At 38.9% G+C, this 72089-nt stretch overlaps 1 pseudogene; it reads right to left on the minus strand.

The window, feature by feature from the left end:
* Positions 1–29810: 29810 nt before the first annotated feature.
* LOC122128132 lies at positions 29811–29907 on the minus strand (annotated as a pseudogene).
* Positions 29908–72089: the final 42182 nt, after the last annotated feature.

The raw sequence follows: 72089 nt of genomic DNA on the forward strand, positions 1-72089 counted from the left end.
GTTTACAAGAATTATGTAGCTAACAAAAATCACATGCATTTTCCTTCCTTTTCAATTTTTTCAAAACATAAAGAACTTTGTCTCTTTTGAATACCTAATTTTTAAGAGAATGTCACCATCTCTGATTTGTCAGTGGCCTTGAAATTAGATGTTCAAATAGGACAAAATTATTTAGCCTTTTTGTGGAAGAAAGGAATATTACTAGGGTTCTATTCATGGGTTCTCTGCTTGCTAGACAGGAATTTGTCTGTATAGCACCAAGCAGCTCAACTACTTTCGCCATACTTCTAGTCCATTTTATTTACTTGAGGACTTGGACTTTTTGCCCTGGTCTGATCTTAGACTGACAGACTTTGCTACCAATGCCTCATAACATAATTAACTAGGATTACAGATATGAACCACTATGGCCAGTTCATTTGTTGAGATGGTTGTCTTGGCAGTTATTTCTCTGGACTGGCCTCAGACCATGATGCATATCATTTCTGCTTCTGAATCAGCTGGGATTTCAGATGTGGGCTACTATATATGGTGTACATGACACCTTCTGTTTTGTGTGTGTGTGTGTGTGTGTGTGTTTTTGTCGGTCGTGGGGCTTGAACTCTGGGCTTGGGCGCTGTCCCTGCACTCTTCAGATCAAGAGGAGCAATCTACGGCTTGAGCCATAGCACCCGTATCGGTATTCTAGTGGTTTTATTGGAGATAAGAGTCTCAGGCTGGCTTTGCACCGTGATCCTCAGATCTTAACCTCCTAATACCTAGGATTTCAGGTTTGAGTCACCGGTGCCCGGCACACCTTCTGTTTTTCAGTAGAAGTTTTAATAGTAAAAATCCTGTATAGATAGGTTATATTTACATGAGCAAGTTAATGAGTATATTTTCTATCAAGCATTTTTACCTCCTCCTTAGTTTTTCCCTAACCTTCCCCTCCTACCTCCACAACTATACTCCCCCCTCTTCGCTTCCCCTCTTCCCCGCCTATATTGTAAAGATCCTTTTTCAACATAGTGTCTTGTGCATCTCATTGTTGCAATGGATCAGCCTGTATCACTAATTAACTATTTTATCCCTTCCCCTCCCCAAGCTAGAGAAGGGTGTATACAAGACGCAGGGCACTGACATTAAATACAGTGAAAACAGGTGTTACACCATGGGGGAGGAACATAAAAAGAAAAACAAAACACATGGTAGATTATAAACCCTATCTTGGGGTTCATTTCGCTTAACATCATCTTATCTGGTCGTATGTACATAGCTTTTGAACTTTTATGCTTGTCTGAGACATATAATAGTTATTGCAAATAAAGGAAACCATAGGACCTATGTTTCTTTGGGTTTGGCCTACTTCACTTTTTATAATTTTTTCCAGGACTCCACTGAGAGCTCCCCTATGATCCAGCAATCCCATTTTTGGCATTTGTCCAAATGTTCACAAACAAGACCCTACTAAGCTACCGGCAGAACTATGTTTATTGCAGCATTATTTGCCATATCTAAGATATGGAACCATCCCAAATGCCCCTCAGTAGATGAGTAGATCAAGAAAATGTGATACACACACACACACACACACAATGGAATTCTATGCCTCCATCAGAGAGAATGACATCGCCCCATTTGCTAGGAAATGGAAAGACACAGAAACAATTGTATTAAGTGAAATAAGCCAGGCTAAAATAACCATAGATCCCATGGTTAATCTTACTTTCAGTAACTAGTATTTGGTACCATATAACCATATAAGAGGATGTTATGTGAAATGAACCCCAAGATAGGGACACAAATGATTTTTATTCTGTGAGATTCTTATCGCTATATAATCCCCCAAATAAAGTTGGAAAGGGAGCTGTCGTTCAAACACAGAACACCACCCTTAAGGGAAAAAGCCTAAGTGACAAGGTAAGGTCCTGAGTTTAAACCATAATATCAGCACTCAAAAAAGTTGATTTCTTTTCCTTGAGGTTTTTATTAAATTGCTCAGAAAATAATCGACGTTGTATTTATGTTTAGCATTACTATTAAAATCATGTTATATTTATTTATGTTATTCTTTATTTTCTTAAATTTTATTTACACATTAATATCCAGTAATGATAAGAGATGATTACTGTTTCACAAGTTTTTATGTCAGTAGAATATATGTATGAGAGGTGCATACAAGGGGTTTGGACTGAAAATAGATATTTGCAAGGTCTTCACATAAAGAATTTATAAATGAAGGAGCTGTGGGCATGTATGAGATAAACTAAAGAAACCAGCAAGGAAAGATAAGGTATGATTCTGGAAAGCACACAATTTTGGAAGAAAAAATAAAACAAGGAAAATATGTGGCTTTTGATAAAAACTTTGTAAACCACCTACACATTTGATTCCTTATTTCTAGCAGAAGACATTTCAGTTAACTTTATATTACAAAGTTAAACATGATTGACATTTAATACTAACTGGCCTCTGTCTCAGGTAAGCAATTTTTCTAGCCAGGTGCCAGGGGTTCATGCCTATCATCATAGTTATTCAGAGAGCTTAGACCTCTAGATCCTAGTATAAAGCCATTCTGGAGAGGAAAATTGGTGAGACTTTTCTGTTCAATTAATCAAGGGAAAATTGGAAGTGGCACTGTGGCTCAAAGTGGCAACACTAATCTTGAGTAGTAAATCTCAGAGACAGAACCCAGGCCCTGGGTTCAAGCTCTCTGAAATTATTCTTAAAATACTTGTTCTCAGTAATTCTTTAACTTGTCTAGAAGAATGTTTTAAGCTTAGAGATTTTTATTTCATGCTGTCAGAATTTATTTTTAAGATGTTCAGAGAAAAATTCTTTATAGTAAGAACTGGTTTGTATTTCTTTGTATTACATATTGCTTCTACACCAAGAGATCAGCTGGAAAGTAGATGGCCAAACCCCTCTACCAAAGTAGTAAAGTTCATTTTTCGACATAATGATTTGTACATCTCATTGATGCAACGAGTCCACCTGTATTCTTAGTTAAACGATTTGTTTTTGCCCTTCCACTCCACAAATTATAACAACATCAAATACAGTGAAATCCGGGGTTATACCGTGGGGGAGGGACATTCAAAGCAATATAGAAATCATCTTATAAATATGTTAGAAACAACTGCATGAAAGAGGAAAATTGAATACTTATCTTGGGGTTCATTCACCTAACGTCAACTTCATCTGACCTTTTCTGCTTGACTCAGACATATACTACTTATTGCAATAAAGCAGCCATGGGACCTATGTATATTTGGGTCTAGCTTACTTCACTTAATATAATTTTTTCCAAGCCTTTCCATTTCCTAACAAATGGGGCAATGTCATTCTTTCTGATGGGGGCACCGAATTCCATTGTGTATATATACCACATTTTCTTGATCCATTAATCTACTGAGGGGTATTTGGGTTGGTTCCATATCATAGCTATGGTAAATAATGATGCAATAAACATAGTCATGCTGGAATTTTTAGTGTGTGTGGTCTTGTTTGTGATCATGTGGGTAAATGCCCAAAAGTGGGATTGCTGGGTCATAGGGGAGCTCTATATGGAGTCTTTTGAGGAACCTCCATACTGCTTTCCACAGTGTTTGAACAAGTTTACACTCCCACCAACAATGTAGTAAGGTTCTCTTCTGTCCACATCCCCTCCAGCATCTGATGTTATTAGAGTTCTTGATTATAGCCATTCTAAATGGGGTGAGGTGGTACCCCAATGTTGTTCTTATTTGCAATTCTTTTATGGCTAGAGAGTTTGTGCATTTCTTCATGTGTTTATTGGCCATCCTTCTTTCCTCTTCAGAGAAATTTCTCTTTAAAACTTTAGCCCACTTATTAATTGGGCATATGTTTCTTTGAGGATTTGTTGTTGGGAGATTTAATTTATTGAGTTCCAGGTATATTTTAGATATGAGACCCTTGTCCGTTGTATGGCTTGTGCAGATCTTCTCCCAATCCGTGAGCTTTCTAGTGATCTTGCTATCTATGTCCTTTGCCATGCAGAAGCTCTGCAATTTAATGCAATCCCATTTGTCCCATTTGTCTTTGATTATTTTTGTATTTCTGGGTCTCTATTAAGAAAATTTCGGCCTGTGCCAAGGAGACCTAGGGTTTCTCCTATTCCGTCCTGTAATTTTTTCAGAGTAAGACTTGAAAATTTTAGAGTTTCAAATATTACAGGAAGATCTTTGTTTCATGTTGAATGCATGTGATTAGATTAAGCTGTTGCATACATGCGTGTGGGGGCGGGGGTATGTTTATTATTGAAATCAAGGATAAGGAACTTGGTTCCTTTTTCTAAGATATACATTATGGTGTTTCTTTGTTGGTGTTAGGCTCAGATTGCTTGTCTTTGCCTGATGTGTACATTCCAGCTCAATTTTTCAATTAATGTTTCTTTATTATTGAACATATAGTGCTCTGATATTGCTTTTTCTTTAGTTTGCCATCTAGGATCTTCTTTTCCTCTTAAATGTTAACATTCGATGTAAATTTAACTCCTGACTTATTTTTCCCTTTAATTTGCATTTTGCAATAAGTATTATAATACCTTTGATCTCTGTATTCATGAAGAAAAACCATTTTGAATTCTTTGTTTAATGTAATAACACCTGGGTATATTTGTTAGCACCAAGACCTTACATTTTCTTTTGTAGTTTTAGTTTAAAATAACCCTCCTCCGTTTTTATAGCATTGGTAGACAAAGAATTCCCACAATGCCTCACAACCTTTATCTTTCAATTTGTCTATGCTTCTTTGTCCCTGCTAAATTTTTCTGGATTTCTGTATTAGCTACCCCTACCCCTACAAAGCTGTTGCTGCTACCCAATTTTCTACCACTGCAACTCAGCAATTACCCTATCCCTGGTACTCCCTTTCTCTGCTACTCATTTTGCTACCCATAATTCTTAACACCATGGTTCCAGCCACCTGATTGCTGACACGCCTGACTCTGCTACCACATTCCCAAAAAAAGCAAGGCAAGAGTAGGCCCAGACAGTCGACTTGGGTATTCCTCTTGCAGGCACAATGGGACGTTTTCCTCAGGTATTTATCATGAGGAACCAACTAGTAGTGGGAAGAAAAAAGCTTACTTAGAGGGGACTAATATCCAGGGATATCAACTTATAACTTGTTGCTAGGAAAAGCAGACCCTAAGGTGAAACTTAATGAGAAAAGAAAATTTGAAAAATTATTGGGGATGATATAAAAGGTTTACCTTAGTCTCATGTACCAGTGATCTGAATTATTTTATGACATAGATATGTAACTACTTGGCATTTTAAAAAGTATATGAAGATGCACATTTATGTGGTACTTATATTAATTTATGAATTAGTTGCATACTATCATGTTAATGATATTCAATGGTTTATGCTTTATGATATGCTCATTACACTGCCTTTGGCAACATGAATTGAGCTCTCTAAAAATAAATAGAATTTCATTGTCAAATACTACAAGGAGATTACTGAGGCTAATACCAAAATGCAAGCTGGTACAAGAAAATTGAACAAAGCTACAAATTTGAAGGGAAGGGGTCAGTGGTAAGGGCTATGATAAAAGAGAAATTCTTCACCGTGGAATATTGGAAGAAGAGAATGTGTCTTGTTGAATCACTAGCTTCTTAAAAATTCTTAGAAAGCAGAACATGATTTTTGATTCTTGCTTCATGGAACCTCTTTAATGAGTGGTTAAACAAAAAAAATCGAAATGACTGAAAATCCACTGACATGAATTATTAGATTAACATTATACTCAAAGTTGCCTTGAGATGCAGGCAGGCTGGATTCTTTTCCTCTTAAATTAATGGAATAAGCTTCCTTTTGAATGGTTGGACAGTCCATGACACTTGTTCCAAAACAAGAAAAGATACTGGAGAGAGAAAAAAGGAAGGAGAGTCAAGGCTGCTGAAAAATTAGCATATTTCTCATTTGAACTTTAATGGGTTGTTGCTACAAAGAATTAGAGTTTCATCTTAAGATAATAATTTCAAAATGGATGTGCTAAAGGATAGCTTCAAAATGTAATATTTAATGCTGTTGGATTACTTGAAGACAAAAGTTTACAGAAAACTTTAAATTCCAGAAAACTGTAAGGTACCAATAAACACCTAGAAGAAATATAATTTAAAAATTCACCTGTTCAAGGCAAACCCTGGCAGGAAAGTCTGTGAGTCACTTATCTCCAAATAGGAAGTGGCACTGTGGCTCAAGTGGGAGAGGGCTCCCCTTGAGCTCAAGATTTCACGGATATGTTAATACCCAGGCCCTGAGTTGAAGCCCCATGAGTGACAAGAAGAAATTTTAAATTATTAAACCATTAGGGCCGGAAGGAGACTCGGTGGTAGAATGTTTGTCTTGCATGAATGAGGTCCAGCGTTCAATTCCTCAGCACCACATAAGCAGAAATAACGGGAAGGGGCACTGTGGCTAAAGTGGCAGTGCGCTAGCCTTGAACTGAGCAGTTCAGGGACAGCACCCAGACCCAGATGTCAGGCCTCCCCACCACCACCACCAACAACAACTAAAATTAAAGCATCAAACAGCCTGAAGATGTTGTCCAGAATAATGAATGCAGCATTATCCACTTACATGACAGTGAATTGAAACCTAGTTTACCAGGGGAGATGGTGGGCATTTTGTGTGTGTGCCAAAGCCTGCAAAATTATTTTGTACTTTTCCAGCAGGGAGAAAGGAGGAAATGCGGGGGGAGGAGTGAGGTGTTTGGTGGATTTTCCTTTTGATTCACTGATTGTTTTCTGGAGTCAAAGTCAGAGAAATTCTGCTTGCAATCTTAGTTGCATGGGGAATGAAGAAGCCATGTCCTGGAAGTGGTTTTGTCCTGTCCTTGGCCTGGTTCTAACCACCACTGGATAATCCAAGTCCCACTTCAGGGCCAAGATGTCTAGAAGACTACTGATCCATTGGGCAGGTGGACCTCACCCCAACCAGAATAGGCAGAAAATGCAATTCCGAGGGCAGCGCTAGAAATCTACACTAGGCAGAGATTTTTTTAATATATTTTAATTGTAAAAATATTGTACAGAGGGCTCAGAGTTACAGGACTAGGTAATGAGTGCATTTCTTATACATCATTGTTACCTCCTCCTTTGTTTTTCCCCTGCCATCTTTTCCCTCCTCACATCTCCAACTCCTCCCTCCTCGAACCCTGCCTGACATTGTAAATTCATTTTCGACACAGTGTCCTGTATATCTCATTGTCACAATGGTCAACCTGAATCCCCATTTAAGCATTCTGCTATATCCCTTCCACTCCCCAAATTAAAAATATGTATGATATGGTATAAGATATATATTATATCATATATATATATATATATATATATATATATATATATATATATATGATGCAGAACACTTGAATCAAATGCAGTGAAAACAGGGGTATACACTGGGGGGATGAACCTACAAAAGAATTACGTAGTGCATTATAAACATATTAAAAACAAAAGAAAGAAAGGAAAAACCACTTGTGTCTCTGACTTGGGGTATATTTTGCTTAACATTATCTTGTATGGTCATATGTTCTTAGCATATGATCTTCTTTCCTTGTCCTAGACATGTTCTAATCCTTCGAAGGCAAAACAAGGTAAACTATGGGCCCTATGTTTTCTTTCGGTCTGGCTTATTTCACTCAATATAATTTTTGCCAAGACATTCCATCTCCTAACATATGGAGCAATGCCATTCTTTCTGATGGAAGCATAGAATTCCAGTGTGTGTGTGTGTGTGTGTGTGTGTGTGTGTGTGTGTGTGTGTGTGTGTGTGTGTGTGTACCACATTTTCTTGATCCATTCATCTGCTGAGGTGCATCGGGATTGGTTCCATATCATAGCTATGGTGAATAATACTGCAAAAATATGGTTGTGTTGGTAGCTTTGTGATCATTTGGGTAAGTGTCCAAAAGTGGGGTTGCTGGGTCATTGGGGAGCTCTACATGGAGTCTTTAGAAGAAATTCCATACTGCTTTCCAAAGTGATTAAACAAGTTTACACTCCTACCAATAATGCAGTAGGGTTCCCTTTTAGCCACACCCCCACCAGCATCTGTCTTTATTACAGTTCTTGATTGTAGCCATTCTAACTGGAGTGAGGTGCAATCTCAATGTTTTGATTTGCATTTCTTTTATGGCTAGAAAAGTTGAGCATTTCTTCATGTGTCTAACGGACATTTTTTATTTCATCTTCAAAGAAGTCTCTCCTTAAGACTTCAGCCCACTTATTTATTGGGCAGTTGTTCCTTTGAGGATTTGTTGTTGGGGGATTTAAGATTTTGAGTCCTAAGTATATTTTAGATATAAGACTTTGTCTGTTTTATGACTCATGAAGAACTTCTCCCAGTAAGTGTGCTTTCTATTGATCAGAAGCTCTGCTGTTTCATGCAATCCCATTTCTCCAACCTTTCTTTGATTTGTTTTGTTTCTGGTTCTCTATTAAGAACATTTTGGCCTGTGCTAAAGAGGCCTAGAGTTTCTTTTATCCTTCATGTAATGTTTTCATGGTGTCTGCTTTTATTTGGAGGTCTTTGATACATTTGGACTTGGTTCTCATGCAGGCTGATATATATATATACGGATCTACCTTTAGTTTTCTACAGGTGTTTAACCAATTTTGCCAACACCATTTACTGAAAAGGCTGTCTTTCTTCTATTCTATTTTTTAGCTCCCATGTCAAAGATTAGGTGGCTATAGGTCACTTGATTGATTTCTGAATCTTCAGTCCTATTCCATTGGTCCTCAGGACTGTTCTTGTGCCAGTACCAAGATGTTCTTATTACTATGGCTTTGCACTATACTTTGAAATTTGGAACTGATATTGCTCCAGTGCTGTTCTTTTGGCTAAGGATTGACGAACCTATAGCCAGCATTATACTTAATGGTGAAAAGTTAAAGTCATTTCTTATAAATTCAGGAAAGAGATAAGGATGTCTGCTCTCTCCACTCCTCTTCAAATAAGTATAAGAATGCTAGCTGGGAAAATAAGACAAGATGCAAACTTAAAGGGAATCCAAATAGGGAAAGATGAAGTAAAACATATAAGATGACCAATGGAATAGAATTGAAAACCCAGAAATGAACCTACAGTCCCATAGGCATCTAATTTTCAATAAGGGAGCTAAAAATATAGAATGGAAGAAAGACAGCCTCTTCAGTAAATGGTGCTGGCAAAATTGGTTAACTTCTTGTAGAAGACTAAAGCTAGTCCCTTATTTATATCCCTGCACCAGAATCAACTCCAAATTGATCAAAGACCTCAGAGTCAAAGCAGACACTCTGAAAATATTACAGGATGGAATAGGAGAAACCCTAGGTCTCCTTGGCACAGGCCGAAATTTTCTTAATAGAGATCCAGAAACACAACAAAATCAAAGACAAATGGGACAAATGGGAATACATGCAATTGCAGAGCTTCTGCATGGCAAAGGACATAGATAGCAAGATCACTAGAAAGCCCACGGATTGGGAGAACATCTTCACTAGCCGTACAACAGACAAGGGTCTCATATCTAAAATATACCTGGAACTCAAAAAGTTAAATCTCCCAACAACAAATCTTCAAAGAAAGAACTGCCAAATAAATAAGTGACCTAAATATTTAACAAGAAATTTCTCTGACGAGGAATGAAGAAACACATGAAGAAATGCTCTTTAGTCATGAAAGAAATGCAAATCAAAACAGCATTGAAATAACACCTCACCCCAGTTAGAATGGCTATAATCAAAACTTTAATAACAATAGACGACGGAGGGGATGTGGACAGAAGGGAACCTTACTGCACTATTGGTGGCAGTGTAAACTTGTTCAACCACTTTGGAAAGCAATATGGAGGTTCCTCAAAAGACTCCACATAGAGCTCCCCTATGAGCCAGCATATCCCACTTTTGGGCATTGACCCAGAAGTTCACAAACAAGACCACACACACTAAAAATTCCAGCAGGACTATGTTTATTGCATCATTATTTACCATAGTTAAGATATGGAACCAACCCAGATGAACCTCAGTAGATGAATGGATCAAGAAAATGTGGTATAATCTTTTTTTTTTGGGGGGGGGGGTCCAGTTGTGGGGCCTGAACTAACCCCTCTGTACAGTATGTTCTCAAATAAAATAAAATAAAATTTAAAAAAATTAAAAAAAAAAAAAAAAGAAAAAAAAAGAAAATGTGGTATATATACTCAATGGAATTCTATGCCTCCACCAGAAATAATGACATTGCCCCAATTGTTAGAAAATGGAAAGACTTGGAAAAAATTATATTCAGTGAAGTATGCTAGACCTAAAGAAATATATCTCCCATGGTTTCCCTTATTTGCAGTAACTAGAATATGACTGAGTCAAGCAGAATAGGTCAGATAAGTTGATGTTAGGGAAATGAACCCTAAGATTTGTATTCAAATGTTTTTTTTTATTTCATGGGATTGTTTCTAACACATTTATAAGATTATTTCTTTTTTGCTTTGTATGTTCCTCCCCCATGGTATAACCCCTGCTTTAACTGTATTTGATGTCCGTATAATTTCTGGGGGGGAATGGCAAAAACAAATCGTTTAACTAGGGATACAGGTGGAACCATTGCAACAATAAGATGTACAAGTCATTCTGTTGAAATCGAACTTTACAACTTTGGTGGGGGGGAGGAGGATAAGGTGGGGGCGCAGGGGGTAAATGGGAAGGGATGGATAGGGAAAACAAAGTAGGAGGCTACAATGCTTGACAAGAAATGTACTCATTATCTTGCCCAGGCAATTTTAACCCTTCCGTACAGTATTTTCACAAGAAAAAATAATAAATTTTAAAAAGAAAGAAAAAGAAGAAAAAAAAACATGAGGATGACATGATCTTGTATTTAATGGACTCCATGGATTCCACTCTCAAGTTACTTGAGTTGATCAGAAACTTTGGCCAACTAGCAGAATATAATTTTGTCTCAATAAAACCAACCAAGAAAGGAATAAAAAATAAACAAGTAAGGAATACACAGTTGGAATTTTGGGCTAATTTTGTCATTACGTTTTGGTAGTCAAGTATCCTATAGAAATGCAACTCATGTATAATCCTCAGTTGTGTTGTAAATGTTGTCTTAATTACAGAACATGTCTAGATGCAAAAGAGCTCATGATTCCCAATTAAAAATTTGAAAAAGTAAACATCATTCATTTAGTTTCCAAAGAACTGAAGGATTACAAAAGTTTATTGGAGAAATAGGAATGTTCATTTAATGTAGGACTTTGTAGACCTGGCTAAATTAGAATTCAGATTTAAAATATATATTTTTGTTTATACTTTAATATTCAATAGGATACTACAAAATTCTTTTAAAGTAAAAGTTTTAATTTACAAATTCACAAATGATTCTGGCATTCTAATTGACGAGTAGTTAGTCTTTCAAGTGAGGTATAATAAGAACTTAGTTAATAGATAATTCCAACAGCTCATGTGTAAAATGATAATGTCAATAATCTAGACAAATTGCCAACAAATTGATTATATTAATTTATAAATATAGAAAAAGAGCAATCTTTTGAGACTTTGGTGTAACATGGTTTGAAGATAGTAATTGTGTGACATGTTTTTTTTTCTACCTATACATAACACAGGAAGAAATTTCCTTATTTATGTACCTCTGTATACAATGAGAAAAATGCTAGGTTTGAGGTTTGTTTTTATTTTGTTTTTGTTGTTTGGTTTGTCATAGGGCTTAACCTCTGGGCTCGGGTACTATCCCTAAGCCTGATTTTCTCAAGGCTATTGCTCTACTACTTGAACCTTAATGCCACTTCAGTCTGGCTTTTCTTTATGGGTTTATTGGAGATAAGAATCCAAGGAACTTTCCTGCTTGGGTGGGCTTTCAACTATAATCTTGAAATCTTAATATTAAGATATACAGATGTCTTGAATATCTATGATAGATTATATATAATAAAATATATAAAAATAAAAATAATAATAAATAATATTTGCAAGTGTTTTAATCTCAAGAAAACTTCTGCGGGGAAAATGATATAGCAAAGTTAGTGTAGTATTCTTTCCAAAATAGGAAGGGCATCACATTAGCAGAAGTGTAGTATTTTTTCACAATAGTGATAAAGTAGTCATGATGTGAATTTAGGGAATTTTAAGGTGCACCTTACGAGTTGCAAACTGTTTCGCTAGGATGACTTTACAGCATAAAAACTTGGGATTGATTGTCATAGAAATAATAGCTTACTCTGATGAACAAATGTTTACTCTTACGTAATGATTTATAGGAAGTGGCACTGTGGCTCAAGTGGTAGAGCACTCACCTTGAGCTGCAGAGCGCAGGGACAGCGCCCAAGCCCATAGTTCAAGCCCCAGGACTGACCAAAAAAACAAAACAAAACAAAGAATTAATTATTATAGATACTTCATAGTTTTATCCTCTACAAGAACATGTCTATTTTTTCTGTTGACTTTTAAATATGTAATGTAGCATTGAAAACTGCATCAATGCAGAATTAAATAAAATGCAAACAGGTACTATTTTGAATGTGTCTGGTATGGCATATTCAGTATTTGAAAATGAGTAGTTAGTAGTCTTAGGAATGTTGAGGAACACATATATTCTGTCCTCTTAACAATTAGCCAGTTTTCAGTTTTTAAAGTTAGGGTTTCCATAGAATTGAACTGTTTTCTGTTTTAGTATGAGCCAATACTAAAATAATGTTTTTTTTTCAAAATAATGGCAAGTATATTCTGAAAATATTGTATAGTTTGATAACATTCCAGTTGATGTCCCTCTGATAAAGAAAGAGCTAACTCAAGTTAGCAGCCAAAATGTTCATTTTTTAAATGGTAATACACATAGAATAATATTTACTATATCAATAAAGTGAAATTATATTTTATGTAGCTCATTTTTAACTTAATTTTATTGTCAAAGTAATATATAGAAGGGGTTGCAGTAATTGTAAGGTATTGAATACATAACATGTCAAAATTTTTACGCCCTCCCTCATTTTTCTCACACTTTTTCTTTACCCCAATACTCCTCACAAGATGTAATGTAAATTTCCAACATGTTGTTCTGTAAGTATGGCTATTGCATTGGTTTACCTTTTGTCCTTTGTCTCACCATTTTATTGTTCTGCTTCCCTTGCCAAATGAAGATAAATGTATATACAATACACAGGAGACTGAAATCAAATACAACATTGGACAAACCATACGGGAAAACACAAAACAAAAAAGAAGTCACATAGTAAATTAAAAACAACAACCAAAAAGAAAAACCTCTCTTTCCATATTTAGGAGTTTATTTTGCTCAGCATCATTTTATATGGTCATTTATACATAGCTATTGAGCCATTCTGCTCATCTGCTAGGACTATCTTAGATATTTCCTAGTCATTACAAATGAAGGAAACCATGGAATCTGTTTCTTTGTGTCTTGCTTATTTTTCTTAGTAGGATTTTTCCAAGTCTTTCCTTTTCCTTATGAATAGGAAGCATAGAATTACTCCGTACATATATAAACCACATTTTGTCAATTCGTTCATCTACTGAGTGGCATATTGGTTTAAAACATGATTGCATGTAAATATCACTAAAGGCCATTCAAAAATGACAGATTCCACCTCACCAGATATAACAATATCATGATTTCTAAGTAAGATAGTATTTTATGCTGGTACAAGTGTTGAGATATAGGATGAGTCTAATATATATCTTAAACTGAATTAGGCAGGAAGATATCCAATATCATGTAGGATCAAAATGGTAGTGACAAAATATTCCCTTGAGAAAGATATAGGAGCCTGCCACAAGTATGAAGTAGTTCAGATAATTTTGAAGCATTTAGAAGTGCAAGCTCAATTATGTCTCTTTAAATAATAATTATGTAAGTGGAAAGGCAAAAGAAGGGTAAGAGAAGAAAATAACTGACAGTAGATCATTGTCCCAAGTTAGAGTATAAAAATACATAATCTATAACTTCCAAGTAAAAGAGAGACCAATATAATACGTACACTTAATTTAGGTACATGCAAAATATTTACTTGGCTTTTCCCTACTTAATGTTCCAAAATAAATGAACACTTATAAGAAAAGTTATGTGATTGCAATTGCTTCAACTTGAACACTAATAGTGATCAGCCCTCTTTTTCTCACTTTGCACTTGGAAAATAGTTCCTAAGTTGATGATGTTGTTGCTGATTAGAGTCAGAGTTAGGGGCTTCTACTGGTACAGTTATCTCAGAATAGTTTAAAGCAGTTTTCTGCCCAAGATATCCAACTACATTGTCTGAACCTGTACTTTGAACACACCCTCACACCTGAGCACATTATTTAAAATTATACTTAAGCTTTTCTTGGCACGTTCTACTTTATGCCTTTGTCTTCTTTGCACATTCCTTTTGAGTTCATCGTTGCTCTATTTCCATTTCGTCTGTACAAACTGCTAAGAGCATTGTTCAACTACCACTTCTTATTTGTACACGCCCAGTCTAAGTATGAAGGTACTTTGTCCATGCTAAGCAATAGGGTAATAGTAACTCTCTGAGTAGAAAAGTTCCACAATATAACCCTATGCCCACATTCGAGAATGTAGAATTTAAAGCACTTTGCGACAAACAGTGATATTAGAATCGAAAGGCTCCTTATGGACTTTTTCCTGGAGTTCATTAGTTTACCCAGGAGAAATATAAATATCCACAAAATTTGGAGCTAATTAGTAAGTATCCGAATTAACATTAGATCCTAGATGTTGTGTTAATACAAGTCACGATTGTAGTATTGTTAAATCAGTATCCTTCACTCCTTGACAATGTGTATGAGAAAATGAAAGAAAGACATTAAAGCAAAATGTCTTATCTTTTTAGGCATTTAATCCTAGTGGTGAGAGCAATGTCTGAACTTTTCCATTCAATAAAAGCTTGAATTTATAAGAACATTTTCCTACATATAAGAATTTGTGTCAGGTTTGTTGACACAGCATGGAGGTATACCTAACAAGAATTAGATTTCAATAGTGTATATGGCAGTTATGGTTTGTCAATGGCTATTGAGGCATTTTCTGTTCTAAAGTGGAATCAATTCCAGGAGTCTTCAGTCACATCAGTAAAGCTGTATGTTCAACCTAATACTTGGTGTTACTTGTCCTACATTTATAATGAGTAGGCTGATAAGATATCCAAACATATCTAAATATATTTCAATAAAATTCCAAACTGATATGGATAGATGGGTCACTAATTGGAACTGTAGGACAGATTAGGCTTGTCTGTGCTGTAGTTCAATCTATAATCTCCTGGCTAAATAAAGTTTTCAAAAATATTCACAGAATATCACTAAGAAAAGTTCATGACATTTATATCTGTATAACATTTCCAAGGTCAGGATTAAAACATTTGTTCCCAACATTTAGAATCAACAGGATCTGTTGAATAAATGGATCCAGATTTTTATGTCTTCATATTCATATCTCAACGTTTAATCAATATGACTTTCACCAAAACACTGTTCTTATTGAATTTGTCTATGTCATTTTACCTTTCAAATCCAAATAGCAGATTTCCTTCAATATCTTCCTGAAAATTCTTTCCTTCCTTTTCTTCTGAAAATCTGTGTTTATTAATTTTTTGTTTCCTTATTTATCTCTTTCCTCTAATCTTGTCCACACTGGTACTTACATTGTTCACACTTTCATCAGAACTTTCCTTTTCCTCTTCCCTTTAATAATGTCACTGATTTTATGATTAATTTTCATATTCATGTTCGTGAATATTTTGATGATGTCCAAACAGACCTATCTTTGCATCTGTTTAACATAAACCTTAGAACTATCAGAGAGTTTTTTCCTCTAAATCCATCTTTTCCACCTGTAGTCCTTATCACCAAGAATGTAACTAACACAATTAGAAGACAGAGATGTGGAAAACCTTTAGATTTCCTCTTACCCTACCTCCATCCATTAGATAGGATGAATGATCATGATTTTCTCAGTTTCTGTCACTAATGTAATTTCTATGTACTCCTTTTTATGCCCCTGACACCAGCCTATTGCAAATACTCATCACCAGTCACTCAGTCTTAAAACAACTGTTTACAAAGTATGCATTTCTCCCATAGTCTTTTCATATTGTTCCTCTCCATCACCCAATGACTCTCTTTGTAAGCACACAGAGTGAAGAACTCAGACAAAAATTCTAGTATCATTATTTACTCACAACATTGACTGGTGATCTTACATTTCTCATCTGTAAATGGATGTAATCTACCAGAAATATTGAAGAATATATTTGTTGAATTCTAGAGCAAGGAAAAAGAAAAGTCAAGAGTCCTTACATTGTCTACCTTAGCTTTCAAATAAGGAAAGTGTCAAATTGAGACTGTTGGTATATAGTCAGAAATACTTTCATGCAGAAATAAAAATAAATTTTAACTCCTGGCTCTATAGCCTGTGTCCTTTTATGGTAACTGCAGATATGTAAGTAGTATTATGTAAATTGTGTTATGTGTTTACAGCTGTACTGAAGAACATACTCTTAATATATCATTGGAAAACATTGGTTATTGAATGGTATCTATATGAGAATGTTATTTGAACTAATCACACAAAGTTGAAACCTACATCTTAGTCCATCAAAATGTGGAAATAAACGATTTTATTTATAAGAAAATAATACCACCAAGAAAAGTGAGTATACATTAGAAAGACTGCTGGAATAACATTAGGGTTTTTACTGTCTCTACCTGTTTATGTGATTGAATTTCTTGATAATCAAACTCTCCTCTTGTTATTCTGTTTTTTTTTGTTTTTTGTTTTTTTTTTGGTTCGTCATGGGGCCTGGACTCTGGGCCTAGCACAGTCCCCCAGCTCTTCAGCTCAATGCACTCTACCACTTGAGCCACAGTGCCACTTCGCGCTTTTTCTGCTTATGGGGTGCTGACGAATCAAACCCAGAACCTCATGTAGGCAATGCCAGCACTCTGCCACTGAGCCACCTTTCCAGCCCTCCTCCTGTTATTCTTATTGTTCTAACCCAACGCTGTTTATAACTAGGGATTCAATGTGGAAAATCCATTTTCAATATGTCTAAGTTTTTTTTTCCTTTTCAATCACAACATCGTCATTATCAGGCTACACTGTGGTCATCATTCTCTTCATCAAAATTATTATTAGCATCATAAGTGCTAATCATTGAACGTCGGATATGTGTCTATGATTTTATTATTATTTGTCTTTTGATTAATAATTTTAATCTTACCACTGTGGATGCATCCATATTGAAATTTTGAACAAATAAATAAAAACTTAACCATATCAGGTAGCATGACAATGTGCTTATAACAAATTACAGAATACATTTTTGGAAGCGTTGCAAATTCCTAATCAGTATGAATTTACTTCTTCTCTCCCCCTAACTACAATCAAATATTTAAGAGTTTGGGCAGAACCTTTTCAAGTAATATACTGTAAATATAACTACAATATCATTTCTATATCTGAAATTACCTTGAAAGTAATAAACTCTACTTTCTATTGAAATATTAGTTATTTTATTCTAGGAAACTTTTAGAAAAATATACTGTATATCTTTGAAATGAAAAAGGTCAAAAATTGTAGAATAAAAGTTTTAGAGGGAGTCTGTCTTCTCTCTCTCTCTCTCTCTATATATATATATCTTCTATATATATATATAAATATTATGTGTAGAATAGTACATTTTTAGAGATAATTTGTCCTCAGATATATATACATATATCTAAATTTATGTGTAGAATTATATACATTATAGCGAAACAAGCATCTTAAAATATAATTAAAATAAAAAAAAAATTCTTGAAACCAAGTGCCGATAACTCACCCTTATAATAAGAGCTATTCTGGGCGCTGAGGTCTTAGAATTGTTTTCGAAACTATCCCAGACAGAAAAGTACTTGTTAGATTCTTATCTCCAATTAACCACTAAAAACAACACCCACAACAACAAAATGTATCACATTAATTTCACAAAAGCATGTTTTAACTGCTGTGAACATTTCTTAGAAACATGAATACATACCCCTGGAAAATATTAAGTAAAATAGTATAGAATATTTACGTCTATGTTAAAGACATGACTATTTAGATTGTTTAAGATATTTAGGTAATGATTAGAATTTAAGAATAATGATAGGTAGGTCATATATTGGGACTGTTTTTTATTCTATTTTACAATAGTAATAAAATGATATTTATAATGATTATATAAAATTACTCTTCCTTGGTATTTGAATTATCATAAGTGATAAATATTTTTAAATGATTTCCAAAGCAAAGGAGTATCAATTCTTTTGTAATTTCAAAACAATTAAGAAAATGATTTCAAGGCTGGTTCACTCTAAGTCTATATTTGTTTTCTTGTTCCAGTTTTCATACGTTAGTAGAAATTAAAATTCCAAAAATTTAATGGATATTGGCATTCAGGAACATCTTCACATACACTAATATTGGAGTCCCTTAAGTGGAATTGTTTTATTTCATTTGTTACTTTCACAAATAAATCAAGATGATTGTGTATTTTGTTCTTTTCACTGCTTTTGGCTTTACCTTGAGAACACGTTTTTCCTAGCAAAGTAGAGATAAGCAACTGGATTGAGCAAATAACATATGACTTTCATGAAATGCAGATGCATAGATTTGTGTCTTCTGTCATTTGCTATAAGTTTCTTCCAGAAAAGTTTCTCAATTATTAGAAGTTTTTCCCCTTCCCCTCCACAAATTATACCGACATCAAATACAGTGAAAGCAGGGGTTATACTGTGGGGGAGGGACATAAAAGCAACAAAGAAATGATCTTATAAATTTGTTAGAAACAATCACATGAAAGAAAAAAAATCTGAATACCTATCTTAGGGTTCATTTCCCTAACATCACCTTATCTGACCTTTTCTGCTTGACTCAGACATATACTAGATATTAAAAGTAAGGGAAACCATGGGAAAAAAATAGGGATACAGGTGGACTCATTGCAACAATGAGATGTACAAGTCGTTAAGTTGAAAAATGAACTTTACACTTTGGTGGGGGAGAATAGCGGGGAGGATTGGGTGGGGCGGCGGGGGAGGATGGAATGGGATAGGAAGGGGAAACAAAGGAGGAGGCTACAATGCTTGATAAGAAATGTACTCATTATCTTGCCTATGTAATTGTAACCCCTCTGTACAGGATTTTCACAATAAAAAATAATAAAAAAATACTTAGAATTGATGTATAATTCCTAGGTACTCCAGTTATCACATATACTTTTGGATTGAATTATTTCTGTATAAACTCAAACGGACAAAATACTCTCAAAATAAACAGAAATCATATCTGTGTTTTAAATGCAGTAGTTCACAATGAGTTTTTAGCCAACTCCAAAAACATCTTTTTAGCGATTCTGCATTTTGTGTGAAGAAGTTTAAAAGTAGTTTTTTTTTCCTGACATGCAATTCACTTACAATATATTATCTCCTTTTATTGTATACATTTTAGTGCTTTGGAAGTGAATTTTACCTTCATAGGTTTTCAAAGCCTAATTTTCACAAACTTGCAATTCTTCAAATAGAAATGCTGTAAATTTTAGAACCGACATTAAAATAGATATCAAATTCAGTTACAGAAATTTGCCCAGCATACGTCCTCTATAGTGTGTCTTTTCAAAATTTGTTTTTGGGGATCATTTCCAGGGTCTCACACATACTATTCAAGTTCACTGTCAATTAACTATATTCTCTGTCCAAAAAAGTTTTTTACTTCTGTTAAATACATTCATAGAAGTGTAATGCCTGAATCCTGTACAATTCTCTTTCACCTTTTGAAGGCTTGAAAACTTGTTTGCTAAAATGATTGCAGTATTATACAAATCGATCACTATAAGAAGTATATCAATTTCTCCACAAATGAATTACTATATTTTGTGTCCTCTTTTTATATTATGGTCATAATAGTGATTTTTCTTTTTGTTATTTCTTAGACACTAAAGAGGAGCTTATTTCATATGCTCCTCCTATTGACTATTAATTTACATATGTAATTTAAAGAAATATCCTATTCAGGAAAAAAAATTATATAGAATTAGAAGATATTAAAATACTTGTTTCGGAATCATTGTAGCATTAACATTGTAGCATTAACAAATATGTGCCCTCTATCTGTTGGATATGTTTTCATTTCTGTTATAGTGTCCTTTGAATTATGAAAGGTTAATACTTGATATAATCCAGTTCTTGCTTTTCTTTAGCTACTAATGTTTTCCATGTCAAGTTTTTAGAAACCTTTACTGAGCCAATGTTATGAATTTTTATATTTATATTTTATAGGTTTTTACATCTCACATTTAGGTTGATAATCATTCTTTATAAGGTTTGAGCTGGGCCAGGTGCCGGTGGCTCATGCCTGTATCCTAGCTACTCAGGAGGCTGAGATCTGAGGATCGTGGTTTAAAGCCAGCCAGAGCAGGAAAGTCCATGAGACTCTTATCTCCAATAAACCACTAGAAAACCGGAAGTTTTGCTGTTGCTCAAGCAGTAGAGTGCTCACCTTGAGCTGAAGAGCACATGGACAGTTCCCAAGCGCAGAGTTCAATCCCCATGAGCGACATACAAACAAACAAACAAAGGATTGAGGTAGTAGTCTAAGATCATTCTTTAAATCTAAAGAGGCAATTCTGCCAATACAACCATTTAAGATTCTGTTTTATTTCATAAAGTCATAGCATCCTTTTCAAAAGTCTGTGGTCCATAAAACTAAGAATTTATTTTTGAAAAATCTGTTACCTTCTTCTATGTGTCTGTTCTTATAGTAGAACTATGTTATCTTCACTAAACATGGTAATACGATTCAAAGCTAGTATGAAGGCTCCAGCAACACCATTTTACAACATTGTTCTGACTGACCTGTATTCCTTGAATTTACACACGTGATTGTTGAGCATGTGGACCAATATTCTCCAGAGATATCTAGATGTTGGATAGTCACTCATATTTCACACCTTGTGAAAACACAAACCCCCGATATTATATTTAGAAAAATGTCTTTAGTGATTGCTCAAAGCAAATAAAATTAATTTAGGAATGAGTTAGGTTTAGATAACATTATAGCATAATAAAGCTGAATGATAACGACTTGAGCTGTACTGCAGAACGGGGGGGGGGGGGGAATGGTGGACCACATAGGAGCTGTATGTCATTGGTATTGTTTCAAAAAACAGTAAGACTTCAGAGAAGAGAAGGAGAAAAATAAAGTGTCCTGAATTAAGTTTCTTTTTAATCCACCTGATAGTTTGGACTGAAAGTCAGATAACATGGAAAAAATAAAATAGAAAATAAAGCATTGTATAGAGCTGTTACAATGTAAAAAAGCTGTAATAGGAATATAATTAATTTCCAAAGAAATAAGAGAAAAAATAACAATAACAATTGCTAACGTGGATAGAAGTTGGATCACATGCATGAAAGAAAAAAACCTTAAAATGAATATCTAAGGGTTCATTTTCCTGACATCACATTATCTGACCTTTTCCGCTTGACTCATACATATATTAGATATTGCAAATAAGGAAAACCATAGTCAGTATAACTTGTGGAGGAGATGGGGAAAAACCAGTTGTTTAAGGATACAGGTGGACCTGTTGCAACAATGAGAAGTACAAGTTGTCATGTCCAAAACGAGCTTTACAAAGTCGGTGCGGGGGAGGGGGGAGGGGGGAGAAGGGGGGGAAAGGAGAAGGATTGGGATTAGGGGGGAGGGGGGAGGCTGGGAAGGGAGGTGAAGGGTAAACAAAGGAGGAGGCTGCAATGCTTGGTAAGAAATGTATGCATTATCCTGCCCATGTAATTATAACCCCTCTGTACAGTATGTTCACAAATAAAATAAAATTAAATTAAAAAAAAAAGAAGTTGGATCACATTTTATCATATATAATTTTGAAAAAGCTTACTAGGAATGAAAATTTAAAAGTCATAACTTAAAACACAATTTGTATTATAACTAAACAGTATAGTTCAGTGGTAAAACATTGGCCTAACATATGGGAAGCAATTGTGTGATTTCCTAAGCATTACAAAGTACACAAAAAGCACACACACAAAAAAAAACCACATAAACACACACACACCATATACACACATTTGGAATATTGTTATTATCATATGAAACAGAGGAAATTATCACAAACAGTAAAAGTATTTTAATATATGAAATCATAATATTGCTCATAGTATTTAAAAGTTTAGTAGAAATAAAATAGTCACAAAATACTTGGATTCTTATAGATTAAGTAAATTGAAAATTAAGAAATAAAAGACATGAGAACTTTGCAAACAAGTTTTAAATAATAAACATTTTGAAACATGTATCCTTTTATTTTGACAAAAGATTGTTGTTACTGGTGTTTTAATTCAAGATTTAGAATATGATAACCAGGTGCTCTATATCTTGCTAGGGATGGCTATATCTCTAATCATTTCACTCTGGAAATTTATGATAAGGTCTCATAGTTTCCCATTCTCTCCCGAATTACAAACCCTATTTACACTTCCCACCATAGTTAGAAAATGGAAACCACAAATCACTATGCCCAGTTCAAAGAGATTTTTTTTTAATTTAAGTACAAATATTGCCAAAAAGTGACCATGTAATTAAGGCTTTTTTAATAAAGTATGTGCTTCTTGAAAATAAAGTATTTGTTACCTGGACAAATATGTTTAGAACTATGAGATAATAAATTTATTTAAATTCACGAACCATATAAAATTTAAGAAAATAATTTTTAAATATTCACATGTTAACTATTTTGAAAGCAAAATATATGTCTGAATAATTTACATGTGTTAAAATTATGCAAAACTAAATTAACTAATCCTACAACTCTGAATAAAAGAATTACCCTAAAGAAACAAAAGAAAATAATTAAGCTCAAAATTTGAAATTTAGAAAATAAAATGAAGTGTACTCTTTGGTTGACTTAAGTAACTGTAAGCCTTCTGTATATCAATTTTATAATAAAAAATGCATGAACAAAGACAGCAAATTACCTATTGATCAATGACGACAGGAAAAGCATCAGTAGTTTTTTTTTTAATTTTTATTTATTTTTTATTGTGAAAATACTGTGCAGTTGGGTTACAATTAGATGGCAAGATAATGAGTACATTTCTTAACAAGCATTGTAGCCTCCTCCTTTGTTTCCCCTTCCCATCCTTTCCCAGCCTTCCCCCCTTTTCCCCACACAATCTTCCCCCCCACACACACCAAAGTTTTAAAGTTCATTTTCGACATGACAACTTGTACTTCTCATTGTTTCAATGGTCCACCTGTATCCTTATTTAAATGACTTGTTTTTCCCCTTCCCCTACACAAATTATACCGACATCAAATACAGTGAAAGAAGGGGTTATACTGTGGGGGTGGGGAGGACATACAAAGCAACAAAGAAATAATCTTATAAATGCGTTAGAAACAAATGCTTGAAAGAAAAAAAAAACATTTGAATACATTTCTTAGGGTTCATTTTACCTAACATCAACTTATCTGACTTTTTCTGCTTGTCTCAGACATATAGTAGTTACTGCAAATAAGGGAAACCATGAGACGTATGTTTCTTTGGGCCTAGCTCACTTCGCTTAATATAATTTTTGCCAAATCTTTCCATTTCCTAACAAATGGGGCAATGTCATTCTTTCTGATGGAAGCATAGAATTCTTGGTTTTTTTTTGAGTGTGCAAAAAAATCAATGAAAGAGGTAACAATATTTCTTCCATAATAAATGTACTCATTACCTTATTTATGTAACTGTATCCCTCTGTACATTACCTTTACAATAAAATTAAACTGAAATTAAAAATAAACTAAATAATATACAAATTAAGAATTCATAGAGAGCTAGGAAGGTGGCTCAGTGGTAGAGCTCTTGCCTTACATGCTTGAGGCCCTGGGTTAGATTCCTCAGCATCACATAAACAGAAAAAGTGGTGCTGTGGCTCAAATGGTCGAGTGCTAGCCTTGAACTAGCATTGAGGAACAGCATCCAGGCCCAGAGTTTAGGTCCCAGGACCAGACCCCCCAAAAAAAACAGAATTACTAGAAACCATTGGTTAAAAAATTTTTAAAATACTGCTCTAAGTACCCAAGTAATATTATTTGATGATACTATTAAAATACTTCAACTTCAGCAGAGAAGCCAAATGTTTAAAAACTGTTGCAAAATAAAGTAATAAATCAGAATATATTAATATTAATAATCATAAGATGAATTTATAGTGGTAGTCAAATATGTAAGAAATGAGGCAATTTGCCATTCGTTCGCACTTTATACGTGAGAAAGAATTTTCTAGGTCTTTTTAAATATTTAATAAATTTAATGAGGAAACTATTTTGTTACATCATATGATAATTAGATGAAGCTGATATTAGAGCAAAGAGCAGATTGTACTAAGTTTCTGGATATTAAGGTATATACTTATTTTGGTTGTGGGAAATTGTGTTCAACTTAGGGTCTTGTTTTTGTTGGACTGGTGTCATATCAGTGGTTAATTTTAGGATAGGGGTTCCCTTTCCACAAGAACATGCACCTGATCTGTCGTTTTAGCCTTCCCATTATCAATGGCATAAGAGTTGCACACCAACTTGTCTAGCTTCCTACCTTGGCTGGCCTGGATTCTGCAGTCCTTCCAATCTTAACCTGTAGATAGTGCAGGATGGTGGAAATGATCCAATGCACCCAGCTATAGATTGAGAAGGAAGTCTACTAAACTTTTGGCCTGGGTTTTGTTCTCAAGCCTCCTCAGTAGTTAAGAGTTCAGATGGGAACCCCTGGTGCCAAGCAGTAAGAGTATTTCTTAAGGCAACTAGACATATATATGACAGGCATGTGAACAACTCAGGACAAGAATAAAAGAGCAGTGAAGCATAGAGGACAGGCCCAATTTTAACTAGCTACTTGGAGGATGAATAAGCTTAGCTAGCTTCTCTGGAGGCTGAGATATGAAGACCACTATTCAAAGCCAGTCCAATCATGAAAATACATGCGATTATCTCCAAAAAAACAGGAGTGGAACGATGGTTCAAGTGGTAAACCACTATCCTAGGTCACAGAAGCTTAGAGATGATGAATGAATGAGCACTTGCACATGCATGTGCGTGTATACACGTGCATGTGTACACACACACACACACATATAAGTATTGCAATGTGAAGTTCTTTTTTTACCTTGCTGTACTCTATTTCCCTGTATTAGTTTACAAATTAACAAAATCAGCTAAGCACCTATTTACATAAACTCATCATGTTTCTCTAAAGTCAACTCTCTTTTAGGAAGCATGCTTTTACTTGACCCAAATATAAACTATTCAAGAGTTTGATTCTTCTCCCTCAATTCTATAGAATCAGATGATTGTTTAGCTTCCTCCTAGCAAAATAATTTTGTGAAATCCTGCGTCAAGCAACGCATTTCTTTCACTGGAAGGAAAGCCTCTTACAAACAATTAATAATAGGTTTTTCTTCTCTTTGCTTACATCTGTAGTTTAATTATCTGCATATATTTCATGATCTGCCTGTATATGACAAAGACTGCTGTGAAAATAAAAAGACCCTTCGCAGCATTTATCATTTATATACCATCCATAGATATGAAGGTGTTTAAATATTATTGAAATTGCTTGGGAATAAATCATGTTCATCTTGACTATCGTGAAAAAGAAGAATTGGTTTCTCAGCACTTTAGGTAAGAACTTGATTGAAAGAAACAAAAGGAAAAGTGAGGAACAACTCAACACATACATTGAAATGAAACACAATAAAAAAATAAAAATAACCCAAGAAAACAAATTAATTCAGTACTCATGAACCTGCAGGAAATGCAAAGACTTAAAAAAAAACATCAGCTATGACGAGCTTATGAAAATCCATACTACCTGGGAGTCTACTGTTGTGAGGATAGAGGTTAAAGCCCAGACTGGACAGTAAGATCTGTACACAATGCCATGCACCTGTTATTCTAAATTCCAGGAAGAATAACATAACATGGACTGAACCCAAGGTCATACACAAGTATCTGAAAAATAATAAGGATAATTTAGGGTTGGGGACATGACAAAATGGTAAAAACACCCATTTAGGGGGCATAAGACATTCAATTCAAACTCTAATATTTGGGTATTAAAGTAAAAATCTATGATTTTAAATAATTGGAAAAATTGTAAGATTTGAGTGAGTGGAAAAATGAATGAGAGAATGAACCCATAGTGCAATCCTTTTAACTTAAGTGAAAATGTTTTATGGTACTTCAGAAAAAACAGAGTTACCTTGCAAATGAGCATGGTTGTGCATTTGGGTGATGGAAATACTTTACTTACACATGTTTAAATTAAATAGATGTTTATTTGGGTAGATTGTACTTCTTGAACTAAGAGCCCGGATGATGTCGCTGAGATTTTTCTCTCAAGGCTACCACTCTACTACTTTGAGCCACAGTTCCAATTCTGATTTTCTGATGGTTGTTTGGTGATAAGAGGCTCCTGGACATTCTTGCCCAGTATGGGTTCAAACCATGATCGTCAGATCTCAGCCTCCCGAGTAACCAGGATGCCAGGCATGAGCCGTCGATAGTTTTAATAATTTAGTAAATTGTACAGTTACTGAAGTTATACATTATCATTATAGCCTGTGTAATATATGTGTGTATGTATATATCAATGCATACGGATAGAAATATTTTAACATATTTTTGTATCTACAGTAGATTTATGAAATCATCCATTATAAAATTAAATGGAAACAAAAGTTAATAAGGAGCAAATCAAAGGAAATTATCACATGTTTCTTGTTGTTGAATGGAATGCGAATTGTGAGAATCAGTTTGGGAAAACCGTCTCTACGTTAACAAAATGAATAAGAGCTGTTAATTCCAATCCATCTATTTGCCCATGTTGTGCAACTTCACACATGAGTGTCAAAATCAAACCACACTTTTTGCCTTTGTTTTAAACTCACCTGTTATAATTTATGGGTTAGATGAAGTAATCAAATAAAGATTAAAATAATATGTGAGGCTCTGAATTAGAGCTGAAAATGATTTTAAATATGATAATAGCTAATTAAATTACATATTTTTTACTTTTACTCTGTCATGTCCCTCATTCCCACATTAGGAAAGTATATAGAAGGTTCTCACTTAATTATATGTCCAATTATGTAAAAAATGTATTGAAAGAATATGGGCACTGTGTGGTTTTAGCTTATTGAGACCTGTAGGGGGAAAGGTGTTTCTGAGGACTTGCAATACATTGTGATGAAGATGAAGGGAGGGATATTCTTATTCTGGAAAACTAGCTAGAGGATTGCTCCTATAAAGGTAGTGATGAATTCTTCCAAAGGGTTACAGAAAATCACTTTCACAACCATGTTCACTGCTGCAATATTCACCGTAGCCAAGTTACGGAAACAGCCCAGATGTCCTTTGGTGGAGTGATGGTTGGAGAAAGTGTGGCACATATACACAATTGGATTGCACCCATCCATTTGAAGACTGTTACATTATTTGCAACGAAATGGATAGATCTAAAAATATATTAAGTGAACTAAGTCAGAGCCAGACACACAAAGGACCCATGCTCTGTCTCATATTTGGAAGATAGAAATTTATACAAGTTTACACAAAAATATTAACCAAAGCATGCTATTTGCAGAGGATTATTTCAAAGGTTTAATTTCTTATGAAATTGAAGTTTACTCCAACAAAATGAATACCAGGAAACTATCACTTGGAAGATATGAGGGGAAGTCAAAAGAAAGGAATAAAGAGAGTTATGGAGGAAGAGAGTGAAGGTATAATATTCAATTCAGATAGTATGAAACTAGAAAAAAATTAAAGTGGGGTGAGGTTTGGAAGGGTGTCGAAAAGCTATATAAAGATCCATTATACTTAAAAAACTGATTTGTTTAATGGAAATTCCCTTGTACAAGTATTTAAGATAATAAAAATATAATTAAAAACAATGGAGACATTTGATCTTAAATTCTATTTCCATCTCTTTTAAAAAGTAAAATTATTTGCACTATAATTTGATCAGAGGGATGGATTTTGTGGCTAGCTAGATCATTACACATCTGTCTCTCTCTTCCTCTCTCCCTTTCATGGTTCTCATAGATAATAAGATTGCTCCATAATTATCCTAATTTATTTTGCTTTTATATTTTTGGTTGCATCATTTCACTTTCTCCTCTGCCATTTCCCAATTCATTTACATAGAAAGCATTATTTCCTATTTTCTCATTCCTAGAATAAGCTGCTGATGAAGACAGCACTAGTCCTCATTTTCATTCTGTACCTTTGAATACGGAGGAAAATCTTTCCCCTGCTCTCTACCAATTCCCTTCTCTCCAGTTAGAATAATTTAGTAAAAATGAAAAAAGAGAAAATAAATAATAGTGAAAAAAACAAATGCAGAAAATTCACCGGATTTTTCTGACCATTTCATCCAATGTGAACTATTGGGAAAATACATGGACAGCTCATTCTCACTGGCACTCAAAGTCTCTGGTTAGGCAATTGCTATGAAGTTGAAGAACAAGATGAAAAAGTGAGAAATGGTATCAGTTGCAAGAAAAAAATGGCGAAGGATTCAAGCAAATTTCTTCTTTGTTCTGTTGAAAATAACCGCCTTACTACAGTGCAGAGACGACTTTCCAAAAAGACCACTCATGTGAATACTAGGGATGACGATGAGTATACCCCTCTTCATCGAGAAGCCTACAGTGGACACTTAGACATTGTCCATGAGTTGGTGGCTCAAGGTAGATATTCCTGGAATAATTGTGAATGGCTGGACACCCCTGCACAGTACTTATACATGGAATAATACCACAGTGGCTTCTTTATTTCATCATGATACAGATACAAAGCCCAAACTAAAGGCCTCTTGACCCCCTTGCATCTTGCTGCTGGGAATAGATATAGCAAAGATATGCTGGATCTCCTTCTGGTGAACCATTATTTCAAACCATGTCTGAAGCACAACTTGGAAGAAGCTGCATTTGATATTGCCAAAAGGATAAGTATGTATTACTACCTCTTTGAAGTTTGGAAAGCTGTACAAATTGTTCTCCTAAGTCCTAATGAATCAGTTAAGTTTCTTAAATTTCAAAATTGCCAGTCCATCCTATGTGTCCATACAAAATATTTTCACAATACAAAGCAACAGCAATATCTTACTTTAAAAATTCATGGATTCCATGGTATTCTTCCAAGTGAATTGCCTGACTTTGATGTCAAAATATATTCGAGTTGTGTGTATACATCTATAATGATTTCTATAGAGTTTGTGATTTTTTAAATCATAAATAATTTTAACTTATCTGTTGAAATGAGTAATACAGAAAGTAAAGATATTTCTGGTGCATGTCTGAAAAAAGTATATTTAAAAATATTTAGTATTCTGTTTGTGTAATGTCCATAACCTATTTCATTCTCTCCTAGATATAATCCTTTGAATTCGACATTGTTTTATAATATATAGGTTAATTAATAAATGTGTCCTTTCAGATTGCATTCCATATAGAAACAGTTTAAGATTCCTTTAATTCCTAGGTCCTTAAAGAATTTTATTTCTTTAGGATAAAATGACAATGTTATCTTATTTCAAAAGTTTTATAAAGGTTATGCTATGTAAAGGAATTTGTAAAAAGTGAAGATTGAATGATGTCAAACTAACTTTTATTTCTATGAATTACATGTATTCTTACACTTGTATATTTGTAATCAACTTTTTAATAACTGTTTTTAATTTCTTGCATCAGAAGAATGAAAAATATGCAATACTTCACAAATTTTCATATCATCCTTGTACAAGAGCCATGTAAATCTCTGTATTGTAATTTGGGTAGACGTGCTGCTGAAGCATGTAGTATCCTGGAAATTTAAGTAGTTAATGATGCAATCTTAAGACAGGCATATATCTTTGGTTGCCTATTTGTAAGAAGGAAACCTTATTGTTCCCAAAATTGCAGTTCATCTTATTTCTGTAAAATTCTGTGTATGGTGGAAAAAACTTATATTGTTTGTTCAATTCCTCACATTTGCAATTTTTTCAATGACTATTTTAAGTCTTTTTCATTTGAAATTGGATCATACTTTGCAGCCTTTATATCTAGGTCCAAAGATGATGGATTTTCAAGTACTTATTTATTAACTGATTTAGCTTTGTGGAGATAATGGAGTCAAAGTAAGCCTTGCTTAAAAGCTATTCTAAACTTCTGCAGCTTAAAATCTCGCAAATGAGGTCTTACTGGCACAAATGTCTTCCTGACCCTTTATCCTTGCTCCATGTAGGAACAGACGAACCAGAATCTTACCCTGACAGCATAGATTTTCTTATTGGAGCAAAACTAATCTGTTACAAGGGATCATAAAGAGACAAACAGTTCAGACAGTACTGTTCAGACTAGAAGGTATTTTTTCAAAATATAATTGTTTATTACACACTAACATTTCAAAAGAAGCTAAAGCCAAGAAGGTGAAAAAATTGTTCATATGTATGATTACCTAATGTCTTGGCCTGTCTACCATCCAAGCAGGCAGGAACTTACACCACTGATTTTCTATGACCAAATATATTCCATAGCTCCAAAAGAAGTCCATATGTTTCTCCTCGTTATTAGGCCTTAAATTGGTAATGTTTTAATCACAGTGTTTCTTCTTGCCTCTAGGCTGTATATCTCGGAATGGTAAAGCTTTAGCTCTAATTCTACCAAACACTGAGGTAGAGGTAATGGAATAATACTTTAAAACCGTTGCCTCTTGTGGCTCAGTGGTAGAGTGCTTGCCTTGCATGCCTGAGGCCCTGGGTTTGATTCCTCATCACCACATAAGCAGAAAGAAAAAAAAACTGTTGCCTTTGATACCCTTACCACAACAGAACAATGCCAAACATTTTCTAATATTATATATTATTATATATTTTATATTTATATGTGCTGATTTTATATTTCACACAGTGAATCTTATTAGAATTAATTGATAATTTGAAAAATTAATTGATATTTATTCCAATAAATAGATTGGAATATAAATAATCAGGATTAGAATATATATTAGAATATAAAAATTATCAATGCAATGTTTTCGGTATAAACTTGTGATAACTTCTAAATGTTCTTGGTCTTCTGAATTCACATGGTAAAAAAAACAATGTTGTTTGCTTCTAATCTATAAGGGATTTTACTTTGCTGCTCTGTTTATTGTTTTAACTCGCTGGTCCCAAACTGTTTTTCTCCATGTTTCTGAAGCATTCCTACTGATTATACTCAAATTTTTCTGATATGATGTCTAAAAGCTATTATTCTTCTACAGGATCCACGGGTCCTAGGATCCCAGGTCCCAGTTATCCGCATCATCAGATAACTAAGGCAAGAATTCTCACCTACGTCCATGCAACATGCCAACAGAAAGTAATTGAAGACCCATCTCAATTTCTCATTTTCTATATTTCAGGGCCCCAATTCCTTGAAATGCAGGAATTATCAGTAAGCAGTTGGGAAATGCAAGGCAACTTAAAATGCAAGATGAAATCACAAAATGTGAAAGTACAGTAATTCAAACTTTTAATTTTCAGATGACCATCATATATGATTGAACAAGACCACGAATGTCACTAGATCATTTGTAATACCCCTCTCCTAATGATTAATGAATAATTTCATTCCAGCATCAGCAGGCCAAAAAATAGTTCCTGGAACAATAGATCCATATTTGGTCTACCAATGCTAGGAATACTTGACATAGAGGTCAAATATAATTCAGAAAAACATTAATTGAGAAGATCCTTAGTGCTTCAAAACACTGGTACTTCAGTAAAACTTGGTTCTATAGTATAAAAATGTTGTCATTGTCAAACAAATGATAACCTACATTTAATCTCCTGAAAGTATATTCCTTTTCAAATAAACTTTTAAAAATCACATTTGCCAAATAACACTTTACAAGTAGATGATATTTAGTGACATAAATAGTTTTTCACGGGGAGGGAGCAAGTTACAATAGAGTTTATTTATTTACCCAGCACTAATGCCAAACAGGTTCATCCATTCATTAAAGTGTAGAAATTATACCCCCCATCATTTGTTTTTTCAGTAGGTGACTTCAAAAATTTGTTAAATAGATCAGCCTCCCATATTTCAAACCAAAACATTAGCTAATAAAGTAAATTTCATCACATACTAAGTACATTTTAAAAAGTCACAAATAGTTGCCTTATCATATGGTGTTTTGTTTTCCCTATCTGTCTAACATAGTAAGAAATATGACTTTAAGTCTTGAATACGGGTACTCATCAGAGATTTGACAAACATAAAATCTTTCTTCTACTTCTATCATATTCCTCTACAATAGTAAATTTTAGTTTTCTTCTTTTTCCAAAACTTATTGGTAGTAGAAAATATTATCTCATGTAAAATAAAATAACCACAAACCACAGTGCAAAGCCATTTATAAAACTGGTACTTAGGAATACATTCTAAGCATTTTTTTAACTTTCTTGTTGACTACAGTTCATTAAGCTCTTCCAATCATGGAGGCAGTTAAGATCAATGCTAAGGGTTTCGAGCATCTGTTGAGCATTCAGGGAGTGTAACCCATCTTCCTTGACAGCGGCCCAGTATTTTTGGGTCATGGGGGTACCATTGGTTAGGTCGTGCAGATGTTCGGTGGACGTTTTCAGGGAACATGAACTGGGGTTCAATTATAGGCTTGGCTGTCATTGCCATGGTAGATGTGGGGCCTGTGAACAACTGTTGTATTACAGGGGGAACAACGAGTTTTTGTTCTTGGGCAAAGTTGGATATCTCTGCCCAAGGATACAAAATTTTCTGAGAAGAATTCCCAGGCTTGCCTAAACAGCCAAAAGAAATGATTGGGCAGGCTTCCTGTGACTGATAGTGTGGGGGAGGCGGTTGTACAAGCGTAGCTGGCTGGCCCCCTGGGTCACCTGTTAGTGGAAGTTGTTGGTTATCTGTGTTCTTGCTGGAATTGTTTGCTGTGTCACAAGAAGATGGGAGTGCTAAAGCAGCTTCACAATTTTCCTTTTGTTCTGTTTCTTCTTGCAGCGAGGTGTTAAACGCTTGCAGAGTTTCCCCTTCTTCTTTCCCTGATAGACAGTCTTGAATAGCTACTACAATGGGGTAAAAGATTAGGGGCAGCTCAGAGCCGTCATGGACTTCCTTTTTATGAACTGCCTGAAGGACGAGGGTCCACCTGTCTGGATCCCAAAGGGCCCCGGAGTCAATCCAGGGATACAATTCATTCACTATTTCCCATATTAATCTAGCTTCCTTTTGTAATACTTTTATCTGCCTACTCCGGATCAGGGCAACAAATGCTTGTGATTGAGGCTCTCCTGCTGCTGGGGGAAGGCTGCCCATGGAGGCACTAATTTTGCACTAGACCCTCGACCGTCCATCTGCAGAAAGCTATCGAGCCACTCGTTGGGCACCACTTGTAGGGCTAGATCTCCAGCAGGAGGTAAGCATGAACGACTCACACAAGGAACACACGTTGGGAGAACAGGCTTATGCAGGTCTTGTTTATTTCTGCACAAGGGGGGGATTATATAGCCCCAGCTTTCCCAACCTCCTGAGTCCTTCCCAGCCAATTACTTAGTGGGGAGTTGATGTAAGGCACTTGTGATGGGCACTGCTTGGTGACAGGCACTGATTGGTCTTCCCGGGCTTGTAGGGAGCATGGACAGCTCATTTCTGGCAAGCTAGGCAGACATGCCTGTGGGTCACGTCTCTATTAGCAGGAAGTGTGCTTCAACTGCTACTCTAGCTGACTCAACCAGATCTGACCGGCTCTACCCACACTACATCTTCATGGTTTTCCTTTTAAAACTCTTTTATTTGGATGTGGAATTTATTTTCATGTCTTCATTCAATCTGTTCTGCATTGTAGTGAGCTAAATAGGCTCCGTAAAATCACTTTAGGTAGCAAAAATATTAAGACAATGAATATCAAAAAGTTTGGCCTCCCTCCACTCCTGAAGTCAATATGCTTAGCTAGGGCTTCTAAGAATGAGTTTTCTCGCCTTTTCAATTTGCTCAATTATTTTCTGATCCCAAAACTTTTTGGGTTATTTAATAAGTGAAGTCCTCAATATTTCATGTTAATAAGGACATTACATATTGTAAACTACTAAAAAATGTGAAATCATTGGTTTCAAGTATCCAATCAGATTTTTTTTCTGTTGTTGAGTGCTTCAAGTGCAAAGACATTGTGGAAAGTATTACAAACAGAAAAGTGTAAACCCAATACCTTCTTTCAATGTTGAGGGTACTTTCTCCCTAAATATTTGGACCCAAATTATCTTTTTCAGAGAATTACTGTTTGGTAATTAAAGTCAATTCACAAATTTTGATGTCTTTTTTTTTAAAGAACTTTTAATTTAAATTCCACTACAACCTTGTTTCACACAGTAAGAGTAGATTTCCTGGGTAAGGACAATTCTCAAGGGAACCTACAGGATTTATAGAAAGGTTTCTGAGGTTTGTTTAGTGTGAAAATGAGCCATCTTCACCCACATTGCTCCCTCTCAGCAAGGTCTCCATGGATTACTTTGCATGAACGCCTATTTTCCAAGGCAAATTTAAATTTTCATAATAGGCAAAGTTGTTAAAAAATTTGAACAAATAAAAATTTACCTGTTATAATTTTAAAACTCTTTTGAAATTCTTTTATTAGAACTGCGAATTCACCAATCCTAACCTCACCTTTACCATGAAAAACAGTTAACATGTTGTTTTCATGATATAGTGTCCATGAAACTATTATTTTCCAGTGGCTTTGTTATGCGTATATAAAACCATATAAGCTGATTCTGAGCAAAATGAACTCCAAGATATGAAAACGAGAATATTATTTGCAGTTGTTGTTTTTAATGTGCTATGTGATTTCTGTTTTCTTTGGGGTTTTTCCCCTGTGCTTTATTCCGTGCTGTATTTGATTTTGGTAGCCTGTGTATTGTGCATATATTTACGTTAATTAGAGAAGGGAAGAGGAACAACAAAATGGTGAGACAAAGGACAAAGGCAAACCAATGCAATAGCAATACTCACAAGACAATATGTTGTTGTAAATATACATTACAACTTGTGAGGAGTATTGGGGTGAAGGAAAACTGAAGAAAATCAGGGAAGGGGTATCAAGTTTGCAAAGTTATTTATTCATTACCTTAAAATTGCTGTAACCCCACTGTACATCACTTTGACAATAAAATTAAATTTAAAAAATAAGCTGCATGAAATAAAATTTCACTGTATTGGTACAGTAAATATTATTCTTTATGTAGTACCTTTTTAAAAATCAATACTGTTTGGCGTCTAATTTGAATTAACTATCCTTTTTAATCAGAGGACCATCAACTTGAATGCTATCTGACTAGACAATATTTTCACAATATACTTACCAATATTTTTAAAAAAGAATAAATATAGTACTTTCTCATACTAAAAGCGAAAACAGTTTAATTCTATGGAAACCTATAACTTTTAAAAATAAATAAGTTGTTAAGAAGACAGAATATATGTGTTCTTCAACATTCCAATGACGAATAACTACTCATTTTCAAATTCAGAAAATTCCATACCTGAGAGTTTCAAAACAGTACCGGCTTGCATGTTACGTAATTCTGCAATAGATGCATTTTTCCATGGGGTGTTACAGATTGAGAGTCAACAGAAAAATAACCACATTCTGGTTGAGGATAAAACTATGTACCATAGGTAATAATTCTTCAAGAGTAAGCAATTGTTTATCACAGTAAGCTATTTTTTTATGACCACCAGTCCCAATATTTATGACATAGATTCATCCTAGCCCAACAGTTTAGAACTTTTAGGGTGCACCACAAACTTCCCTTAATTCACATCATGAATAGCTTATCTCTACTGTGAAAAAAATACAACTCTGCTAATGTGATGCCACACATGTTTTGGAAAGAACACCACAATAAACTGGGTTGCATCATTTCCCCCCCACTGTTATTCTTGAGATGGGAACACTTGCAAATATTATTTATATTTATACTTTTTTGACTATCATATAAATTCTGGATGCTAAGGTCAGAAGATTACAGTTCAAAGCCCATCCAGGCAGGAAGATTCCCTAGATTCTTATCGTATAAACTTATCAGCAAAAGTCAGACACAAGTGGCATTGAGGTTGAAGGGGGAGAGCACGAGCCTTGAGCATAAACAGGCTCAGACACAGTGTCCAGGCCCAGAGTTCAATCCCTAGGACAAACCAATAAAACAAAAACAAAAATAAAAAGAAACCTCAAAACTAACATTTTTCTCATTGTATACAGTGGCAAATAATTAAGGAAATTGCTTCCTGTGTTACGTACAGGTAGAAGAAAGTAGATGTCACATGATTATTCTCTTCATACCATGTTATAACAAAGACTCCAAAAATTGCTCTTATTCTAAATTTATAAATTAATATCATCAATTTTTGGCAACTCTGTCTACACCATTCACATTATCATTTTATACATTAATTATTGGAATTATCTATTAACTAAGTTCTAATTATAACTCTCTTGAAAGAATATTCTAGGAAAATAGAATGCAAAATCATTTGTGAATTTGTCAATTAAACCCTCTACTTAAAAAGAAATTTTAGCATCCGATAGAATATGAAATTAAAAACAAAATCAAAATATTTATTTTAAATCTAAAATCTAATTTAGCAAAATCTTCAAAATCCTACATTAGACAAACTTTTCTATTTTTCTAGGCTTAAATTGTTGTAATCCTACATCATTTCTTTGAGATACAACAGAATGATGGTTATTTACTTTTTCAAATTTTGGATGGGAATCATGAGTCATTTTGCATCTAGGAATGATCTGTAATGAAGAGAGAATTTAAAACACAAGTGAGGATTAAGTATGAGTTGCATTTCAACAGAAAATTTGACTTCTCAAAACATAGTGACAAAATTAGCCCAAACGTCCAGTTATGTATTCCTTTCTGGTTTTTTTTTTTTTTATTAAGACAAAATTATACTACCTGGTCCAGGGAAGGTATCACTATGTAATTCCACTCTCTAGTCTCCTGTCTTAATCTCAGTGCTAGAATTCTAGGCTTGTATCACATTGCCCTGCCATAGTTTCTTGGTTTATTTAATCTAGATACAGACTACCAATTCTGAACTTCTCCAGGGATATAATACACCACAGTGACTGTTCAGACTGCTTATCTACTATTTTCAAAGATGTTCTCACATTTGACACAGGATATGAATATTTTCAGATGCACTTGCGGGGTCTCTGATTCGTTCCTCCATGGATGTGATCCCTATAATAATGATTAATTGACTCTCTTACTATGTCTGGACAGTACCTATGTAATATTCTCAAACTTTTTTGAAGGAAGTTCACTTGAGGATTTTCTAATATTAAAAATTAACCCTTGATTCGAGTCTTAATCAGGATATATATTCTGTTGTTTTCTAACTTTTCTACACATTCTGAGAGTTGTTTCATTTGTGTATTTGTGTGTGCACATATAAGTGCCTCTGTGTGTTTGTGTATGTTTCTATGTATGCATGCAAAAGCCTCAACCTCTTATTCAGCAATCTTGCTCATAACTGGTATTCCACCACCTGAGCCATTCTTCCAATCCAGCTTTTGGCTTCTTTTTTATATGTACTGTTGGAAAGACTGTCCTGCCCAAGCTGGATGCAAACTGAACTTCCCAGACTCCTTTTCATTCTAAGGTTTTATTTCTCCAGGAGTATCAACTTTTAAACTACAAACATTTTTCTGAGGGTAATATCTAAGCTGTAGCCCAGATTTTTAACTCAAGAATTCTTTTTTTTTTTTTTTGTTTTGGTGGCGGGGGTCCGGTCATGGGGCCTGAACTCTGGGCCTGGGCACTGTCCCTCAGCTCTTCAGCTCAAGGCTAGCACTCTACCACTTGAGTCACAGCGCCACTTTCGGCTTTTTTCTTTTTGCTTATGTGGTGCTGAGGAATCGAACCCAGGACCTCTTGCATGCAAGGCAACTGCTCTACCTCTGAGCCACCTTCCCAGCCCCTAACTCAAGAATTCTTATAAAGATAGATGAACACACACATTACTTATCCTCAGTTACACTGTTAGAAATGTGATCTAAGCTGGGTTGTGGTGAGATATGAGGATTGGGGTTCAAAGCCAGCCCAGGTATGAAAGTCCCAGAGACTCTTTTCTCCAATTAACTAAAAGTAAACTGGAAATGGCACTGTGGATAAAGTGGTAGAGCATTAGCCTTGAGCTGAATAGAAGAGAGACAGCTCGCAGGCCCAGAGTTCAAGTGCCAAGACCACCGCCAACAAAAAAATATACATATGCAAGTGAAGAAAAAAAAAGAAATGTGATCTTAGCCACCATTTCATTGCTAATATAATCCCTGCTCTCACAAGATGGACATTTTTTTTTCAGTTAAATCCATGCTCATATATCTGACTTGCTTTGGGAACAATATTATTCTTCCATTCTACTTTCTACAAAATTGCATGATTAGCAAGCATGATTTAGAATGAGAGTGGCCTCATAATTCATGTTCCATGTAGGAGTCTTGCTTTCTGTATATCACTCCCATAAATCTACATACTGGACTTGGCTTTATTGTTTCAATGTTGTCTTATTTGTAGTTTCCTATATTGTATTGAAGCCTTATACTTAAACACAGAACTTCTCTTTCTCCTATTATTGCTATTGATTCCCTTACTGTTAGCTCATGTACATTTGGGAAATTATGAACAGCACATACACTCACAAAAAGAATGTTCTGAGAACCTTCTTCCCATTTAAAATTCACCTTAATTTACAGAGAACTTACAAAGTTTGAACTCAATGTACTCATACATAATGTATTTATAAGCAATATGAATTTCATATTTTCTATTTACTGAGTTGTCTCTGAAACACGTGTTACCTCAGGTCCAAAGGTGTCCTAGTGTTATTTCAGAGAAGCCAGAAAGCATTCATTATATTTCAAGCAGCACCATCGATTGTTACTGGAAGTAACTTTTACTGGATGTGGAAAATGACACCAGGAGAGGAATAGAACATAGAGGATTAACAAAGTTCAAGTTACCTTGTGCTTTCCTTTTTACTGTACAAGAAAAGTATCCCAAGACTTGAAGGAAACTCTGTCCCTGGCTTTTCCCGAGTGTGTTCTTTACTCATATAAAATTTTTCTGTAAACTTCTAGTTGAGATTATTACAAAAGGAAATAATGTACCATTTGAAGACCAGCATAGAACAAAAGGAAATAACGTTGTTTTAAAAGTGTTCTCCTGCAAAAGAACAAAGAGGTTTTAAAGTGTCATATGGATGGACATTTCACCCCGAGATGATTCTCTTGATGCAGGAGTCAGTTATCAATTCCTTTGGTCTGGTCCTGAGTTCTCCAGAGCAATAAGGATTCCAAAAAAGCAGGATCCAGTGAGTATGATCAGCAAAAGGAGCCTCTTTTCAGACCAATACTCTTTTAAGGAAGGTCCCAAAGAAATATCTGGGATTTTTGTTTGCTTGTTTGTTTAGTTTGTACTGGTTCTGGGGCTTGAATCCAGAACCTGGATCCTGTCCCTGAACAGTTGTCTTTCCTGCCCACCTGCCCCCAAAGCTAGTACTCTACTGCTTGAGCCAAAACTCCACTTCTGGTTTTTTGGTGTTCAATTTACTATAAGAGTTGGACAGACTCTCCTGCCTGGTTTGGCTTTGAATTAAGATAATAAGAAAGCTAAGTGACATCAACTGTATAGACTTCTCCTTTGGAACAAGAAATGTTAGATGAAGTTTATTGTAAAGCTAATATATGACAATTTTTAAAGGAAGAGGATATGTCTAGCAAAGAAGCCATAACTTAAATAACTCAGCAAAAATAGGTGCACTGAATCATTTTGAAATTATTTTTTCTGCTTGGGAAGATTACTGATCTTGTCCGTCCTTTTGGAAAACTTAAAGTAATATTTGCACTTTTTGTTGGTTGTGGGGCTTGAACTCTGATCCTGGGGGCACTCCCTCAGCTCTTCAGCTCAAGTTGAGCACTCTACCGCTTAAGCTACAGCAACACTTCCGGGTTTCTGGTGGTTAATTGAAGATAATGGTCTCATGGACATTCCTGACCAGGCTGGCTTTGAACCACAATCCTCTGGTCTCAACCTCCTGAGTAGCTAGGATTACAGGCGTGAACCACCAGCACCCAGCTCATATTTGCACTTATGTGCACTGAATGACACTATGTAGACAAATAATGGAAATTTGAATCAAATGATGGCATTGCAGCTTTTCAGAAAATGTGAAGTAGCAATAAATATGTCCTCTTTTCCATGTTGTTTCATTAATGACTCATGAGCTATTGGACCCTTACATTAGCATCCTCTGCCATCTTTGTAGTTGTATTTAGTATCAGGAAATGTTCATAGAGGAATATAGAAGACTGAGATTTTTAGAAAGCAAAAAAGATAAGGTATGAAAGAACAGCACAGAAGGAGATACATTTATTACACAGAAATTAAGAAGTAGCCTAAGAGATTTAGAATGCTAAAGGCAATATGGAATAAGACTAGTTGATAACTATTTCTTCAATAACCAAAAATGGTTCTCTAAAACAATTTCTGGTATACCTTATTTACTGTCATTTGTTCATTAACTCTCGAATTATTCCTTCTGTTCTGTCACTACTGTTAATTTGTCTCTGCCATTTTGGTGACATGAATGACCAAAAATATTTCCAAATCTCACTTAGACTACTCCTCTCATTGTGATTAGCAGTGACCATTCAAAAACCTGGAAACTTTGAATTTCCAGAATTAATCTTCACCTGACTTGTAAGCACATTCAAGCCATTAATTGCTGTGACCTAATGAACAAAACTTTTTTTTCAACACAATATCCTAATATAAGTAAAGTACATGAATTAGGGACTATAGTCAGGTGTCAGTGTGACAGACCAGCTCAGCCAGAGCACTGGGACCGATGGGACAGGGATCTTGGGATAGGTGGGTAAGGTGTCGGCGAAGTGACAAACAGACACAGACTCAAAAGTGTTGCATCTGGGTGTATCTTTATTGAGGAGAATTAACATTTTTATACAGTGTGTGATTGTGACATAGATTCTTTGTTTATTTAAGGACATAATCAATTTTTTTAAAGGCAAAGCATTGATGAATTACATGAAAATTGATGATTATCCCACCAACAGTTTAAGCTAAGTGGTGTGAAACAAGTCTAGCATATTGTTTAATAGAATGCGTCATCTATTCAGCCTTTTTATGTTTAATAATTAAGAAACCTAAGGCAGGGATGTACTTTTATTGTACTCTTTTTATTTTTATTTTTATCCAACAATTTTCATCTTTATAAGCTCCTGTATAAGGAAATGGTTCTTCGGTTGGTTATATTTTGTGTGAAACCACCATCTATTCCCTATAACGTAAGTTGGACTAAACTTAATATTAACTGTTGGGAGAATCTTTCTTTTTCTTTTATAAACAGAGGTCCCTCTTTTTTTTAGAACTCTCTGAACTACTGGGATAACTCTTTCTAACTTAGTTTAATTCATTGATTTTGTCTGTTGGACATATCTGGACATTTTAAGTCTATATATTTTCTATGCGTGAGCTGCAAAACCGCTTGTGAAGTTGTAGGAGTTTCTGGAGGCAATTTAACATCAGATGATAGATTGATTGGGGCATTGCCCACATTTAAACTTTGGTCTTAGTCTTTATTACTTAGAGAAGCCATCTCTATTGGCCTGGAAATATACAGCATGCTCTGTTCGCGGATCAGTAGAAAAATAGCCGAAACGAGATTAAAGGTAACGAATGTACAGCCAAGAAGAATATAGTAAAAATAAAGGTAGAGGCTATAAAGGTGCAGCGAAGTGTATGGGAAGCCTTGAACCAACACCCCCTCCCTGCAGGCATGCTTCCTTGAAGCTCTTTGTCTAACATGATCTCTCACGCAGACTCCGCAGAAGGTGGCATGGCACCAACTGGCCACAGAAAGATGTACACTCAGCTGGAGATACGAGGAACCACTGGAAGTGCAGAAACTTAAGCGTTTGACTTTGTTTCTCTGGCCAGAGACTATTCATTGAATTAGCAGCCCCTTATTCTGTTGCCGATGTCAAATCAGAAGCCATCTATCCACCACAGGCAGCTTTATTAGATGTTCAAATTGGTTATGGAAGTGCCCCGCTCACCTACGCCAGCCTCTCTTTGCTGAACCCAGCTAAGGACTCTTTGCAGACACATCCTCATGGCTGTTTTGCCTGCTGTGATCTCTGCTCCTTTCCAAACGCTTGCTTCAGCAGCTTCCCCTCCATTGTGCCTGTGCCTCTCGGACTGGGTTCCCATGGTGTTTGGATATTGAGTTGCTTGTTAGAGGAGGAAACAAGGGTTGTTGTGTACATTGGCAGGCCTGAACTGGCCTGGAGGCAGGACAGACGCTCTCCCAGGTGGGACTTGTCAGGGCACAGGGCAGGCATCCTGCCACTGGGCCCTGGGTAACTGTGGTGAGCAGCAGTCACACTGGAACTTCTCTTTCTCAGAGAACAACCGGTTAAGTCTAACCAGATTGTCTTCTCTAGGGAATCCGGTTCCTCACCAACTCCTGGGGGATGCCTGGGGCTTGAGTCTATGCCAGGCTCCACTCCTGTCCAGAACCTTTCATTCCAGAAGTTTCAACCAAGTGTATGTGCCATGGCATGTCAGTATGGAGAAGCAATTTTATATTCCAAGTATGGGTTCCTTATTTTGTATTTATTAACTAAATGTTTTTTGCTTTTGTTTTGTTTTGGTTTGGTTTGTTTTTTGCTAGTCAAGGGGCTTAAACTCAGGGCTAGGGAATAATTCCTGAATTTTTTTTTTGCTCAAGTCTATCACTCTACCACTTGAGGCACAGCACCATTTCCAGTGTTTTTCTTTTTATGTGGTACTGAGGAATTGAACTCAGGGTTTCATGCATGCAAGGCAATCACCGTATCATGAAGCCACATTCCCAGAACCCTAAATGACTTTCTTAAGTTGACATTACATTTTCATTCCATAACTATGTACCATAATATTGTCCACATGCTAGAAAATGATGTAGAAAGAATACAATAAAATAAATGCAGTATGGCTAGATGGACAATGAATAACCCTCACAGTCTAGCAAGGGCACAGAGGGCTTACCTCATGGAGATGTATCAACATGCTGAGTGAGACAGCTCCTGACCCACAGCCCACCTCCAGAATGAGTAGGCCATCTTGGCTTCCAGCCACCTGGGGATGTTGGGCCACCTCCTACAGCACGGATTCAACCAGTTCCTGAGATAGAGAGAGAGAGAGAGAGAGAGAGAGAGAGAGAGAGAGAGAGAGAGAGAGAGAGAGAGAGAACCAGAATTACAGTTAAATCCAGTGCCAGTGGATTAGAACTCTAATTCTAACTAAACAGGAGGCTGAGATATGAGGATCATGGTTCATAGAAAACCCAGGCAGGAACTTCTGTGAGAATCTTATCTCCAAAAAACCACCATAAAACTGGAAGGGGCACTGTGGGCTCAAGTGATAGAGTGGTAGCCTTGAGCTGAGGAGCTCGAGAACAGTGCCCAATCCTAGAGTTCAAGACCCACTACTGAAAAGAAGTGGACTTCCCACCACAAGAAGTAGACTGAATAGCACCCATTGTCCTAGGGATCATGGTAGAGAAGTCAGGCTGAGCTTCCTGTGAACTTGAGGTCATAAGTAGGTCACCTGGCTTCTCTGTGCCTCGGTTTCCCCAGCTGCAAAACTGAACAGGTAATAATGAAAGAGAGCCATGTTTAGGTTCATAATCCCACACCTGTTACACTAATAATAACAGGCCACACCTGAGCCCTTTCTGGTATCTTCCAGTCATATACTCACAGAATTGCCAAAACCTTATCTGAAGGCCGCTCCCTCTCTGCCTAGCCATTCTCCAGAGATCTCTCTGTATAAATCCCTTGTTTCCTCACAACTGTCCTGTGAGGAGAATGAGGTTCAATGTCTGAGGCTCTACAAAGAACTTCACGTGTGGTCAAGAATCCAGTGCTGTGGATTGAGTTTGGGATAATCCATCTAAACCAATGACTGAGCATGGTGCCACATGTCTACCATCCCAACTAGAGAGGACCAGGCCCGGTGGAGCATATCTTTCACAGGAGGACTGTGATCCAGCCCAGCCTGAGCATATATTTAGTTTCTATCTCAGAAATGCTCAAGACAGAAAGGTGGCTCATCAGAGGTGAGGAGAGGAAACAATTACGGGGGTCATGGTGCCCCAAGAGGAGTGTTTGACCCCGGTTGAATTGGTGTTGGGGCGGCCACTCACCTGCTGAGAGAAGCTGTTGGCAGCTCTTCCAAGTGCGGCAGCAGCGATGGCAGCAGCATTGCGGACATATAGGCCCAGAGCAGAAGACTAGGGGCAGGGACCAGGTCGGGGATTTAGGCCTGCTGGCAGCACGCCATTGCCTGAGGTTTGAAACCTGGCACCACATGAACAGAAGGAAGGGGCCAGGTGGGGGTGGGAGCATCAATTTCCTACTATACTCCAAAGTCACCTCAAGTCTCTTCCTCACCACTCAGCCACCTCTACATTCCTCAACTACTGGTAGTGGTGTAAACTAACAGAGAGAATCCCAGTGCTACCTGGCAGCATGGAATGTGGACGTGGCCAGCATTCTTGTATCCCATTGGTCAGAAAGGAGCATGAAAGAATGGGGGTGTGGCCAGAATCCTGTGAAGCAAGTAGAATGGGTGAGTGTCAACAGGCCATCCTGGGGCAATTTGAGCTGACAGGATGTTCCCAAGACCTGAGAACGAGCCCTAGGGCTTAACAAAATAAGAACAGATTGACATGCAGATGGCAGTATGCTATTAAATATATATCTTTATAGAGTTCCAGAGATGTCTATACATTACTCAGTTATATAGACTATATTCCTACCAATTCCTGAGTATTCATTATGTGTCCATGTAATTAATGTTATTGTTTAAGTCCTTAAACTATTAATGAAAGCACTCAGTGTCCTGAAATTACTGTGTTCCTGTAAGTAATAATATTCTTTTAATGCTTCATAAATATTAAATAAAATCAACCAGCCTTCTGAAATGGTGCTGTTTAATTTTATAGGATCATCATTCACTATCAACTCATTCAACTGTGACATTGACAAAATTCCAGTAATATTGCTTTGGATGGGAACCAGTTTCTTAGTATCTCATGCCATTGGTTGGTGTCAGGACCAGGATTTGAAATGAGGACCTATGTTGCCACATGGGCCTATGGCTTCCATGATAATCTGTCAGCCTTCAGCAATGGAAGGTGAAGTACCCTTTGCAACAGTGTCATTCAGACCGAGAAGGGTCACTGCAAAGGAAGAAAACATAAAAGGCATTGTTTTCCCTGCAATACCTGGGGTTCTAGGATCACAGGAGCACCTGCGTGTCCAGTGGCTTTACCCCATCCTAGGGTGATTGAAGCTGAAGCAGACTTGCCATGACCTGAGTTCAAGCCCCATGCTGAGAAAAAAAATTAGCTCCCTGGCTTGCAATTCACAGTTTATTCTTACAGGCTTTGGATTTCAACTCAGGATCTGGGTAAATCTGCAGCAATGTGGATAAAGGGGAAGATCACCTTACATGAAGAAAAAAAAGTCATGCCTGTTCACTAGTCATGTATTCAAGACCCAGCCCTGGAAAACATACTATTTATATATATTATAAACATAAGATTTATACATACCTATAGATGTTCAGTCCATACATGTTTGGTGTGGTTGTTCCTTGTATCTTTTGTTTTATTCATTTATTTACCATTGATTTTACTATGATGAAACCCATTCTGTTTATTACATTGATGACAACTTATCACAGAACATCTAGATTTGTAGAAATGTTCTCCATCATGCCTCACCCTCAGAACTCACAGAGAAAAGGAAAAAAAGTTTCACACTGTCCTTTTTACTCCACGATCCACTTGTTGGTAGTGCTGGGATCTGAACTCAGGGCAGAGCAAAACCAATTGGCCAATCAGTCAAGATAAACATATGAACCAATGAGCAACTAAGGAGTGTGGCCATTCCCAGAATCTGACATTGATCCCCAGGGTGGTCCACTATAGTCATAAATTCATAATTTAAACATAGGATCTATATTGACATACATGTGTGGACAGCATCTTGTGTTCAGTGCAATTGTTCTCTTTATTTTGTCTCTAAATCATGGAGGTATTGGGTATTTTAATAAGTATGGTGACAGGTATACCTGTGCTGACATGAATGACAACATGTTCCGATGGTTACATTGTTGTTTATGCATTCTCCATCGTATTTGAGACCCAGGACTTTCATAGGAGAGGATAAAAGGCACAACGACTGGCTTCTGACATCAGGATGGAATTTTGTCAGTGCTGGGATTTGAGCTCAGGACTGGGTAACTCTGTTGCACTGTGTGGGACAGGGAAGCTCACCATCTTTGAAGACTAGAATGTCAGGCCTGGTTCAGGGCCTGATTTGAAACCCCAGCACTGGACAAAATAGCAAGCCCACCATTTTTAAACATAGAATTTCTCATTACCTAGAGGTGTGGTATGCATCTTGCATTCAGTGTAGTTATTCGTTCTATTTTGTCTTATTCATGGATGTATTGTGTATTTTATTGCACATGGGGTGACAGATATAACTCTGCTGACATGGATGACAACCTATTCCCATAGCTCAGAGTTGCCTATATAGCATTTTCCATCCTCAATGAGACCCAGGACATTGTCAGGACAGGAAAACATGTGCCAACACAGGCTTCTCACATCAGAATGAATCTTTTGGTAGTGCAGGAATTTGAACTCAAAGCCTAGCAGGCACAATTGGTGAATGGGTCATGGTGAGCACACCAGGCTGTGAGCCACTAAGGAACTAGGCCATTCCTGGGACCTGAGATGGAGCCCTGGTGGGGGCCAATATAGACATAAATTCATAATTAAATAGAGCATTTGTATTACCTAACATGGGTGGGTGGCATCTTGGGTTTGGTGTAGTCATTCTCTTTGTTTTGTGTCTTATTCATTGATGTATTGTGTATTTCCTTGAGTATAGGATGACAGATAACTGTGGTGAACTGGATGACAACCTATTCCCATGACTATAGAGTTGCGTATACATTCTCATTCCTAGTTGAGACCCAGAACTTGCACAGTACAAGAAAACAGGTGCAACGACTGGCTTCTCACATCAGTGTGAATTTTTGGCAGTGCTGGTATTCGAACTTTGGGCCTAGAAGGCCCAACTGCCCAATGGGTCCACGTGATCGCACCAGACTGTGAGCCACTAAGGAGCTGGGCCATTCCCAGGAACTGAGATCGAGCCCCAGGGAGGCCAAAATAGTCCTCAATGATCATTTAAACATGGGATGTATATTCACATCCGTGTTTGGACTGCATCGTGCATTGAGTGTAGTTATTCTCTTTATTTTGTATGCTATTCATGGGTGTATTGTGTATTTTCTTGAGTATATGGTGACAGATATAACTGGGCTGACATGGATAACAACTTATTCCCATGGCCACAGGGTGGCCCATGCATTCTCCATCCTAGCTGAGATCCAGGTCTTGCACAGAAAAAAAAAAAAAAAACAAAACAGGTGCAACAATTGACTTCTGACATCAAGATGAATATTTTGGCAGGGCGGGGAATCTGAACTCGGGACCTAGCAGAACCAAATGGCGAATGGGTCCAATTGAGCACACCAGCCTTTGACCCACGAAGGAGCTAGGCCGTTCCAAGGACCTGCTATTGAGCCCCCGACCCCGCGGGTAGAGCGGGGATCACAACAGTCATCCATTCATAAGGTGAAAGTAGTATGCAAATAAGTACACATTTGAATAGAGTAGGAGAGATGGTAATCTGTGGTGGAATCCAATCTGTGGACTACCGATTCTTGGATCTTTCCTAATGCCTCTATTTCATGATTGTGATGATTATTGTCGTGCTTCATCAACTGTTCTTTACAAATAATCGATACCCCATGAGTCTTGCCTATCATTTCCTACTTGCATCATGCACGAACTACTCATTCAAGGATGAGATCGATCACATTCCATGACTCATCCCAGGTCCACAAACGAGTATCTCAGGATCTCCCGCCATTCCCTCCTCGTAGGGAGGCTGAATTCAAGCTTCAAGCCTGGAAAAGATACTCCTTATATACTTTTTTTTTTTGGTCCACTCGTGGGCCTGAACTCTGGGCCTGGGCCCTGTCCCTCAGCTCTTCACCTCAAGGCTAGTGCTCTACCATTTGAGCCACCTTCCCAGCCCTCCTTATATATATTTAAAAGATAAGATTTATACTTCTGGAAAGATGTTCAGTCCATATTGTGTTTGATGTGGTTATTTATTTTATTTCTTGTTTCATTCATTTATTTATAATTTATTTTATTGACTCTGATGACACCTATACCATTTATTATATTGTTTACATCCCATCACATAACATCCAGATGTTAGATGTGTTCTCCATCATGCCTGGCAATGCCAGGATCTGAACTTTGTGCCTAGCAGGCCCAATTCATGATTGGGTGAGATTGAGCATGGCAGCCTCTAGCCAATGAAGATGTCAGGTGGTTCCCAGGCTCTGAGATCGACCCCCAGGTTTGGCCCAAACAGCGATACATGGATAGGCAGACGGAGGTATACAAATAAATATATATTGGTAAAGAATTCCATAGCCGTTTCTCTATGATAGAAGGACACCTACTATGTTCCTACCAACTCGTAGGTATTTATTAAACCGCCATTGAAGGATTATTATTCTTTTCATGATTAATAAATTATTAATTAAGATCAATCAGCATTCTAGGATTATTGCATCCAATTTTAGAGTAGACCGATGCTTAAACTACCTTTTCAATCGGTATTCCTATGCATAGTTATGAGTCTCTTGTGATCTCCTGCTATTGGTGTCAGGACTGGGATTTGAACCCAGGGTCTATGTTGACAGGTTGTCCTATGGCCTCATTGATAGCCCAATAACCACCAGCAATGGCAGGACAGGTCCACTTTGCAGGTTTGCCATTCAGACCCAGGATGGTCACTGTGCAAAGAAAAAAAATTGTAAAACCCCAGCTCTCTGCAGCTCACCACTTTTTGTGCTTTCCAATTTTTTTTTCCTCCTGAAAGTCCTCTTGGCCCAGGATCTCATGATTGGCTATGGGTCCAATGAGTGCACCCCAGCCAAGCGAGATCCAAGCTGAAGCAGTTTCCATGACCTGAGTTCAAGCCCCATGGTTGGCCAAAAAAAAGAAAAAAGAACATATAAAAATTAACTATTTAACTAAATTTTAAAAAATGAAGCTCCCTGTTTTGGAATTTTTGCCAGTTTTCTTTCCTAGCCTTGGATTTGAACTCAGGGTCTTGGTAAATCTGTAGCAATGTGAGCAAAGAGTTCCATTACTTGAGTTCAAACCCCATGCCAACCAAAAATGAAAAACTAAGTCACTGACCTCGGCACAGGGAGGTAGTTGTGGAGATGGGAGGGAAGGGATGGTAGGGGAAAAACACAGGAGGAGTAAACAATGCTCAATAGGAAATGTACTCATTACCTTGCTCCTGGAACTGTAACCCCTCTGTAGAACATTTTTACAATAAAAAATGTACAAAAAAAGAGAAACAATGTAGTTCACAGAGAAGCACTTTGCAGGTAAGGGAAGGATGTTTGAATAGCTGTACAACTCTACACTGCTTTTTTTAATGTTCAGTATGGAACTGAATAAACATAACTGCTTCCATTTAAAAAATTAAGTCAGTCTCTTGGAACTGGGGCCAGTATTTCTGCCATTGCTAGTTTTTGAGCTCACCGTAGAGATAACTCTTTTGCACCATGGCTGAATGCGAAGCTCATTGTCCATGAGGAAAAGAAATTCAGGATAGAGTTCCCACGGCCTGAATGAAGGCCCTGCAATGGAAGAAATACTTCTATAAATGTGTAATACATGACCTATATATGCATGTTAATTTCCTATTATGATTTTTATTATTGATTTTGTATTTTATTTTTCTTTGATTCATGTATTGATTATTGTATTTAGTATTGTTATACACATATTATATTTTGCACATCTATTATAAAATTATACACAATAATTTAGGGCATTGACTCATTTTAATTAACATTTTATTAAGTGTTGAAACATGATACATAATTAAATGGAAGCATTTGTCACAGTCTTCACATGTTTAGAATCTCTCCCAAGTATGAGCTTTGAGTTCAAGCCCCAAGACTGGCAAAAAAAATTGAGCCTGGTGAGACATATTCTTCTGGGACTCAGAGGAGGGCCGAGGTTATAGGTAAGAGGTAGAGTTGAGGGCAGGTGCTGGTGGCTCACCCCTGTAATCTACTCAGGAGGCTGAGATCTGAGGATCCCAATTGCAAGCAGGAAAATCAATATGAGACACTTTTCTCCAATTAAAAACCCAAAGAGCCGGAAGTAGAGCTGTGGTTCAAGTAGTAGAGTGCTAGCCTGGAGCACAAAACCTCAGGGATAGGATGGCATCTAGGCCTGAATTCAAACCCCAGGACTGGCACACACACACATACTCACACACACACACACACACACACACACACACACACACACACACACACACACACACCAATATAGAGCATTTGCCAGTCAGCCTGCACAAGTTCCATCTCTAACAAACCAATATTAAAAAAAAATAAAGTTGGAGAAGGGAAGGAAAGATTTGCTCCTGGAAGTGATATAGCCAGTGCCAAAATTCCACAGTAGTTCTAATCTGTGGGTACAAGACAGAGCGCCTCAGGCAGAAGGTAAAGCATGGGCATAGGTCCTGAGGTGTGCTGCAGAGCAGGTGGTGTGAGTGGTATGAAGGTTCTATGGCTTCAGCAAAGGCAGGCGTGAAATTCAAGGCTGGGTCATCCAGGTCAAAACTAATGCCCCAACACAATGAGGTACTGGCTATACCAATCTCTCATCCCCCAGTTCCCTGGCCCTGGAATCTAAAGTATATGCCTCTGTATTCTGGGCATCCAGAATTGTCTAGAAGGACCTGAGAGGCCCAGCTGGGGCCAGAAGATAGACTTGCCTACAATAAGGTACGTTGACATTTCCTAGACATCGAACAATACATCCACATCCATGCCACCTTGGCCTCACCTCTCATGTAGCCCCAGATTATCCTTGTTTGGGGGGCCTTCAGTCAGCTATCAATGTCTAGCTGGCCAGAGCCACTGGCATCCACCCTTCCTCCACACCACTACCAGATTGCTGGGAGTGGGACATGCAGCCAGGGGTCCAGTTGAGAAAAGGACAGGACACAGCATGACTGACCCTGCCCCCCCCCCCAGAGGCAGGAGAGAACATATGCTAGACAGCACTGAGAACGCAGAATCCCCTGGATGAGGACAAAGTTATGGACACCCGGACTTGGGTCCCAAGGAAAACCTGGAATATGCATTCAGGTCTCTGGCAATTTAGGACTCATTGTAGACCATGACTAAAGACAGGGTTGCTATTGAGGAAGGGCACCATCCAAGGTCAAGAAGAGGGAGACACGCATCCAGGAAGTGGGTAGAGAATGATGAGGGAAAAATACACACACACACACACACACACACACACACACACACACACACACACACACAAGTAGCCCAAGGCCTCAGCAGTCCCTGAGCAACTGAACTTCCCAAACTCTGAGAAGACGGCACTACCATCCTCAGACGAAATGTTGACAAAACTCAGAGCCTCTCACACATCTGGAATGGCTCATAAAACAGCATGGCATTTCGTACTGTACACACCACTATTAAGAAAACTCAGCCACATTATTTTGATTGTCGGTAATAGGGTTTGAACTTTGGGCCTGCGTGCCATCCCTCAGCTCTTCAGCTGAAGGTGTGCGCCCTACCACTGGATCCACAGCACTACTTCCAGTTCTCTGGTGCTTCACTTGAGATAAAGTCTCACAGACATTCCTACCCAAGCTGGCTTTGAACAGTGATCCTCAGATCTCAGCCTCCTGAGTAGCTAGGATGACAGTTGTGAGATACTGGCAATGCCAGGTTTCAGCCACCTTCTTACAACCAGGGGAAATCCAGCTTGTCAGGCCATAAAGCACATGCAACCCTTCACTTTCAGACTTTGACACCAGTATCCAAAGCCATTCTTCCTTGGTTGGAGAGAATATAATCGACACTACCCTCCAACCCTGCCCAAACCCTGCCTATGATTGGCCACAACCTCTGGAGTTCTTGGTAAGACATGCCCAGCCTGCTTTACCTTCACACTCGGGCAAACTTGGGAAGTTCTTAAAAATGGCTGTACACTGAGGCCAGAACCTGGTGTCCCAACCACAGCAACCCTATTCCTTCACCATCTCTGCCAAGCAAGGGGTGTCTTTCTTTCTTGTTTTTTTGGATGAGGGGCTTGAACTCAGGGCTTGGGTACTGTCCCTGATGATGAACTTTGCTCAAGGCCAGTGCTCTTCCACTTGCACCATGGCACCACATCCGGTTGGAGATTAGAAATGAGACTCTCATTGGACTTTCCACCCTGTGCAAGGATACAAGACCTTCTGGATCTCAGCTTCCTGAGTAGCCAGGATGAGCCATCAGCGCATGGCCTATGGTGTCTTATTCTTTACAATTTCCAACTAGTCCTCCTCTAGACACTACCACCTAGACCCTCCTCTACCTCCCTTAGGGACAGCAAAGGGAGGCTCAGAATCAGGGTAGGGCCATGGGCATTAAAGAGTCCCCTTCAAATCACTTCCCTTTTCTAAGCTCCCATCCACTTCCTCTAGATGGCCTGGTTGTCTGGGGCATATCAGACCCACTAGGACTTCTTAGGCCTGCCCTGTAACCCCCCGCCACACACAACTGGTACCTGAGAATTTCTGGGGCCAGTTGCTCCATGTCCCAGTGGAAGCTTTTGGGAGGTTTGCTGATAACCGTGTCTAGGGGTGCCCAGAGCAGAAGGAGTGTCCAGATGCCCTCTGTCATAGAAGGAGACACGAAGCATGGATGGATTTACTAAGTGCTAGAGGGCACACCATCCATCTGTCACCCAGGTCTCTTGGAGTGAAGTTTTACGTTGACAGTGCTAGGGCTTGAAATCGGGGTACAGGCGCTGTCCCTGAGCTTCTTTTGCTTGATGTGAGCACTCTTCCACCTGAGCCACAGTACCACTTCTGGCTTTTTCTGTGTATGTGGGACCTAGGAATCGAACCCAGGGTTTCCTGTGTGCTAGGTGAGCCCACTACTGCTAAGATAAAATCCCAACATTGGATAGCTGTTCTGTGACCCCTTGGGCCTGTTTCAGGACAGTCTTGCACATATTTACCGAGTATCTAACCAGCAGCCTTGGCTGGAAAAGAACACGGTCTGCTATGTTGTCCATGATCTATGGCACCTTTTCTCTCTGTGCTTCCTGTCACATCCTCCTTGTTAAGCAAGACACCCTTTCAAGTGCTGCCTCTAAGAAGCCCGCTCCAATCACCCTGGCAGAGGGGGATATTCTTGGCTCTGCAGGCTGCTAGCGTTGTCATGCTCTGCCTCAAGCTGGTGTGGTTGAGAGCGTGCAAAGGTGAAGGCCTGGCTTTCACCACCTAATTTCTGAAGACTCTGATACACTACCCAGGACCAGTGCAGTATCACACTCTGTGAGAGGGCACTTGAGGCCCAGGCAGTCTGGGGGCAACAAATGGGGCCATTTCTTGTGTGGGTTTGAACTGAGGATCTGGGAGCTGTCTCTGTGCGTTTTCATGCTCAAGGCTGCTACTCTACCACTTGAGCCAAAATTCCACGTTTGGATTTTTGGTGGTTCCATGCACAGAAGAACCTTATCGCCTTTCCAGCTTATGGCTGGCTTCGATCTTTGATCTTCAGATCTCTGCCTACCGAGGAGCCAGAATGTCAAGTGTGAGCCTGAGCCAGAGAGGGTCCAGAACCTTTCCTTTAAGCTTCTGTTTATCTTGTATCAACTAGCAAGCCCTACTTAAAATAGTCATTTATAGGGGATCAAGTTCCTCTCCTAGGCCAGTTAACCCAAGGAGATAAAGTATCTTTGGAAAAGGCTAGTCAGAGTTGGCCTAGGTGAGTGTGTGTGTGTGTGTGTGTGTGTGTGTGTGTGTGTGTGTGTGTGTGTGTGTGTGTATGAGTTTCAGGGATACCTACTCCACTCTCTCTAGTGCTTCTTTCACCCAGTGGTGAGTACATCCAGGATCCCCACCCCAAGAAAATCGGGCAAGGGAGGGTACTTAAGGTCATATCAAGTGGGATGATCTGAATTCTATCCTGCAACTGAATCCAGGAGAAATAATAGACAGAAGGAGATGTTTAGAGGAAAATCAAGGGACGCCACTTACCTTTGGCTACAAGTACCGGAGAGAAGAATGAATCCATCCTTTTTGGTAGTAAGATAACATGTGCCCACTATTCATTTATTTTATATTTTGTGAGTCCCAGGTCTTGGATTCAGGGACTGGGTGTTATCCCTGAGCTTCTTTTACTTAAAGCTGAGGCTCTATCACTTGTGCCACAGCACCACAACTGGCTTTTTTCGGGGGGTGGAGGAGGTAGTTTATGGGAGATAAGAATCTCACAGACTCTCCTGCCTAGGCTGGCTCTGAGTCACGACCATCAGAACTCAGCCTCCCGAATAGCCAGGATGACAGGCAAGAGCCACTGGCACCTGACCACCACCATCCATTTATAGTCCGCTAGGGCCAGTGCTGGGCTACCTTCACTGCATTCTCCTTTTTGTGATTGGGAAGCAGACATGGGTCGGTTTGATACTTCAATAGCCTACCTACCTTTGAGCATTGTTCTGGCTCAGTCTGATGCTGGCTTTCTTCTTATCCACAGCAATGACTTCGTGCTGTCACAGAACAAATGTCCCCCAGGAAGTGTCGGATCTGTGGTCTTTCCTCTGCACACTGCTCCCTATCCCCGAAACGACACACTGCAGCAATGTAAGGTAGACATAGAGTGAAATCAGTTTCTTATAATCAGGGTCTGGCCAGATAAGTGGCAGTGAGGATCAGAGGCTCGGGATAGTGCTGTGCAGTTGGACAATGCGATGCCTCCTCATCCACTTTCCTTAAAGTGACTTAGCAGAGGGTAGTGGGGAAGGACTCACCAGACAGACTGACAATGAGCAACCATCACGGTCTACCCAAGGCACAGAGGGGCTTACCTAAGGAAGCTAATTCCACAGTCCAAGCCAAAATGATCCTGACCCACAGCCTACCTCCAGAATGAGAGGGTCACCTTGGGTCCCAGCCATATGGGGACGCTGAGCCAAAACCTCCAGCACACATTCAACATGTTACTGAGCGAGAGAGAGAGACAGAGAGAGAGAGAGAGAGAGAGAGAGAGAGAGAGAGAAAGGGAAAGAGAGAGAGAGAATTACACTTAAGCCGGATGCCAGTGGCACAGGCCTACAGTGGTAACTACACAGGAGGCTGAGATATGAGGATCATGGTTCATAGCCAGCCCAGGCAGGAACGTCTGTAAGACGCTTATCTCCCAGAAGTGGTGTTGTAGCTCAAGTGGTAGAGCCCTAAACCTGATCTGAGCAGCTTGGGGAAAGTGTGCAGGCCCAGAGTTCAAAACTCACGACTGACAATAAGTGGAATTCCCACCACAAGAAATGGACTGAATAGCACCCATTGTACTAGGGAGCATGGCAGACAAGTCAGGCAGAGCTTCCTGTCATCTGGGGGTCATGAGTAGGTCACCCAGCTTTTCTGTGCTTTTTCCCCAGCTGCAAAGCTGAATAGTGAATGATCCCCTTCCTCATGGGGATAGGGTAAGGATGAAAGAGAGCCATGTTTTGTTTCCTAATCCCATACCTTTGGCATGATAAATAACAGGCCCCTTCTTAGTCTTTTCCAGGTATCTTCCTGTTATATGCTCACAGAATTGCCAAGAAACTTATATGATGACCGTTCCCTCTATGCCTGGCCCTGCCCCAGATTTCCCCTTGTATTGATCCCTTGTTTCCTCACAACTGTCCTGTGAGAAGACTGAGGACCAATGGTTGAGGCCGAACCCAGAGCTTCAACTCTGGTCAAGAATCGGCTGCTGTGGACTGAGTTTAGGACAACCATCTAAACCGATGACTGAGCATGGTGCTACATATCTACCATCCCAAATACAGAGGACCAGGCATGGTGGCGCATGCCTGTCACAAGAGGACCATGATCCAGCCAAGCCTGAGCATAAATGGAGTCTCCATCTCAGAAATGCCCAAGACAGAAAGGCTTGGCTCCCATGGAAGAAGACCTGACTGGAAAGCCTAAGTTCTTGAGTACAAACCCTAATATACCAAAAATATCTGAGGCCCGGTGCCAGAGTCTCATGCCTATAACCCTACCTACTCAGGAGGCTGAGGTCTGAAGAACACAGGTCAAGATTTAAAATAGGTTTGGCCTTGCCCATCAGACGTCATGATGAGATGACCCAGAGGCTGACCCATGCCAATAAGGTCCATACTAACAGGGCTCACAGCCTTACTAAGTGCTGACCATGTTCTCTGTCCTCCTGGGGAGTCAACCCCTATGGGCCCCACCCCCTGGTCCTCCCGTGCTCCCTCTGCCACCAACCAGGTCCAAGGGAGTAGACAGTTCCAGGTCACAAAATCCCTTGCTCTTATAATTTATAGGTGCTGAGTCCCCTTCAAATGTCTCACCCTTCCAGTCCCCTAGAACTCAGCCACAAAGCACATGCACCCCCCAAAGACAGTGATAAGAAGTTACCAAAGGCTCCAGCACTCCTTGTTTCAACCAATATCTACACACACACACACACACACACACACACACAGAGCCATAACGGGTGGCTCCTTTCTGTCATCCTAGTTACTCAGGAGGCTGAGGTTTGAGGATCCCTGTTCAAAGCCATCCACACAAGAAAGTTTGAGGCTCCTATCTACACTGAACCACCAAATAGCCACAGGTGGACCTGTGGCTCAAGTGTCAGAGCTCTAGCTTTGAGCAAGATATCTCAGGGACAGCAACTAGGCCGTGAGTTCAAGGCCCAGGTCTTCTACCTCCGAACACACCCAGACACAGACACAGACAGTCAGACAGACAGACGGACAGACAGAGAGACTGACAGACAAACACACACACACACACACACACACACACACACACACACACACACACACACACACACACAGGATAGCCCAAGGATTCAGCAGTCCCTGAGAACAGAAACATGAACTCCCTCAATTAGCATCAGATCTCAACCCCTAGAAGGTGGCAGTACCGACATCAGACCCACTGTAGACAAAACATTGAGCCTCACACATATCTGGGATGTCTCATAGACCAGCATGGCATTTCCTATCATACACATTGCTATGTGGAAAACTTAGTCACCTCTTTTTTTGTTGTTGGTCCAGGGGTTTGAATTCTGGGCCAAGGTGCTGTCCCTCACCAATTCAGCTGAAGGTGAGCATACTCCCAGTTGAGCCAAAGCAACAATACCTGTTCTCGAGTGGTCTATCATCAATTTTCACAGACTATTCTGCCCAAGCTGACTTGTAACCACGGTCCTCACATCTCAGTCTTCTGAGTAGCTAGGATGAGAATTGTGAGCCACCGGTGGCTTCCAGCTTCAGCCACCTTCATATACACAGAGAAAACCCATCTCGTCAGGCCACAAACTTTTTGCAACCCTTCACTTCAGATTTGGTACCCAGCATCCAAATCTATCCTTCAATGGAGGAAATAAAGACACAACAATCTCACACCTGCACCCCTTTGCCCACTCCCTGCCTGTCACAGGACATGTCCTCTTGAAACTGTGGCTTTAAACTGGGGCAAACTTGGGGAGTTCTTAAAAATGTCTGTACAGCGAGGCCAGCACTTGGTCTCCCAAACACAGCACCCTCCCCACACCCCCACACCTCCACCATCATTTGCAGGCAAAGATATCTTAATTTCTTTCTTTTTTATGTTGTGGGGCTTGAATTCTGGGCCTGGGTGCTGTCCCTGAGCTCTTTAGCTTAACGCAAGCATTCAATTGCTTGAGCCACAGCACCACTTCTGGTTCTCTGGAAATTCCTTTTAGGTAAAACTCTTAGGGTCTTTCCTGAGCAGGCTGGCTTTGACTCGTGATCCTCAGATCTCAGCTCCTGAGTACCTAGGATAACAGCCATGAGCTACTGGCACCCAGCCAAAAAAATTTTTCCATTCCTGTCATCCTTTCCCCTCAGGAGACTGAAATCTGAGGACTGCAGTTGGATGCCACTTAGCAGCAAAGCCCGTGAGAACTCTTTATCTAATTAAACACCCAAAAAAGCTGGAAGTGGAGCTGTGATTCAAATGGTAGAGTGCTATCTTGGAGCATAAAAGACAAGATCCACACCCTAGTTTCAAGCTTTTTCTAGCGTGGACCCACCCAAGAAAGGGAAGCAAGTGGGCACACGGGAGCTCAAAGCCAACACATAATACTCAAAACTCCCAGAACAGACCCCATCCAGCTCTGATTCCCTAGATATTATGTCCTACATCATGGCAGTCTTAGATAGGACTGACCATGCACCAATTTGGGACATTCAATTACAATTTCATACTGAAGATCCCATGACCTTATCAAAGAATCAGGATCTTTCACTGTACTGCCTAAACACTGGGCAGTGAGGTAAGGTCTAGTTATCCAACCATAATATATGGGAACCAAAGGGATTCCTGGTCAAGGGACAGAGACTGGGGGGATGTAGGTCCTCTTGGGGAGGTGAAAAGGGCTGCTCTATCCCAGAAATGTTCCTACGTTGTGAGTATTATCAAAGAAACAACCTTGCTCAAAGCCCAGTCACTCTGGTTTTCCCACCAGCCTCTACCCAGCTCTGCTCCACCTTCAGCCTGCCCTCTCTGAATCCCAGATCTGCCATCTAGACTAAAGACTGAGCCAGCCAAGAGACCCATTTCCTGCCCTCATTCCCACACTGTTCTGTGGCAGTGGCATGCTTACCTCAGTCTTTGGAGAAGGAAAGAACACCGGGGGTGGTATCATCAGATTGAGCCCTGGAATGTCCTAGTCCCTAAGGATATACTGCACAGGCATCCTGCAGTGAACGGCAGCCAGGTTGTCAATGATGAACCCATGGGGCCAGGACTTCTAATAGCAGTGTGGCTGGATCAAAGGCTGGTAGTCTTTGTTGTCAGGCGAGGTCATGGCTCCAATGTCCTTACACACCTGACCTTTCTCCCTCTTCAAATTCCTACTTATGCTTTGCCCCCCCCCCACCTTGAAACTCTCTCACTCCAATACCTCCCTAGATCTTGGAAACTTTCTTCTTATCTGACCAGATGAGGCTGGGGTTAATTGAAACCTGGTGACCCACCCTGAGCCCTAGGTTCTACCCGAGGCTAGTTCCCTATATAGTCGGTGATCACACAGCTCCTGGCTGTCATGAAGTTGCTGAGGGGTCAGTGGCTTGGTCCTACATACTGACTTTAGGCTCTGAAACTGTCTCCACATAGAATGTGAATAGTTGGCTCCCTTGATCCATGGACTCCAAACCAAGGCTTGCATGTTCCCTTTCTTCCTTCTTTTCCTCGTTTTCTCCCTCTGTCCTTCCCTCTTCTCTCTCTTCACTTTCTTTGTGTCAGTCCTGGGCCTTGTACTCAGAGCCTAGGTGCTGTCCCTAAGCCTTTTTACTCAAGGCTAGCAGTCTATGTTTTGAGCCACACATCCACTTCTGGTGTTTTGTTTTTGGTAGTTAATTGAAGACAAGAGTCTTACAGGCTTTCCTGCCTGGGCCAAAAGCCTCAATCCTCTGATCTCAGCCTCCTAAATAGCTAGGATGACACGCTTGAAGCACTGGCATCCAAATCAATCCAAAGTTTCTTCATGGGCTGTGGAACCAGTCCTGGAACTTTTCATTGTCTATGACATCCCAGAGTCTGTTGCACACTGTAATGGTTTGTTGGATAAATAAATGAGCATCTCTCTATGACAATACTACAGAAAAGTCCCATCTGATTCAGGTAAGAATCCTCTGTGGGGGAGGGGGGGACGAATCCTGATGAAGCTCTCCCACAGTTCTCCCTCCTCCCTCTTACCCCATCCTGGTGCCACAACACTGAATGGTTTTTGTCTCTGAGAGTGTGAGCCACTATGTACTCACTACATTCCAGGGCCTCTGGAATGACTATCATCTCAAAGATCTCTGTCCAGCAGCTGACCAGCACTGTGGCACTCAATTCCCCACATAGGTGTGAATGAGGTTGCTGTGAGCTGAATGCCTGGCTCAAGGGGCCTCCTGTCCTCCCCTGGGACCAGTCAGGATCGTCCACCACATCTGGCCCCTAAGTTTCATGCTGCCGAGGAAGGATCCTTGAGGCAGCCTGGGTTCTCTGAATCTCCCAGAGTCCAGTACAGGTGCTGGGAATCATCTATGCTCATAGCTGACAGGCTGAGCATGGTGAGGTCACAATCTCTGCCCCCCTCAATGTCCGCGAGTGGGGTGGTCACTCTAGAGAGATTCAACAGCTGCCAGAGAAAGGCAGTCAAGGCACAACGTTCAAAGCAGGACACAATCTGGCTTGGGAACTCTGCCTGTGTCGCTTTGAACCTCATTGTTTGATGGCTGAAATCATACATATAATTTGATCCATAATCCCAGGCATTAGTCGAACTTGCCAGCTTAAATTAAAAAAAACCTGGAAAATGTGATATTTAATTTGTCCCAATCAAACTTAAAGGGTTCCAATGTCAGTGGTCCCCTTTTCCTTCTGACAACCTATAGCAGGTTACAGATACTAGCATTCAGCGAGACCTAGCTAACTGCCACTTCCTGATACCGAGCGGGCTCCAGCAGGGGGAATGGATTTGCCAACTACTGCCCAGCTAGAAACAGCCCAGGCGGGACACAGATTGGATTCTGCAGGACTCCAGGGAGGATTGACACTGGGCACTGCCCCAGGAGGGTATCCTCACCACCAATGGGGCCCAGAACCCTGTGCCCGGATGCCCACAGAGACGGTTAATGCCCTAGATATGGTTCTCCTCTCATCCACTCTCATGGTGAACCATCTGCCATGTCACATCGTACGCCAGTCCCCAAAACCTCATAGCTTCACAGCCCCTGCCCTATCCTTTCCCTCATCTCGTTCCCTAATTATGTTGGGCAGACACATTCCACACTCTTGAATTATCTCCAACTAAACACACAAGAGTAGAGTGTCTGGCTGGAAGAATGTGGCTGTGATCTCATTTGCCTCACCAAACTTCTGGCTGGGGATAGAAGGACAGACATCCACTCCAGTCCAGGGTTCACACTGTTCTTTTAAGGGAGGCCCACTCAGGCCCAGCAGCTACTGTGGGCTACAGGAAAGGGGGAAGAGAGAGGTGGAAAGGGGAGGAAAGTAATGTCTACTGAAATCTTCCATAAAGGAGCCATAAAACTGTGAAGGAGAAAACAAAAATTGTGGCTGGGCTTGTATTTGGTATTGATGAAGAAAGAACAACAACAAATACACACAGAGAGAGAAAGAAAATGCTTTTGTTGTTTTAAACATGGTGACTTAAATATATTTTCATTGTTCTCATTTCCTTGCTCTCCCAACACACACACAGACACACACACACATTCACACACAGACACACACACACACATACACACACACCTCTCCAGAATGGTGAAAGTTGACTTTTCCATGCAGCACCTGCAATTTGCCAACTAATCACTCACCTGAGGATGGTCAGGCTGTACAAGGAGAAAGATTCTCTCTCTCTCTCTCTCTCTTTCTCTCTCTCTCTCTCTCTCTCTCACTCTCTCTCACTCTCTCTCTCTCTCTCTCTCTCTCTCTCTCTCTCACACACACACACACACACACACACATACACACACAGAGACTCAGAGTAGTACCTCTCCTAAGTTTGTTGATTCCTCATCTGGGACAATGTATTAGCTGGAGCATGCCGGTTCCCACTCTCTGTTCCCTTGTCAAAACCAAGGGCTCCCACCCAAGGGGAGTACCACTCTAATGACACAGCACCACCCCGCCTCTCCCCTTCTCCAGGGCCAGACTTTTCTCCTTGGGAACAATCAGCCTTAACTTCCCATTCACCAAAACCCTAGGCCTGGACGCTGGGTGAAGGAAACCTCAGACAGGTGGCTCCTCAGAACAGGACTGAAACAAGCAGTGGGTCATGGGGTCCCAAGGCGGGTGTCTGACCCAGGGTGGGGGCGGTGTTGAGGACATGGATGTGGTCCTAAAGGCTACATACATGGACAGACTCCTACTTCCAGCCTAGATTCTTCTGGGCAACTGGGCAAATTCTTGTGGAGGACAAAGAGACCAGATGGACAGGGAGCACCACCAGACGCTGGCAGAGATGGGAAATGTGATCACCCTGTGAGTACTGTTAACAGCTGGGGTGGGGGATAGACCAGGTATATGTGTGTCTGAGGGCCTGTATTCCACCCATATATTCACCTACTATCTGACCCCCAGTGCCCTCACCTCCCTAGTGGGCTTTTCTGGGACCCTCCTCAGATGAAAGGGTGACTGAGCACAGAGGACAAGGGCTCACACAGCAAGGGAGGCCTATCTTCTGCATCCAACACCCCCTACTCCCAGAAAAAAAGAAAAAGACCCAATAAGGCAGGTGCAAAGGTGCTGTTCCCCACCTCTGCCTAAAGCCACCAGGTTCCCACCAGGGAGAGGAAGGGTGCAGATGTGGGACTGTGTTGCTCCCACTACTCCAGCCAGGGGCTCAGTGGTGACCCCTTCTCACCCATTCCTGCATCTCCCCATTTCCAGGGATACTGGCCACTAGGGATGGGTGTGAGTTCCCAGAGTCAACACCCAATCCCTCACCCCCCCACTCCTGGGGCGCATTTGTGGCAGAGTCAAGGCTGGCCTGCCTGGTGCTGGGGAGGCATGGTTGGGACACAAGAGGGGAGGTGAGATTTGCAGGGTGGCAGAAGTAGTGGTAGGGGGAGGTGGCAAGGTGCTGACCTGCGGGTGGCCACTCACTTGTGCTGCTGGGAGAATCTGTAGGCTGTGGTTCTGTGTGCAGCTTGCAGTGATGGCAGTGGCATGGTGGATGCTTGGCCCCAGAGCAGAGGACCAGGGGTCTGTACCGGGTCCGGACCTTAAACCAGTTGAGGGCGTACCATCACTGGATGACTCCAAGAGGTGCCGCAGGTCTGAGCCAGAGGTGATGCAATGCTGCAGGGAGCGCAGGAGATGGGGCAGGGGCAGGGGCTGGTGGATGGCTGGGCTGAGCATGCCCCTTCTTCAGCTGAGCTCCCAGCCAGGGGCCTAAGACTTAGGGCATAGCTAGCCTTTGAGCCTCCCTGGGGTGGTGCGAGGAATGTGCCTGATGTGCTGGCTTTGTGTGCTCTGTGCTCCTGGCCCAGACCCATGCTCCTACAGCAGCTCTGTGCTCCTGGCCCAGACCCATGCTCCTACAGCAGCAGAGGCATTGAGGCTGCCACCCCTGATGTATGTGCCTGCTCTTATCTCTGCAAGTGCTCCACCCCCTGTGTGCCACTGGTTTCAGCAGATATGTGCCCCCTCAGCCATGCCCTGTCCTCCCTGGGCCACGCCTCTTCCCCCCTCAGCCACGCCTCCATCCCTGGTTTTGTGCTGTCCTGACTCTGCCCTAAGGCTATCAGGCTATGGCAGAAGAAGCCTCACCTCAGGTCAGGGCTTCCCCCCAACCCAGCAGCTGTCCAGGGGGTGCATCAAATCTCCCCTCAGCCCAAACGCTGGGGGACTCTTCTCCATCCACCCCATACACCAAGCAGGTACACGGTGACTCTCCATGTGTGTGTGTGTGTGTGTGTGTGTGTGTGTGTGTGTGAGATTGTTGGGATACCTACCTCTCAAGGACTCAGAACAATTTTAAAAAATAGCACAAAGAACCCTGTGTAATGCACTCAGCACAATGAGCCTTTTGAAGGACTCAGCACATAGCAACCTTTGGGATCCTCATAGTAATCTAATGACAAATAAGATAAGACATGCCATTTTGACATCACTAAACTTACATATCATAGTATTATGACATCATATGTCATAGTGACATTATAGACATATTGTGAATGCCTATTCTGTGATTTCATTCTATTTCAAGTGAGCGATATTGGTGGATATCAGAAATCCATTATGACCTCAAAGCCATTGTGACATGAAAATCCCTTTGTGACATCACAGTGCCATTGTGATAGTAACCTGTTGTGACATCACAAATTGGTCCTGTCCATTGTGACCTCATCACCAATGTGACATCACAAAGCCATTGTGATATCACGTTGCTGTTATGACATTACAATCACCTAGAGACCTCCCAAACCCATTATGACATCTTTAGCACCTTTGAAAAAACACTTGGTCTTTGTGACATGACAGTCCCTTTGTGTATCCATATCCTTAATGTGAAATGTCAATTGAGATCAGATATGCCAAAGAAATATCACAAAGTATTTACAATATAATCATCGATGTGACAGCACATTGTCATTATGACAACATCAGCTCATTGTGACATCACAAATCTGTAATGACATCATACCACTATGACATCACATTGTCATTGTGACATCATATATACATTATGAATGCCTATTATGTGATTTCATTATATTTCAAATGTGGCATGTGGGTTTATATCAAAAACACATTTTGACTTCATAACCATTGTGACATCACAATCCCTTTGTGATGTACCATTGAAATTGTGATATCTAAACAACTGTGACAAAGGAGGAGGCTGCAATGCTTGGTAAGAAATGTATGCATTATCCTGCCCATGTAGTTGTAACCCCTCTGTACAGTATGTTCTCAAATAAAATAAAATTAAAAAAAAAAATCAAGCGGAAAGGGTCAGATAATGTGATGTCAGGAAAATGAACCCTTAGATGTGTATTTTAATGTTTTTTTCTTTCATGCATGTGTTTCTAACACATTTATGAGATTATCTCTTTGTTGCTTTGTATGTCACTCCCCCACAGTATAACTCTTGCTTTCACTATATTTGATGTCAGTATAACTTGTGGAGGAGATGGGGAAAAACCAGTTGTTTAAGGATACAGGTGGACCTGTTGCAACAATGAGAAGTACAAGTTGTCATGTCCAAAACGAACTTTACAACGTTGGTGCGGGGGGGGGGGGGCTGGAGGGGGGAGGAAGGAGAAGGATTGGGATTAGGGGGGGAGGGGGGAGGCTGGGAAGGGATGTGAAGGGTAAACAAAGGAGGAGGCTGCAATGCTTGGTAAGAAATGTACACATTATCCTGCCCATGTAACTGTAACTCCTCTGTACAGTATGTTCACAAATAAAATTAAATTAAATTAAAAAAAATAAAAAAAAAAAAGGAAATGCAACATAAAAAAAAAAAAAAAAACAACTGTGACAACTCAAACATGTCCTCTCCTCAAAAGTTTTGTGACATGTTGCCACTGTGCTATGTTAGGCCCATTGATAGCTCAATCTATTTTTGACCTCATATTATTTCAGGAATGTCATGAAATATTAGAAATATACTTTGACATCATGAGCATAGTGATATCACACTGCTAGATGTAATGACCATTGTGTCATATTGTCACATCACAAAACTGTTCTGACTTCATCACATTTGTGCCAACAAATGCTTTAGAATCCTCACAAGCCCGTTCTAAATTTATATACTTATTGTGAGTTAATGAAAATTGAGGTCTGGAATGCCATTGTCACATCACCAATCTACTGCGACATCACAAAACAATTTTGAACTCATCACTATTATGGTATCACCAATTAATTAGAATTTGACATCATATAGCAATTGTGATATTACTGTACCATCATGCTTTCACAATCCTATTATGACCTAATCACATCTTAGAAAATGCATGGCCTTTGGGACATCAAGCTCCTTCTGTGAACTTGTATCATTGTGAACTTGTAGCAATTGAAATTTGAAATAATATGTGATATTACAAAATAGTTTTAACATCATTAACCCATTTTTATATCATTAACACTTTGACAACCAAAACCTGTTAGGAACTTTAGCACTTTTGACAAAAAAACATGGCATTTGTGTCATCACAGTTAATTTGTGTATGTCATGGTGACTTCATTCTCATGTCCTCACTGTAAACTAATAGCAATTAAGATCTGACATACCATTGTGAAATACAAACCATTTGTGACATCATCACCAGTTTGATATCAATCATTATGACACAATCAGCACATTGTGACATCAACAAGCTACAGTGACCACATAGAATGACACTGCATTGCCATTTTGCTGTCTTAGACATATTGTGAGTGTATATCCTGTGATTTCATTTTATTTAAAATGTGGCATATCAGTTGATATCAGAAACACATTGTGACCTCATAACCATTGTAACATTATAAACCCTGTGTGACATCATAACTGGTGTAACATCACATTTTTGTTATGACATCTTTTGCTCATGGTGACATCACAAAATGGCAATGACATTATAACATTTGCCATTATGTCATTGTGATATCAGAGTCACATTATGAATGCCTAATCTGTGATTTCATTGTATTTGAAATGTGGCATGTGGGTTGATATCAGAAACTCATTGTGATGTCACAACCATTGTCACATCAAAATCCCTTGTGATATCAATTTGGCAATGTGACATCACAATGGCAACGTGATGGAACTAAAGCATTGTGATATCAAAATAGTCATGAACACACAGTGGGTTTCTGATATCAACCAACATGCCACATTAGAAATAGAATCAATAACATAATAGGCAAACACAACATGTCTATGACATCAGAATAACAATGTGATGTTGAATTGCTATGATGCCATTGTAATTTTACATGTCAAAATGAGCTTCTGGTGTCATAATGGCAACATGATGTCACAATTATCATGTCAGAAAGCATTTGTTATGTTTCCTTGGTATGTCTGATGTCAGTTGTCATTAGTTCCCCATGAGGTTATGGATCCAAAAAAGGTTCGGTGATGTTACAGAGGCCATGTGTGTTTTCAAAGGTGGTTATAAGTCATAATAGTTTTGTAATGGCACAATATAATCCATAATGTCACAATGGAAATGAGATGTCCCATTGGGTTTTTGATGTCAAAGTGGTGATGAGGTCACAATGGCTTTGTGATATCACAGGTTGTTTGTAATATCAGAATGATATATCCAATTTCAGTTACCCATAATTCAATATGAGGGTACCAGTTGATAGAAGAAGCTTCATAGTGTGAGGTCATACTATGTGAAAACCCAACGGGACAGTGATTTCACAATGACAATGTGATGTTTCAACATCATGTTACAATAATGGTTTGATGTCACAACTGGTGATGCCATACTGATGTGGAGGTCATAACTTAGTCATAACTTGTGTGATATGCTGCCATTAGGATATTTTAGGCTTTTAGTAAGCTTATAATCAGTTTTGAAACTCATAATAATTCAGGTATGACATATGATATCAGAAATTGACTCTGACATCATGAACACTGTGACATCATGACCATTGTAACATCACATTGATAGATATCAAGACCATGGGGGCACATTATGAACTCACAAATCTGTTAGGACTTCATATTTGTGAAACACATGTCTTTAGAGACAACACAGTCCCTTTGTGAACTCATATCTTCATTGTGAATTAAGGACATTTGAGATCTAGCATGCTATTGTGACATTTCCAACCAATTGTGATAGCCCAAACCTATTATACTAGAAACACATTGTGATCTAATAGCCATTGTGATAGCACAATTCCTTTGTGACCCCACATTTCCATATTGATAACACTAACCCACTGTGAAATTGCAATGCTTTCAAACCCAATCCAGGTATGAAATGTGATACTAGAATCCAATGTGACATCTAGATTATGGTGACATCACACTGATAGATGTTATGAGCATTTTGTCACATTCTGGCAACACACACCTGTTAGGACTTCATCACTTTTGTGAAAATGCATGCCTTTGGAGACATCAGAGTACCTTTGTGAGCTCATGTACTCATTGTGAGTTAATGACAATAGAGATCACATGTGTCATTTTGATATCACCAACCCATTGTGACATCACACACTTCTTGTGAACCCATCAGTGTGGCATCACAAATTGTGATATCAAAATATTATTAAGTCATCATATTGCAACATCACATTGCCATTGTGATATCACTGTACCATTGTGTTTTCAAAAACCTAGTATGTCTTCATAGCATTTTAGAAAATTCATGGCCTTTTATACTTGTCTTTTTCTGTGAACTCATACCTTATTGTGAAATTGTAGCAACTGAAATTGGACATGTGATTATGAGATGTGACTTCACAAAACTATTTGATTTCATCACCAATGTGTCATCACAAAAGCATTGTGAGCTTTCATTGCCATTTGGCCTCACTATCACATTGTGACAACACAAACTTATTAGGACCTCTTAGCACCTTTGAAAAAACACATGACCTTTGTGACAACACAGTCCCTTTGTGGAACTATGCCCTCATTATGAACTGACAATTGATATCAGACATGCCAATTTAACATAATGAACCCTTTGTGACATCACCAGAGTGACATAACATTGTCATTATGACAGCATCAACTACTTTTGACATGACAAAACTACAATGACAAGACAGCATTATGTGATCACATTGTGATTGTGATGTTATAAAAAGATTGTGAATGCCTAATTTTAATTTTTTTTTGTCAGTCGTGGGGCTTGAACTCTGGGCTTGGGTACTGTCCCTGCTCTTCAGCTCTAGGCAAGCTCTCTATCGCTTGAGCCACAGAGCCACTTCTGGTTTTCTAATGGTTTTTTTTATTGGGAATAAGATTCTCATAGACTTTCCAGCCTGAGTTGGCTTTGAACCACGATCCTTAGATCTCAGCCTGTGGTGTAGCTAGGATTACAGGCATGAGCCACCGCCACGTGGCTTTTTCATTCTGTTTCAAAGTTAACGTGTGTTAGTATCAAAAGCATATTGTGACCTCATAACCATTGTAACACCTTAAATCACCAATGACATCAAATTGTCATTATGACATCATCAGTTCATTGTGATGTAACCAAACGACAATGGCATCATAGCATTATAAATCACAGTGACATTGTGACTTAACAGTGTGAAGGCCTATTCTGTGAATTCAATCTATTTCAGAAGCCCATTTTGACCATATAACCATTGTCATATCACAATCCTTTGTGACTTCACATTGCCATTGTCATATCATTAACATGCTGTGCCATCACAAACAAGTCCTGTCCTTATAAGTTTTGTGACATACTGCTATTGCCATATATTAGGCCTTTTGTGAGCTGATAATATGTTTTCAATCTCATATTTCTGGTTTGACATGTGATATCAGAAATCCCCTGTGACATCAAACTGCCAGATTTCATGACCATTGTGTCACATTTTGACCTCACAAGACTGTTAGAAAGGCATCACATTTGTAACAAAACATGCCTTTGTAGACATTACAGTCCCTTTTTGAACTGATATATTCATTGCCAATTAATGACAGTTGAGATCTCCCATGCCACTCTGACATCGTGAACCCATTGTGACATCACAAACTTATTGTGACCTCATCATGAGAATGGCATCAACAACTAATTGTTGTATCAAATCAAAATTTTTCATAATATTGTAGTATTGCTCTTGTGATATCACTCTCCCATTGTGTTTTTACAAACCTGTTATTGCCTCATCAGATCTTAGAAAATTCATGGACTTTGAGACTTCAAGCTCTTTCTGTGAACTCATGTACATATGACCTCTAAGGAAAGGAGACAAATCATCGAGTCACATTTAATATAATAAACCTTTTTTCACTAGAAAGGGGATTGTGATTACCTTATTCTGGACTGGATACCCAGGTTCAAGAGGAGCCTTGACCACCAAACCTCAGACCTCCAAGGGGCAGCCCAGCCCTTTCTTAATTGTTCTGCAAACAACCAATCACAAAATTATGATCTCCAAAGCTCCAAACCTCAATGGGCAAGGCTTTTTTTCTTTTCCATTCTTCCCTCCTCTACAGACATGTCATTCCTTCCTGGTCTTTCCCTTTTTCCCTTCCACCACTTCCTTCTTCTCTTCAGGCCTCTCCACTCTCCACAGGCCTGCCCTACTCTGACCCAGTGACCACTTGCCAACCTTCTGCTCTCCCTCAGCTTCCTCTCTTCTCAGGCTTTTCCTTTCCTGCTGTCTCACCACTTTCTTCCATCCGGGTAACTCCCATTTTTATCTCCATTACAATGCTCTGAAAATGCAACTTATATATAGGTTGTATCCCTCCTTCTTCCAACGGATCTCCTGCCTAACAGTTTTCAACCATCACTTCCAAAACTGCCCAATGCTCAATCACTTCTTGACAGCTCACCGTGTGAGGCTTGACACCTCCACCTTTAGCGGCATTCCCCACAATCTCCAGTGGGCCAAGCCAAGAATTTACAATGAATATCGGCTCCCACAGATAATTCTGGCCCCACTGGTTATTATAGTATCCTCATAGTGACTTAGAAGAAATTGAAATTGTATATGTCATTGTTATATTACAAACTTGATGAGACATCCTTAACTCTTTGTGACCTCATCACCTCAGAGGCATCACAAACTCATGGTGTTATCACATTCCCATTGTACCAACATGATCACATTGTGAATTCCCAAAACTATTATGACCTCAGAAGCTTTGAAAGAAAGCATGGCCTTTGTGACATGACAGGCCTTTTGTGTACTCATATCCTCATGTTGAGCTAATGACAATTGAGATCAGGCATGCCATTTTAACATAGCAAAACCTTTGTGACATCATCACCAGTGTAACATCACATTGTCATTATGATAACATCAGCCCAACATGACATCATAAAACAACAATGACATCAAATCACATGTAATTGTGATGTCACAGATACATTGGAATGCCTATTCTGTGATTTCATTCTATTTCAAATGTTGCAGGTGGGTTGATATCAGAAATACATTGTGGCCACATAATCATTATAATATCACAATACCTTGATGACACCATATTACCATTATGATATCACTAACCCACTGTGACATCACAAAACAGTCTTATCCTCATAATTTTTTTGACATTCTGCCAGTGTGATCTCTTTGGCCTCTCTGAGTACATAAATTGTTTAACTCATAATACTTAAGTCATGACATGTGATATCAAAAATCCACTGTGATATCATGACCACTATGACATCACACTGCCAGATGTCATGACCACTGAGTCACATGAGGACATCGCAAACACGTTAAGACTCATTACACTTGTGCCAACATAGGCCTTTGGATACATCATTATCCCTTGTGAACTTATATAGTCATTGTCAGTTAGAGATCTGGCATGAGATTGTGACATCACCAATCCATTGTGAAATCACAAACTTAAGTGACCTCATCACCTGTAGGGCATCATTATTTGTGACTTCAAAACAATACTATCTCATGTAATGGTAGCATCACATTGCCAATGGGATATCTCTGTCTCATTGCATTTTCTTTTTTTAATACCAAAATTAAGTATGATGTATTTTTTATTTATTTTTATTGTGTATTGTGAACATATTGTACAGAAGGGTTACAATTACATGGGCAAAATAATGAGTACATATCTTATCAAGCATTGTAGCCTCCTCCTTTGTTTACCTTTCACATCCCTTCCCAGCCTCCCCCTGCCCTCCCCAATGCTCCCCCCCCCCACCAAACTTGTAAAGTTCATTTTCGACATGACAACTTGTAATTCTCGTTGTTGCAATGGGTCCACCTGTATCCTAATTTAAACGACCTGTTTTTCCCCTTCCCCTCCACAAATTTTACTGACATCAAATACAGTGAAAGTAGGGTTATACTGTGGGGGAGGGACATACAAAGCAACAAAGAAATAATCTTATAAATGCGTTAGAAAGACATGCATAAGAGAAAAAACATTAAAATACATACCTAAGGGTTCATTTTCCTAACATCACATTATCTGAGCTTTTCTGCTTGACTCATACATATACTAAATAT

The sequence above is a fragment of the Dipodomys spectabilis genome, unplaced genomic scaffold (assembly GCF_019054845.1).
Source record: "Dipodomys spectabilis isolate Male_0828 unplaced genomic scaffold, ASM1905484v1 ptg000323l, whole genome shotgun sequence".
Taxonomy (NCBI): Eukaryota; Metazoa; Chordata; class Mammalia; order Rodentia; family Heteromyidae; genus Dipodomys; species Dipodomys spectabilis.